Below are 60,948 nucleotides of genomic sequence, written 5' to 3' on the forward strand. Positions count from 1 at the left end.
CTGAAATAAAACGGTGGAAGTTTAATAATAGTCATTTGACGCATGCGGGATGTTTTAGCAATTCAAAAAATTAAGTTTTCAGTACCATGTGAAGAAACCTCATTTGAACTGTATAGACTGAGGAAAAAGGGGGAAAACTGGCGTGTTATTAGCTCTCTGATTGAAACAAATAGAGAGCGACTCGATGATGTTTCATGTATTACTGATCAGACTCAAATACATGACATTTTATTCCAATTTATAAATGTCTGATTACAACTCAGTGATTGCAAGTGACACTGTTCAAAATGATGGTTATTTTTAGCAAAGTAACTCTCCCTCAGATAAAATAAATGTATAAAGAAGCTCTTGAAGCAGACTTGCATGAAAGGGAAATAAAGTCATCCCCTGCACAGATTGGCTTTAGCCCAGAGTTTTTCAAGTGCCTCCAGGATGTTTTATCTCCAGTTCTTTTCATTTTATACAATGATATTATTGCATCCCAGACTAAGCCTGAAAGTATGTATTCAGCTGTTATTTTCCTGCTGCCCAAACCAGGAGGAGATCATACACAAAGGAGAAATGATCGCCCGCTGAATTTGCTCAACAATGATTCGAAAATGAAATAGAATATTAGCAACACGTCTAGAAAAGGTAATACCTTCAATAATACATTTAGATCAAGTGGGTTTTTATCACAGGCTGAAAAGAGGCACAAAACATGAGAAGATTGTGGCAGAAGCTGAATCTTTTAGCCACTTCTGCAGCAGACGCAGAGAAAACGTCGGATTCAATCAATGTTTTTTATCAACATTCAGATTTGGGCAGCAACCCTACCGTATCACAAGAAGATCAATTCCTTTCAGACAAGACGAGGACGTCTGTCTTATGGTTGCCATGGAAGCACTCGTGTGTGCAATCAGGTCAAATCTGAACATATTAAATTATACAATCATGAGTTCAAAATCAATCTTTTTGCAGATGATCTACCGTTGACACTTTCTCTACCAGGACAATCAATTCCCCATTTATTAAATTGAATTAATCATGTTGGCAGTTTGTCCGGCTCTAAAACAAAAACAAGCTCTAAAAGTGTTGCAACTCCATTAAACCCTTTTGCATTTTCAAGTATTTTGTCTTCCACTTCATTATATGGAAACCTCAAGGCATGAGATATTTAAGAGCTAGCATGAAATCACCTGTAGATAATATTGTTGAATCAAACTTTAGCCTTGAAAAGATGGTCGACTCTATCATTATCTTTATGGACGAGAGGAGAATTCTGAAGATGAATGTGTTACACCCAGACTCAGCAATCCCTTTAAAATACCACAGAAATGATTCAAAGAAATATATGGAATGGGATTGTCTTGGGCATATGTGGACATGCAGAACAGGGCAGTTGGAGATGGTTCCAACAAGATAAAAATGATCATGTGCCTCTAGCCTCTCTCTGGAGCCACCTTGATGTAGATAAACTAAAGAATGAATCAATGAATTACTTTTTCCTGTGAAGAAGCTAAAATATTTCACTGTGTTTAAAGTTTTCTCTGGAATCATTTTCGGATGGAAATAAACTTCTTTCTAATCAAATCTGGTAAGACAAAAATATCACATGCTTGGGTCAAGTTGTAAAGGACGGAAAGTTAATGCATTTTAAGACATTAAAAATGTCATTCAAATGAGATAATATCAGAATATTTCAGGATCTGCAATTGAAAGACAATCGATTCACAATTAAGAGAGATAACGAACAGAAAAGGGGTCATATCAAAAAGACTCCAGGGGACTAAGAGCAATATGGATACAAAATCAAATTATCATTACTCCTCAAACTGTGTAAGATACAATATGATCTTGTATTACACCACATAAACTGGAGAAAATTAACTTATGGCTGTGGGATGCCTGGCCTCCTGCTGCATCTGCTGTGGTTTTGTGAAGAAACTTAAATTATTCAGGGTGAGATATGTATATAAGGGAACAAAGTAGAGAAAGTCCAAATGAAGGAATCGCATTACTTGATACACTTAGCCTTCCTTTCATTCAAGCATGTTATTGTAACGGACTGGAAAATCAGAAAACCAAATTGTCTTCCAAGTGACAGTTGGTTTAATGGACTCGATTGCAGTGGAGCATCTGCAGAGCACAAACACACAGACTTAATGGACTCGATTAGAGCAGCCTTTGCAAAATACTGTGTACGCGGGTCAAAAACATGTACAAAATAAGGTAAAGCACACGGGTATAAGTATGTGTGTGAATATACTGCATTCTTATTGTCATGGACACAATGTGCACAAAAATTGGTGTGAAATAATATTGTTGTTGTTATTAATTATTGACGGTGTGTTTTAGACTTTTTTATTATTTATTTATGAATGTAATTACACAGTGTGTTTTTTACTGTATTATTATCATTTATTTATTTACATGGTGTGTTTTAGACATTAATCATCCATCCATTTTCTGCCGCTTTATCCTGGGCCGGGTCGCGGGGGCAGCAGTCTCAGCAGGGACTCCCAGACTTCCTCCTCCCCAGACACTTCCTCTAACTCCTCCGGGGGGATCCCGAGGCGTTCCCAGGCCAGCCGAGAGACATAGTCTCTCCAGCGTGTCCTGGGTCTTCCCCGGGGCCTCTTCCCGGTGGGACATGCCTGAAACACCTCCCGAGGGAGGCGCCCAGGAGACATCCGGAACAGATGCCCGAGCCACCTCAGCTGGCTCCTCTCGACGTGGAGGAGCAGCGGCTCTACTCCGAGCTCCCCCTGTGTGGCCGAGCTCCTCACCCTATCTCTAAGGGAGCGCCCAGCCACCCGGCGAAGGAAACTCATTTCGACCGCTTGTATCCGCGATCTTGTTCTTTCGGTCATTACCCAAAGCTCATGACCATAGGTGAGGTCAGGAACGTAGACCGACCGGTAAATAGAGAGCTTTGCCTTTCGGCTCAGCTCCCTCTTTACCACAACGGTCCGATGCAGCGACTGCATCACTGCAGCCGCTGCACCGATCCGCCTGTCGATCTCACGCTCCATCCTTCCCTCACTCGTGAACAAGACCCCGAGATACTTGAACTCTTCCACTTGGGACAAAGAATCCCCACCCACCTGAAGAGGGCAAGCCACCTTTTTCCGGTCGAGAACCATGGCCTCGGATTTGGAGGTGCTGATTCTCATCCCAGCCGCTTCACACTCGGCTGCAAACCGTCCCAGTGCATGTTGCAGGTCCGGGTTTGATGGAGCCATCAGGACAACATCGTCTGCAAACAGCAGACATGAGATCCTGTGGTCCCCAAACCGGACACCCTCCGACCCCTGACTGCGCCTAGAAATTCTGTCCATAAAAATTATGAACAGAACCGGTGACAAAGGGCAGCCCTGGCGGAGTCCAACATGCACTGGGAACAGGTCTGACTTACTGCCGGCAATGCGAACACAGCTCCTGCTCCGGTCATACAGGGACCGGACAGCCCTGAGCAAAGGGCCCCGGACCCCGTACTCCCAGAGCACCCCCCAAAGGGTCGAAAGCCTTCTCCAGATCCACAAAGCATGTGGACTGGTTGGGCAAACTCCCATGAACCCTCGAGCACCCGATGGAGAGTATAGAGCTGGTCCAGTGTTCCACGACCGGGACGAAAACCACTCTGCTCCTCCTGAATCCGAGGGTCGACTATTGGTCGGATTCTCCTCTCCAGTACCCTTGAATAGTGTATGGGCGAAGCCCATTCACTAATTGTTGACAACAGCAGCGCGAAGCGCTGCATTCTTCCAAAAACCCTCCTGGCATCGTCCCGTACGCGAGAATCCATGCCGCAGGCATGGGCCATGCTTGTTTCTGCTCAAATCAATGGAAGTCTATGGGGAGTGGGCGGGGCATCCCGACGAAATAGGGCGTGACGAGCGCGTAAGCGCTCGTAATGATGATTCCACCCCATGGCGGCATGGGGAAGGCTTAGAGCTTTCAAACGATGTATAATTTGTTGTTATAGAAAAAACGGCTATATTGTTTTTGCTAAAAATATTATTATTAGGCCCGAGCCCCAGCAGGGCGGAGGGCCTATTGCTCCCGCAACGCTGCCGAAGGCAGCGTTGCAACTGTCTGCGCCCGCATGTTTGGTGCCCCGTCGCCCCTGGCAAGTACAGTGAACTAGGCAAGTACAGTGAACTAGCCCATGCCGAAGGCATGGATCATGCATACTTACTCCTGCTATGACAGAAATAGTCAACAATTAGTGAATGGGCGTAGCCCATTCACTAATTGTTGACAACAGCAGCGCGAAGCGCTGCATTCCTTCAAAAACCCTCCTGGCATTGTCCCGTATGCGAGAATCCATGCCGCAGGCATGGGCCATGCTTGTATCTGCTCAAATCAATGGAAGTCTATGGGGAGTGGGCGGGGCATCCCGACGGAATAGGGAGTGACGAGCGCGTAAGCGCTCGTAATGATGATTCCACCCCATGGCGGCATCGGGAAGGCTTAGAGCTTTCAAACGCTGTATAATTTGTTGTTATAGTGGAAACGGCTATATTGTTTTTGCTAAAAATATTATTATTAGGCCCGAGCGCCACAAGCTGGCGAGAGGCCTATTAATCTCGTAAGGCCGTGCGAAGCACGGCTGCGAAAGTGCGCACGTAGTGCGCACGAAATCGAGCGCGAAGCGCTCGCCCACTTCCAAACACTCACTAACGCACTCCTCCACTCATGCACGCCCCGTGCATACTAATTAGTTGTAGGAAAATGGAACATTACCGTTGTAAACGGGCGAAACCCGTGCAAAAGTGCGCACTAAACGAGCACTTTACATTGGGAAGCGGTCGTCATCCCCATATAAAGCACTCATTTGCGCTAAGTAGCTCACGAATACGTTCCCCATCTCTTGCATGTTCCGTGCATATAAGCATGTAATGCAAAAATTGAACATTATTACTGTATAGAGGGCCAAAAACACAAAGTGGGCGGAGCCCACTCAAAATTATCGAAAGTACCCGTCAGTATTATAAATTATCGAAAGTACCCGTCAGTATTATAAATTATCGAAAGTACCCGTCATTTCCCTTTTCTAAAATAAAAAAAATTGGCGCGTCAGCGCCCCCAAATGTACCAAAAATGCATTGAGAGATGGGAAATGACCCAAAAAAAATCTGATCGTAGAATCATGAAATTTGGCGCAGAGGTAGATGGTGACAAGAGAAGTAAAAAATATTATTACGGCAACGCCGTCCGCCCAACCAAATGTCGGCCATATTGCTTCAAAAATGGCTAAACATGACTTCGGAGTTTTTCCAAACGTCGTACTTTTACGAACTCCTCCCAGGGCGTTGGCCCTAAAAAGCTGAAATTTGGTGAAAATGCTACTGAGGAGTGGGACATCAAAAGTTAGCCAAATTACATTGATACCTCTCACGGTCTCTGTGCGGCGAAGCCGCAAACTGTAGCTAGAATTTCAGAAATCTCCCATATTTAAAATTTCTGCCGTTTGCGCAGATAAAGTCCGAATTGCGTCAAATTAGAATCAGTTGTTAAACTCTTTGCCCTTAACCTACTTGAAGTGAAATAAATTCATTTGGCGCCACAGCGCCCCCTACAGATTTTATATGGAGGTTAAATGTTTAGTTTTGCGAAATTATATGAAATTTGACACACAACTCAATTTTAGCATCCCCATCAAAAAAGTCAATGAGACCCATGTCATAATTGTTATGGCGTTGCCGTAACGATGACCGAAACCTCCCATGTTATTCCAATGGGGAAATCGCCAGAACATGTTTACACTTTAGATTTTCACAAACTCCTCTTAGGGCGTCAGCCCTATTAACCTGAAATTTGGTGAGACTCATCTTCAGGGGTGGACCATCAAAAGTTATCCACATTTTTATTCAAAGAGTCACGGTGTCTGTGCGGCAAAGCCGCACATTTTGCCAAGAATTCAAAATAAAATTGCTTTTTGATGGTAAAACAAAGGGGAGAAGATGTGACAGCGTCACAGATTCAGCAGTAGGCGTAATAAAAGGACAATTGGGGCGCGTTAGCGCCCCCTCCTCTTGCGGCGTGGCGGCGGTGTGGCGGCGGCGTGGCGAGGGCCGATCATTGCCGCTTGCGGCTATATTTAGGCCCGAGCGCCACAAGCTGGCGAGAGGCCTATTAATCTCGTAAGGCCGTGCGAAGCACGGCTGCGAAAGTGCGCACGTAGTGCGCACGAAATCGAGCGCGAAGCGCTCGCCCACTTCCAAACACTCACTAACGCACTCCTTCACTCATGCACGCCCCGTGCATACTAATTAGTAGTAGGAAAATGGAACATTACCGTTGTAAACGGGCGAAGCCCGTGCAAAAGTGCGCACTAAACGAGCACTTTACATTGAGATGACGACCGCGAAGCGGTCGTCATCCCCATATAAAGCACTCATTTGCGCTAAGTAGCTCACGAATACGTTCCCCATCTCTTGCATGTTCCGTGCATATAAGCATGTAATGCAAAAAATTAACATTATTACTGTATAGAGGGCCAAAAACACAAAGTGGGCGGAGCCCACTCAAAATTAACGAAAGTACCCGTCAGTGACCAGGGACCCACACCATGAGGTAGGAAAGCGCGAGCGCTTTCCGAAAATGTATAGTTTATGATATTTGAAAAATGGGAAACATTGTTTTCGCATCGGAATATTATTCTTTCTTTCTTTCTTTCTTTCTTCTTCTTCTTCTTCTCGGGACCAACCCCCCTATTTTTCACCCAGTGAACATTGACGAAAAGTCACAAAAATTTGCACACCTCTAAAAATCGTGCCTCTCTACATTCTGGCTATTTCCCTTTTCTAAAATAAAAAAAATTGGCGCGTCAGCGCCACCAAATGTACCAAAAATGCATTGAGAGATGGGAAATGACCCAACAAAAATCTGATCGTAGAATCATGAAATTTGGCGCAGAGGTAGATGGTGACAAGAGAAGTAAAAAATATTATAACGGCAACGCCGTCCCCCGAACCAAATGTCGGCCATATTGCTTCAAAAATGGCTAAACATGACTTCGGAGTCTTTCCAAACGTCGTACTTTTACGAACTCCTCCCAGGGCGTTGGCCCTAAAAAGTTGAAATTTGGTGAAAATGCTACTGAGGAGTGGGACATCAAAAGTTATCCAAATTACATTGATACCTCTCACGGTCTCTGTGCGGCGAAGCCGCAAACTGTAACTAAAATTTCAGAAATCTCCCATATTTAAAATTTCTGCCGTTTGCGCAGATAAAGTCCGAATTGCGTCAAATTAGAATCAGTTGTTAAACTCTTTGCCCTAAACCTACTTGAAGTGAAATAAATTCATTTGGCGCCACAGCGCCCCCTACAGATTTTATATGGAGGTTAAATGTTTAGTTTTGCGAAATTATATGAAATTTGACACACAACTCAATTTTAGCATCCCCATCAAAAAAGTCAATGAGACCCATGTCATAATTGTTATGGCGTTGCCGTAACGATGACCGAAACCTCCCATGTTATTCCAATGGGGCCAGAACATGTTTACACTTTAGACTTTCACAAACTCCTCCCAGGGCGTCAGCCCTATTAACCTGAAATTTGGTGAGACTCATCTTCAGGACCATCAAAAGTTATCCACATTTTCATTCAAAGAGTCACGGTGTCTGTGCGGCAAAGCCGCACATTTTGCCAAGAATTCAAAATAAAATTGCTTTTTGATGGTAAAACAAAGGGGAAAACATGTGACAGCGTCACAGATTCAGCAGTAGGCGTGATAAAAGGACAATTGGGGCGCGTTAGCGCCCCCTCCTCTTGCGGCGTGGCGGCGGTGTGGCGGCGGCGTGGCGAGGGCCGATCATTGCCGCTTGCGGCTATATTTATTTTTCTTGTTCTTCATCGCTTTGAACTCTAATTTGACCCCCTGAACATGCTCAAAAACTCACCAAACTTTGCCCAAAATTCAGAATCGGCGAAAAATTTAATTTTTTCTGGGCCATTTTTTTTTTCGTTAAAAAATGGCGCGACAGCGCCACCGACAAAAGTCAAAATACATTGCGCCTATGGGAGACGCCCCGAGGTCAACTTTGACGTAAAGCTACGAAATTCGGGACACGCATTTCTCTCGTGAGGACAAACAAAAAAAATCATTGTGGCCACGCCCCCAGACTTACCGTATGGCCGCCATCTTCCTTTGAAAATGAAAACACGCTGTGTTAGCCATTTTGTTCACGTCAAACTTTGACGAACTCCTCCTAGGGCGTTTTGCCCACCAACTTCAAAATCGGCGTACGTTCTCTGGACAAGTGGGGCATCTAAAGTTATCCAATTTTTGGAGATACCTTTTACGGTCTGTGTGCGGCGCAGCCGCAAAGTTGGACAACTTATTTTGGAATATTGCAGCTCTAAAAATTGCTCCCATTTGATCAAAACGAGTCCGATTAGGACCAAATTTGAATCAGTTGTTAAACTTTCTAGTTTGGACCAGTTTATGATGACAAAATTGAAATGGGCGTGATAGCGCCCCCTACAGAGTGACCTTTAAATTAACATTGAAGGTCAAAAATTTGTTTTACCAAAATGTTCTAAACTTTACCCAAAATTCTATTTTGGCGTCCCGATCAAAAAAGCCAATCAGACAAATGCCTTAATTTTTACGGCGTAGTCGTAGCGATGACATAAACTTCCCATGTTATCCCTATGGGAAAACCGCTAAATCACTCGAATATCAACATTTTTCTGTTTCACACTTTAACGAACTCCTCCTAGTGCGTTTTGCCCACCAACCTCAAAATCGGTGTATGTCCTCTAGACAAGTGGTGAATCTAAAGTTATCCAAATTTTAAGGATAGCTTTTACGGTCTCTGTGCGACGGAGCCGCAAACGTTTCCCAGAATTCTGACTATTTGGCCTTCAGAGTGGCCTATAAACAATAGAGTTTTCCCAAATGACATGATATTTTGCACAAAATTCTAATTTGCCATCCTGATCATAAAAGTATGAGAGCCAAAGTCATATTTTGTACGGCATAACCGTAGCGATGACAGAAACATCCCATGTTATCCTTATGGGAAACTCGCAAAATCGCTCAAATCACCACATTTTTACGCTTCACACTTTAACAAACTCCTCCTAGGGCGATTGTCCGATCAAACTCATATTTGGGGAAAATCATCTACACAAGCGGGGCATCAAAAGTTATCCATATTTTGATTCTAAGTGCTACGGTCTCTGTGTGGCGGACCCGCAAATATATGTCACAAATGGGAAAACAGCGAAATCTCTAAAATGACCAGATTTTTACGCTTCACACTTTAACAAACTCCTCCCAGGGCGATAGCTCGATCAAGTTCATATTTGGGGAAAATCATCTACACAAACGGGGCATCAAAAGTTATCCATATTTTGATTTTAAGTGCTACGGTCTCTGTGCCGTGGAGCTGCAAATATACTGTCACAAATGGGAAAAACGCCAAATCCTTGAAATGTTCACATTTACGCTTCACACTTTAACAAACTCCTCCTAGTGCGTTTGGCCCACCGATCTCAAAATCGGTGTACCTCCTCTAGACAAGTGGGACATCTAAAGTTATTCAAATTTTATGGATAACATTTACGGTCTCTGTGCAGCTGAGCCGCAAACTTTTCGCAGAATTTGGACTATTTGGCCTTCAGAGTGGCCTATAAACAAGAGTTTTTCCAAATGACATGACATTTTGCACACAATTCTCATTTGCCATCCCCAAAATAAAAGTATGGGAGCCAAAGTCATATTTGGTAAAGCGTAGCCGTAGCGATGACAGAAACATCCCATGTTATCCCTATGGGAAAACCGCAAAATCTCTAAAATGACCACATTTTTACACTTCACACTTTAACAAACTCCTCCTAGGGCGATTACCCGATCAAGTTCATATTTGGGGAGAATCATCTACAAAAGCGGGGCATCAAAAGTTATCCATATTTTGATTTTAAGTACTACGGTCTCTGTGCGGTAGAGCCGCAAATATATGTCACAAATGGGAAAAACGCCAAATCCTTGAAATGTTCACATTTATGCTTCACACTTTAATGAACTCCTCTGTGGGCAATAGCTCGATCAAGCTCATATTTTGGGAAAATAATCTACACAAGCGGAGCATCAAAAGTTATCCATATTTTTATTCCAAGTGTCACGGTCTTTGTGCGCTGGAGCTGCACATTTGACCGATATTTGTGTTCATTTGCACTGGTAAGCACAGCATTGAACATGTCCAATGTGTCGCTGTCTTAGTTCTTAGACAATTGCGTTAGCGCCAAATCTGTAAAATGCAGAGAGCAGAGTCGGAAGGCAGGCGGCCCGCGAGGGCCGTTGGATGCCGCTTGCGGCTTTAATTTTTCTTGTTCTTCAGCGCTTTGAACTCTAATTTGACCCCCTGAACATGCTCAAAAACTCACCAAACTTTGCCCAAAATTCAAAATCGGCGAAAAATTTTGTTTTTTCTGGGCCATTTTTTTTTTCGTTAAAAAATGGCGCGACAGCGCTATCGACAAAAGTCAAAATACATTGCGCCTATGGGAGACGCCCCGAGGTCAACTTTGTCGTAGAGCTACGAAATTCGGAACACGCATTCCTCTCGTGAGGACAAAAAACAAATATTATTGTGGCCACGCCCCCAGAATTACCCTATGCCCGCCATCTTCCTTTGAAAATGAAAACACGCTGTGTTAGCCATTTTGTTCACGTCAAACTTTGACGAACTCCTCCTAGGGCGTTTTGCCCACCGACTTCAAAATCGGCGGACGTCCTCTGGACAAGTGGGGCATCTAAAGTTATCCAATTTTTTGAGATACCTTTTACGGTCTGTGTGCGGCGCAGCCGCAAAGTTGGACAACTTATTTTGGGATATTGCAGATCTAAAAATTGTTCCCATTTGATCAAAACAAGTTCGATTAGGACCAAATTTGAATCAGTTGTTCAACTTTCTAGTTTGGACCAGTTTAGGCTGACAAAATTGAAATGGCCGCGATAGCGCCCCCTACAGAGTGACCTTTAAATTAACATTGAAGGTCAAAAATTAGTTTTACCAAAATTGTCTAAACTTTACCCAAAATTCTATTTTGCCGTCCCGATCACAAAAGCCAATCACAAAAATGCCTAAATTTTTATGGCGTAGTCGTAGCGATGACAGAAACCTTCCATGTTATCCCTATGGGAAAACCACAAAATCTCTCAAATTACAACATTTTTATGTTTTACACTTTAACGAAGTCCTCCTAGTGCGTTTTGCCCACCGACCTCAAAATCGGTGTACGTCCTCTAGATAAGTGGGGCATCTAAAGTTATCCAAATTTTAAGGATAGCTTTTACGGTCTCTGTGCGACGGAGCCGCAAACGTTTCCCAGAATTCTGACTATTTGGCCTTCAGAGTGGCCTATAAACAATAGAGTTTTTCCAAATGACATGATATTTTGAACAAAATTCTAATTTGCCATCCTGATCACAAAAGTATGAGAGCCAAAGTCATATTTTGTACGGCGTAACCGTAGCGATGACAGAAACATCCCATGTTATCCTTATGGGAAAATCATAGAATTGCTCAAATCACCACATTTTTACGCTTCACACTTTAACAAACTCCTCCTAGGGCGATTGTCCGATCAAGTTCATATTTGGAGAATATCATCTACACAAGCGGGGCATCAAAGCTTATCCATATTTTGATTCTAAGTGCTACGGTCTCTGTGTGGCGGACCCGCAAATATATGTCAGAAATGGGAAAACAGCGAAATCTCTAAAATGACCACATTTTTACGCTTCACACTTTAACGAACTCCTCCTAGGGCGATTGCCCGATCAAGCTCATATTTGGGGAAAATCATCTACACAAGCGGGGCATCAAAAGTCAGTCATATTTTAATTTCAAGTGGTACGGTCTCTGTGCCGTGGAGCTGCAAATATACTGTCACAAATGGGAAAACGCCAAATCTTTGAAATGTTCAAATTCATGCTTCACACTTTAACAAACTCCTCCGTGGGCAATAGCTCGATCAAGCTTTACTTTGGGAAATATCATCTACACAAGCGGGGCATCAAAAGTTATCCATATTTATATTCCAAGTGCTACGGTCTCTGTGCGGCGGCGCAGGAAATTTGACTGACACTGTAGGCGTAATAAAAGTACAATTGGGGCGCGTTAGCACCCCCTCCTCTTGCGGCGTGGCGGCGGCGGCGTGGCGAGGGCCGATCATTGCCGCTTGCGGCTATATTTCTTTCTTCTTCTTCTTCTTCTTCTTCTTCTTCTTCTTCTTCTTCTTCTTCTTCTTCTTCTTCTTCTTCTTCTTCTTCTTCTTCTTCTTCTTCTCGGGACCAACCCCCCTATTTTTCACCCAGTGAACATTGACGAAAAATCACAAAAATGTTCACACCTCTAAAAATCGTGCCTCTCTACATTCTGTCTATTTCCCTTTTCTAAAATAAAAAAAATTGGCGCGTCAGCGCCCCCAAATGTACCAAAAATGCATTGAGAGATGGGAAATGACCCAAAAAAAATCGGATCGTAGAATCATGACATTTGGCGCAGAGGTAGATGGTGACAAGAGAAGTAAAAAATATTATTACGGCAACGCCGTCCGCCCAACCAAATGTCGGCCATATTGCTTCAAAAATGGCTAAACATGACTTCGGAGTTTTTCCAAACGTCGTACTTTTACGAACTCCTCCCAGGGCGTTGGCCCTAAAAAGCTGAAATTTGGTGAAAATGCTACTGAGGAGTGGGACATCAAAAGTTATCCAAATTACATTGATACCTCTCACGGTCTCTGTGCGGCGAAGCCGCAAACTGTAGCTAGAATTTCAGAAATCTCCCATATTTAAAATTTCTGCCGTTTGCGCAGATAAAGTCCGAATTGCGTCAAATTAGAATCAGTTGTTAAACTCGTTGCCCTAAACCTACTTGAAGTGAAATAAATTCATTTGGCGCCACAGCGCCCCCTACAGATTTTATATGGAGGTTAAATGTTTAGTTTTGCGAAATTATATGAAATTTGACACACAACTCAATTTTAGCATCCCCATCAAAAAAGTCAATGAGACCCATGTCATAATTGTTATGGCGTTGCCGTAACGATGACCGAAACCTCCCATGTTATTCCAATGGGGAAATCGCCAGAACATGTTTACACTTTAGATTTTCACAAACTCCTCTTAGGGCGTCAGCCCTATTAACCTGAAATTTGGTGAGACTCATCTTCAGGGGTGGACCATCAAAAGTTATCCACATTTTTATTCAAAGAGTCACGGTGTCTGTGCGGCAAAGCCGCACATTTTGCCAAGAATTCAAAATAAAATTGCTTTTTGATGGTAAAACAAAGGGGAGAAGATGTGACAGCGTCACAGATTCAGCAGTAGATGTAATAAAAGGACAATTGGGGCCCCCTCCTCTTGCGGCGTGGCGGCGGCGTGGCGAGGGCCGATCATTGCCGCTTGCGGCTATATTTAATATTTATTATTACTATTTATTTACAACTTATGTTTTAAGCATTATTATTTATTTACTTATTTATTTGCTTGTTTGTTTACGTATTTATTTCTTATTTATTTACACAGTGCCGTGTGTTTTAGACTATTATTATTTATTGATTGCTATCTGATTGACTGATTGATGGAGCCAGGCCGCTGTGGCTTATCGACCGCCTTAAACTGTAGAAACGTTCAAACCTTTTCATTTCTCATCACTGCATTGACTGGAACGTGCCCCGTCGGAACACTCCCGTGGCCTTTACGAGCGGGATTTGTTTCATCCACATCCGCTTCTGCTTTTTGTCACGTTTTCACCGCTATAGCACACGGGGAGGTAGTTCTCGGCGCTCATCCCATGTCCATTGCGTGTTTGTTTGGACGCCTGACACCGTCATAGTCGCTGGAGTCAGATCTTTCCTGAAAACAGTGCGTGGTGTCGCTGCTCTTTGTCTGTGTCTGCGCACTATATAGACTAAGGATGTCAAGGTTATTCGGTTAATCGATATTAGTAGTTATTCAGGTCATAATATAACGGTAAGAACCAAAAAAAATAATAATTGTGACAATTTTAGAAGCAAATTTAAGCATTTTTTGCTCAATATACGGCCAAAAATAGACTTTTTTTTTTTTTTATCTGGCTTTTTTGTCATATTTAACTTTATTTTGTCTTTCAGAAAGTTATATTTTGTAAAGCCAGTCGCAAATTTGAGGAAAAGTATGTGTCAGACCACAAGAATGAAGGAAAATGTCAGATTTCACTGTTGTTTTGTCACAGTCTCAATAATTGTGACAAATCGTGAAAAATCTTGATGTTTTTTCTCACAATAATCGTAACAACAAACATTTGACATCGAGACATCCCTCATATACATATTTAAATCCTCTAGTGTGCAGCCAACTTTAGTTTTATAGAGCCCCTTTCAACCATTAAGTGCTTTACATTTTAGTATTCATTCACTCCCCCCTGCTTTCTGGCAATGCAGTTTTTTTTTTTTTTATGGACCCTTTAAAAAATGCTACGTCAGAATGTTCAAAATTCCTTAATGGAGGCAAAACGAATTGGACACACATGACACACTTTCAATGACTAACTACCATTCGATCTAAATGCTAATGATCATGCGTCTTACACAGAAAAATAAGCATGTAATAAAACTAAAAATAGACGGATGAACTGAATAAAACAGCCATTGTGATGCTGCTTCCTGGACGTTTTTCCTTCCCAAACCTGACAATCGGCGCTGGCGTGGGAGGGAAGGTGATGGGAACAAACCGAGCCAGATGTGCTCCTCTGCCAGCACCTCCCGTCATCACCAGCGAGCGTGGGACCGCGGTCTTGACAGCGGTATCCCGTATCCATGACAACGGCCAACACTGCCGCTCACGTCGCCCGTTTCTCGAAATCTGTGTGTTTTTTTTTTTTTTTTTGGTTGCTTAGACAGGGTGCTGAGGGAGATACAGCGTGCCCTCGTGCGGTCTTTGGAACAAGATGGGATTTGGGAATGATTTTGAGACACTGAAAATCTTATTGCTTTGCCTTGGAATGTTCCTCAGTGTTATCTATACTTCATTTGTTCAGCTACGGGCGTTTTTACTGCCAGAGAATACTTGGGGACGCTTGCTTGTCTCCGTGATGATTGATTGAATATATAGTGCCCCTTTGAATTTAGATTTTGTTCAAGTTTTTTTTGTACATTCAGGAAACGTATGTCTGAATAATGGGTCAGAGTTTAAACGACACGGTTTATTTGGTCAACTTATTATATTCTAAAACTGTTTGGGGAGATTTGGTACTTTGATTATTTGATACGACTGAACGTGCAGAAACATTTCAATTTTCCCATACCGTTTGAAGTTAAAACTACATTAAAATAAAGTATGAATTATATAGAAAAATCCTCAAAAATATTGTTATTGTTAAGTGTGAAATCTGCAGGATCAATCTTTATGACACTATATGAGGAAACTTCAGTTAAAAAAATCAACAATAAAATCAAGAGGCAGATGAAACAATGGTCACAGGGTTAGGGTTATGGTCTCCTGTCCTGAGACCCTCCTTCTGTGAGGAAACACTACAAAACCCTTTGGGCGAAGGAGAGGTCCTGCTCCCACAGACGGGCGAGCTGCAGATGGTCCAGGACTGATGCGCTTTCATTTGCAGATAAGAGAGTTTCACGATGAGATGAGGAGCCGTTCATCTAGAGTAGAGAGCGTTCCTCAGACAGTTGAGGAGCAGGTCCACTGGTCCGGGCCGTGAGATGGAGCGGCATCAGCAGTGTCTGAAACAGTAGCTCTCCTCTCAGCAATGAACAGACACAGTTGAACGCAAATATGAACTACTGTTGATAGGAAAAGTAGTTTTTTGTTTCTGTTTCCAACTGGCCTTACAATAAGCTATGTCAAAGAGGAAAGTTTTAAGCCTGGTCTTGAATGAAGAGACTGTGTCGGCCTCTTTAACATGGACAGGAGCTGTTTTAATTCATAAAGATGTATTTTCATAAATGGCCCTTCTATAAAAAAGAAATAAAACATGAGACAAACCTGGCACAAAGTTAGTGTTTTCTCTGTCAGCACAAATTAACGGTGCTGAATGTCTTTAAGTTTTGAATTGAATACGTTGTGGACCAAATAAAAAGCTTTGGAGCTTCAGTTTGAATATATCTTTCAAAAAGTAGTGAAAATTCAAGAACGACAGCATCGCCTTGACCCAAAACGATATTCAGTCTCTGCAGTTATTATTGTGTGGAGGTATTAACATTTGTGCTGCCTCCAGGTGTAGCTCTCACCTGGCAAAGGCTAACACAGAGTTATTATGCCCTTGAGCAAGGTCTAATATGAAGAAAAGGCAGGGGAAGCTCAAATGTCGTTAGTGGTTTTCTGTTAGAAAACATTTTGGGGTTAGAATATGTTAGAATATGTGTTAGAAATGTCTAAAAATATGTCTGTTGGTTAATCGTTTCACCAATAACTTCTATTTAAGCTGCAGTTATGTATTAAAGTGCAAAGGGCAGATTATTCTCATCCTAAACAGAGGTATTTGCAAATAACTCCAAAGTCTCTGTAGAAAAAGCAGTGTACAGTGAGTATTGTCATAAACATGTCACGCAGAAGGTCTTTTCTCAAGAAACCTGTATTGTTTATTGGGAGTGTCAGCTGCTCAGAATCCACCGTCTGTTAGTATAAGGCAAATAAGTAACAGATATTCCTTTAAAAATACTCTAAAATAAAAATGTATAAGTGAACTGTTATATTTGAGGTATTTTATTGTCATATATTGTAAAAAGGCCATTGTGGTTGTGTATAACGTTGTCTGAATATAAATGTTATGCTGAATGGACCCCAGGAAGACTACTGGAAGCTAAAAACCCAACATATTAAATAGAATTCATAAATGAAATAAACAAAATAAAATAGATAAAATAGATAAAATAGATAAAATAGATAAAATAAATAAAATAAATAAAATAAATAAAATAAATAAAATAAATAAAATAAATAAAATAAATAAATAAAATAAATAAAATAAATAAAATAAATAAAATAAATAAAATAAATAAAATAAATATCAACTTTCAAGAGTTTTCTTTCACATTTACTCACACGTATTTGTATTTATTCTTGCCGGTCTGAGCTTTAGTCTCCTGGATTCCACTACTCTGTATTTACAAAAGCATAGTGTGTCTTCTTTAAGGATTACTAAGCTGTAGCAAATGAAGAAGAGGACCTTTATTCAGAGCACATTGCATATACACCACAATGTTACGCATTGTGCTTTACATGGACAGTCTTGTAACATTTAGACAATGAGATTTCATGCTCCCCTCATACAACAATAAAATGTTACTACTAAAAATGGTTTTGTGCCTGCTTTGGATAGAGGTGAATAATGGGTTACATTTAATGAGACTAAGGTTTCTTCCGACTCTGTGAAAGATCAGTAATTATGAATTATAGAGGAGGGCAAGAGTTATACTTAATAAACAAACAGAAATAGTTTAAACACATGCCTTGTCTGTGGCTCACTGATACACTTACACATACATACACTGGTGTGTGTATGTAAAATGTACTGTATTTACTTGTAGTATTTAGTGTATTAGTATTTTTTGTGTTTTTTGATCATTATAGAGCCAATGAACCGCAACTCCAATGCCAAATTTCTAGAAGTGTCTTGTATACAACACTATTATTCAAGCTTATTTAACCTAAAGGCTGTTTATTACATCAAGAGTTATTGTTTCTTTTCTGCACTAAGGACAGTTATGAGCTTTGTGTATGTTGTAGTAAGTGTGTAGCTTATCATGGCAAAAAATACATATCTATATTTAAATATATATAAGGACGATTTAGGAGATTCCAACATTTGAATTTTGCTAGATGTTGTTTTTTTTTGTTTTTAAAATGTCTCTTTCTAACACGTTTTCATCCCCATCCCCATATCTGCAATTGAGCGCAATTTAAATCCAAGCCATTAAAACAAAGATGCTACCGAGGCTATAACAGATTATTTGTTGTTTTCCTTCAAATAGAATGTAGCGAGATATTTCCCGGCCGTTACGTCCCTGCTGTTTGCTGACACTCGCTCACCTCCCGACTCTGTGTGTGCTGATGTGAGGCTCTGTATCTCACGGCGGATGGAGACGACAGAAGCTCCCCCCGGCCCCGTTATCGGCGCTCTCCCATCGGCCCTGGCTCTCGGTCCGGCACAGTCGCCACCGGGAGCATGTTTGTGTCTGTAATGAGGTCAGATAGGGCCAGAGAGAAGGAGAGAACGGGGGGCCGTGCGAGGCTTTTATCTGACGTGCCGCGTAAACGACCTGCGTCTGTGCGAACGGCGCCGCGTTATCGCAGCAATTTCACCCCAAACGAGCACAGGAATGAGCCTGTCTTCTGGTATTAAGTTACATTTAGCAAAAACTGAGAGGAAAGAGGGGCTATTTTGGGTGTCTGAGTCTCCTCACACATGTTTAAGGTAAAATCAAATCAATAAATGGATAATACATGACATAATTGAACACTAGAACCTTAGACGTATTTAGGATTCTAGTTGTAGAGTGGTCATTTTTGAAAGGCCAGTTCAAGCACCGATCGGCCTCGGTCTCTCGGATTCTGATTACCACTCTGTCCCCGGCTGCTTGGTTTCAAAAACAAGCCACAGGCATCAGCGCTGCGCTCAGGTGTTCAGAGCTTTGGCCCCGGGACGTGAGCTTCGCCAGGCAACCTGCCGCGGGGCATTCAGTGTCACTCTGTAAGGGGGTAATTTAAGCTGTTCATGTTTATGTTTTATGAGATTTGTCAGCTTCAGTGCATGGACCGCAACCTAAACACCTTATATTTTTAAAACAATTCTCACTCCCCAAGAAGGTGCTGATGTCTGTTTTCATGAAGTCATTTGAGCGTCTGGTCCTCCCCCACCTCAAGTCCTTCACCTCCCCCCTGCTGGACCCCCTGCAGTTCGCCTACAGCGCCAACAGGTCTGTGGATGACGCCATAAACCTGGCACTCCACTTCACCCTGCAGCTTCTGGACTCCCCGGGAACCTACGCCAGGATCCTGTTTCTGGACTTCAGCTCTGCATTCAACACCATCTTCCCTGCTCTGCTCCAGGACAAGCTCTCTCAGCTCAACGTGCCTGACTCCACCTGCAGGTGGATCACTGACTTCCTGACGGATCGGAGGCAGTGCGTGCGGCTGGGGAAGAATGTCTCAGACACACGGACATTCAGCACAGGAACTCCACAGGGCTGTGTACTTTCCCCTCTCCTCTTCTCCCTGTACACAAACTGCTGCACCTCCAGCCACAACTCTGTAAAACTGATCAAGTTTGCAGATGACACCACCCTCATTGGACTCATCTCGGACGAGGATGAGTCCGTTTACAGGAGGGAGGTGGACCGGCTGGTGTCCTGGTGCAGAGGTAACAACCTGGAGCTCAACGCCCAGAAGACAGTGGAGATGATCGTAGACTTCAGGAAAGTCACTGCCCCCCAGCCCCCCCTCGTTATAACAGACTCCCCCATCTCCACTGTAGACTCCTCCCCCCTTCCAGGACCTCAAGTGGGAGCCCACCATCAGCTCCCTCATTAAGAAGGCCCAACAGAGGATGTACTTCCTGTGGCAGCTGAGGAAAGCAAAGCTGCCAGCGGAGATGATGGTGCAGTTCTACATGGCCATCATTGAGTCCATCCTCACCTCCTCCATCACCATGTGGTACGCTGGAGCCACAGCCAGGGACAAACAGAGACTACAGCGCATTGTGTGCTCTGCCACGAACTTCCATCTCTGCAGGACCTGTACGTCTCCAGGGCTCTGGGACGAGCAGGTCGGATCACAGCCAACCCTTTTCACTCTGGACACAGACTATTTGAGCCACTCCCCTCAGGCTGAAGGCTACGGTCCATCCAGTCCAGAACCTCCTGCCACAAGAACTGCTTCTTTACACCTGCCACTTTAACAATTATTCAACCAATGCTATTCACGCACTGTTCACTTTCTGCACTATTTACGACCAAGTCTATTTTTATTCTTTACCTTATTTATATACCTAAGTATTCTTAATTTACGCATGCCATATTTGACTCTATAGACGTTGCTAATATTATTTGATCATTAATTGTTTTATGTTGCACCTTAACGCCGAGACAAGTTCCTATGTTTGCAAACTGTTCAATGACAATGGCAATAAACCTTTCTGATTCTGATTCTGACTACAACCCTTGGCAGGTGGCTTACTTCTAAAACCACATTTTATATCCAAAACCCTCGTACTTCTGGGATTATTCATGCCACAGTTTGAGGACAACAGTTTTATCTTATCTTACTGGCAATGTTCGATGTTTGGGGTTTACCCCCCAATATGTTTAAGAGCTGTTTATCCCTCCTGCCCACACTAACGTACCCTTTTTTCTCTCTTCTCTCTTCTCTCCTGGTGCTGGACAGCGGGGAGGCTCGGCACACAACTGCGGCCAGCTGAAGGTGGGTCAGATCCTGCTAGAGGTGAACGGCTTGTCGCTGAGGGGCCGGGAGCACAGGGACGCGGCACGCATCATCGCTGAGGCCTTCAAAACCAAAGACAAGGACTACGTGGACTTCCTGGTCACGGACTTCAACGTGGCTCTATAGCTGCTGCTGCTGCTGCTGCTGCTGCTGACGGACTGATCCAAACTGATCCAGACTTTGCACAAACCGGACTCAAAACGGCGCCTTTCTGTGAAACACGGGGAACAAGGAGATTTCTGTGGGGGACTCCTCCAAGAAGTGTTCAGGACAATAACTGACTAGGGTGACCACCTGTCCCACCGTGTATTATTTTTTGTATTTTAAACATGAGAATGACGTCATGATGATGCTGTTCCTTTCATAGATTATTGACCGTCCAGTCTTGGAACATGTTGAGGCCTGTTGTTTCCCAATCTCATTTATAGGGCGCTTTCACGACTGCAACACTGGATTTAAGTCCGGTTTGAGCTGTTTTGACCAGTTACGTTTTCCAGCTTCCAAATAATAGTTCATTTTGGTCAAAGCAAACTTAAAGAGACTTAAAACAATCAAACATGCTCCATTAGACCTCAAAATGAGAATAAAATATGTCCTAGAAAGGTAGATGTTAAAGGTGAAATGTACAGCTTGTCTGGCGGCGGGTCTGCCACTTGTTTGGTTCCATGGAGATGTTAATCCTTTGTTTCAAGTTTTCCACAGCATGGCATTAAAATAATCTAACATTTACTCAACACATACAATCATAATTGGCCCGACTGCGTTTCCCGCTTGTCTCCATGGAGATAGTTTTACTCCATCCTGCGGTCCAGACCCTCCACCACAAAAGTTACGTACAATGCACCTTTTAATCATTGTGTTTCTCAACCAGGGGAACGGGGGCTTTTGGGTGGACACAAGCACTGACCGCGAGGTAATCGGGATGATTTGAATGCATTCTGACGCATCAAGAATCATACATTATATGTGATAGGGGTGTTCTGAGTGTGGGAAGAAGTTTAGGGGTTACTCCAGGCAGAAAAGTGTTGGGAGCCACTGTTAAAGACCAGGGGTTCCCAAACAGTTCAGGCCGGGACCCTCAAATGACCACGGCCACGCGACCCCCACTACAGACGAAAATTAAACGTGGTAATAATTTAACTTGTCTAAATTTGAAACCTGTTGGACCTCAATTCACTAAAATAGACTGTTTGAAAAAAAAAAAAAAAAAAAGAATCATTTAAATACAGTGTCATAAAGATTATTACATTACTTTAAATCATCTTGTGGCCCCAGCTCAGCGCCCCGTGACCCCACTTTGGGAACCACTGTTATAAAAATAACAAAAAAGTAACAACACAAATAACAAATAATAACAATAATATTCTGACATATTCTTACACATTTTGTCCTATTTATGTGATTTATTTCTATCCATTGGCTTCAATTTAGCGTCTAGTTTCCATTTAAGGATCGATAAATGTCTGGTTCTAAGTTTTTTGGACAACCCCGGTCATTTGTGAAAGCGCCTTCTAAAGCCTCTGCGGGTTTTAGAAGATTAACGTTTGCAGACCCTGTTAGAACGTTACACTATTTAAACTTCCTCCTTGTCCCACTTTCACAGCCTCTGGAGGTGGTCACCCTGAACCCTCAACGTGTTACCTCCCAACTGTGAGAACTTTATGCACTAAACCTCTGGAGACGCTGAGACCTCCATGTTTCGTTTGTTTTTGTGGATAGACGCTCCTCGGACACGACTGTAAAACAATCCGCTTTCTCCTGGTCCCGGGTCAGAGCCTTTCCAGAACTGCACCACTATTCCCAAGTGTATTCACGTTTAAGCTTATAGAAGGGTGAGAATAATTGATCTTTTGGAGAATTATGATCAATCACAGACCATAGGTAAAATGAAAAAATGTACATTTACGTCGAAATGTTTAAGTAGAGAATTAGAGCGTATTCACTAAACGGACAGAGCATTTTCACAAAGACGGAAAACATAAGATAATTAAATAAAAGGTTTTCCACTTTTATTATGATTTTGTGAATATATTCAGCACTTTTGATATGATTTGAGGAAAGAAAAATGTACAGTATACATTACATTAAGACAAATTAAAGAAATGACCAAAAAACACAACATTTCTTTATATTATCACTACATTTAACTCTAGTTTTCAAAAGACTTTTACTTTACTGTCTTTTTACTCTTAAAGTCAGAGGTGAAGAGGTGAGATCAAGCGAAACGTTATTTCAAAATAATATTACTCAAGTACTGGCCCAAATATTATACTGACTAAAAGTATTCGGAGAAAATGATACTTGAGTTCTGAGTAACAGTTTGGGAATAAAATGTATTTAAAATTTGATCTATGATTTCAGTTGATGTACTCGGACAAGCAAAACACTAAATATTGCACAGATTTGTGGGTTTTTTTTTCTTCCAAAAGCAGACGCAAAAACAAACCTTAACTGAAGTTTTAAGCAGGTTTTTTGCAGTTTTTGCCAATCAGAACTGTTACTTCAAACTAAATATGACTCAAGTAGAAGTAAAAGTGACTCAAGTGATTGTAAGTATTTTTAAACTACATCTTAAACAGGTACTTTTAACAGTTTGGGCCGAGGAGGCGGGTGGTTCTGCTGCTACGGTGGAAATGGGACGAGGATTCCTGCGTTTTGAGCCTAAACAAAGTCCTGAGCTGAACGCTAATTACAAAAGAAATCGCCAGTTGCCAGTTTTTAATTTCACTTCACAAAATAGGTGAGGCAGCGGTTGCTTTAAAGTATTTTGTTTTGTAAGTGACAGGAAAAACAACAGGGACAAACCTCATTTTTGAGATTTGTTTGATGAAATTTCAGTTTTTCTGATAAATACTCGCTCAAAGTTTGTAAATATTATATAAACTGAGCTTAAAAAAGTCTGACTTTGGATGTAAAGAGGCTTTTGTTTCTCTTTCTCCGAATAAACTCAGCGAAATAGTGCCACTTCACTAACAAATAGTTCTAACTGCATTTAACATGAGCACTACGGCAAAGAAACGCAAAAGAACCACGTTTTATTGAGTGCAATTGACCTCAGGAACTTGTTTTTGCAGTTTTTTTCTTAAAAATACCCAAACAGTAGAAGTGCGGGTCAGTGGAAGTCAGGAAGAGAAATAAACGAACTAAATAAGTCTCAAACGAGCATGAAGGAAAGAGAACAATTCAGCGGAACCACATCAGAGCAGTGCAGGGTTAAAAGCGCAAACATGAATGAGTTCTTTGTAATACTGGACAAAATGAATTGGGCTCAGAAGAACGTCAGAACTGCGATGTTCTCCATGTCCCCAAAACCAACGTGGGGTCCTGGAAAAGGCTCTGACCCGGACACTGCCGAAGCTTGTGACTGAGAACGCCTGGATTTGTGTAAATACATGAACAAATGTAAATACAAAGGCTATATTATGTACACATGAGATGCTTGTCTGTGACTCTGCAGATCGGTTCTATATTTCAGAATGGCTTATGGTTTTAGGTCCCATACTTCAACCACAGTAGTTCCACGAGGACTGTGGCCCTTTAGATCCGCTGTCACTCCAGTTCTTTCCTCCTCGTTTTGGTTCATGTGGAGCCCGGCCGCCCTTTTGGAATAAACTCACATTTGCCTTTCCAACAACGTGTGATTTTATTGAGCTCAGAATACATCAAGCCGGTGTGTTCAGTCTCGTCTGTCGTCTCGTTTCGATCTTGATCGTTTGAGCACATTTCACACATCGAACTGAACATAACTAGCCAAACAACAAAGTACGCTAGTTCGTCGCCGAGGTGAAAGAGGCAAGGTTTGTAGGGTATCGCATGGATTTGATTCATACAGCTCATCGTTGTTATTCATTTTCACCCGTTCCCGAGAAATTACATGTCATCCTCTGTCCAAATGAAATCCCGGATAAAGTCAAAAGGCAAACCAGCCATGACGTCTCGGGGACATTTCGAGAAGAATCCAAACCACTATTGACAGTAATGAGGCGCCAAGAAACGGGACAAAACTAGGAGCTGTGCTAATGAACTTTATCTTTTGTCTTAAAATATCAACTTTATCTTCTTCACACATTACAAATCCAATTATATGTTAACTGTTTTTGTTTTTCTATCTTTGCTGCTGTTGTCTGGTTTATAGACAGGTTTTTGTAACGTGCCTGCAGGCGTGTTACAAAATCAGATTCAATTCCACATATGAAAGTGTCCTGGGTTGCATTTTTTAATAAAAGTCAGATTAGGGCTGTCCACACTGTCAGGGAAAATCCAGTCACATTTTTCCCATTCTTATTTGTTATTATAGATACAAAATGTGTGTTCAGACAGGTTTTAGGTGGAATTGAGTTTGGTTGTTTAGCGCTCTCTGACTTCTCTGTGCATGGAAACTTGGAATCGCTGATCGTCTTTTTGTGAATCACTGAGATCGGCCCCTCGATTAGAAAGTATAACACTGGTACAATTTAGATTTGTTACGGCTAGTTGACGCCAGTTGCCCACGCAGCACGCTTTTGCCTCTTACCGGTGATGTTTTTTTATTCAGCGTCGTCAGGTCACGGCACAACCAGAACTTTCCAAGACGAGTGTAAGTAGTGCTAAATGAACTGGGGTCTCATTTATATGTGGTGACCAAGAGGCAGGTTTATAGCTTAGACTAACAAATCCCCCTATGTGTTACCCACAATAAGGGTCCAGGAAACCCAACTAAAATTGAGCCCACTATAACTTGGGCACCGAAATAAAAGGACTGACTGACCAGAAACAGGAGGTATGGAAATTACGTTCTTTATTTTAACATATATTATATTAACAATAACAATAATAATAGCTTTTATTTATATAGCGCTTTTCAGTGACCCAAAGACGCTTAACATAAAAAGGGGGGGGGGGGTATTTACAGACAGGGGGGACAGCACGTACAATACACAATAATATACAGATAAAATGAACAAGACAGAAGAAGTAGAAAGAAAAAGATGGGGATGTAACAGGGGGTTGAAGAGTAGGCAATGGGGTAGAGGAGGTTTGGGGTAGGGGGTATTAGACTCATTTTAAGAATCAAATATCCTAAAAGCAGACCATAAACCATGCATTCTCTCATTCACACGTAGAACATGGTTGTTAATAGAAAAATATTTAGAAACTAGCCATTGATGCCCAGACAAAAGGACAGTCCAATAGCATGTTACTTTGGTGCGCGCTAGCGGTACTGAGTCCGACCCAACTCGTCCACAGGGCGCAGAGAAACGCGCCTGGAGGGCCTTAAACTGCTCAAACAGCGTGGAGGAGCGGGATGCGGGAAGAGGAGATCCTGTAGCACTCTAGAGGCGAGACACAGCGCAGTAGATGGTCCGAAGCGGCCAGTGTGCACAGAGCAGCGCAGGGTAATAAACCAAACGAACATACGCGCCAGGGGAAGCCCAGATTGTGCACGCAGAGCCAATGATGCCAGTGATCAAAGCGCAAACAGCGGAGCGTGTAGTCGCCAGGCCTTAAGCTATTTGAACAGCAACTCTTGGGGCTTGAAACAGCAAGATATACAGTTTTGAACTGGCGGCTTTGCCAAAAATGTTTGGCTCATTCCTTGGTCAAGTTTTCATTTTATCGATCACAAACTTAAGGTGGGAACTCAGAAAATGTTTGTACCTACTCATGCTTTATAAATGAGACCCCTGATGTTTAAAAAGAGCTGCAGACACAGAGCAGCAGCATCAGGTGGATTTCCTCGTTTGGATTTCCTCAGCGACGTCTAATTGAATGAAAACTATTGTAGACTAAATCACAACACGCCGCCGTGAGGGGAACTCGTTAACCAAATCTTATATATTTCTTCAGTTTAAGGCACAAAATGATTATACTAATTTGCATCGTCTGGGTTGAACCGCCGCACAGAGCGTCGCCTCCATCCATCTGAGAGTCTTAATTAAAAAGGGAAATGAACGGACTGTGTAGCAGCAGCAGGAGGGCAGTTACATGCTTTATAGTGTTATTGTCCTCTCATATCAAAGCCCCCCTGAGTCCTGCTGAAAAACTGTTTTGTCTGATGCTAAAAACAGGAAAATAAAATTTTCCACTCCAGATTTACTCAGTTTAGAGACTCATTTTGAAGCCCTATTGTAGAAAATGTCAACTCATGTCAATCATGTTTTGTTTCAGATTCGAGGAAGTCCATAAGATAAGAAACAACACACAAAAGGTGAACAATATAAAAACATTTTGCAGTCCACGCGGGCATTTTCAGAGTTCAGAGGTGAACTTGAACTTGATCCACCAACACGTCATTAAAGCATTTAAGTTTCCTCAAGAGTCCCTCAAGAGGCGCTTCAAAATGTCTGCTTTTTAATGAAAGCGTTCAGTGTGAAAGCGTCAAACATTAGATTGGCACTTCAGCGAGGGACTTTTAAACATTTCACGCAACCTGCAGCGTCCTGAGTTTCCTTTTACTCGAACTGCAGCGCACATGGGCAGTGCTGAGAGAAGCTGAACGATTTGATTTGTGATTTATGTTTCAGTCGTAGCGTTATGTTCAAAAATGTCCAGGGGTTTTAACAGGTGAGAGAAACATATTTATACTGGTCCAAACTGCAGCAATTGAAGCTTTTACACAGAATAAGAAAGGATATCTTGTACAAGAGTTATGATTCATTGGAGTCTTTGAGATTTGCTAAAAGTACGGTTACTGTACTTTTCAGACTTTAAGGCCCTACTTTTTCCCCACGCTTTGAACCCTGCAATAATTACAACGGTGCGTCTAATTTATAGATTTTACTGGCTTGTGGCCACCGTGGGGCAATCTAGCAGGAAGCGCAAGTGTGTGTGTTTTGTGACTGTGTTTTATTACAATCAGACTCATATCCACGGAGAAATGAATCTAATGGAGAAGTGAATCTAGACACGGCGAAATGCAAAGACACCCAAGGAGTGCGGACATGCGATACGGCGATCTGCAATTTAGATTCTACTGCATTGAAATGGCCTGACCTGACTCATGCATCACTACCATGGAAAATATTTCTGTGTAAATATCTCATGCTACAAGGCAACACTCCCTCGATTAGTACGAGCTCAGGAGCAGATGAACCACATGTGAAGACACAGACACAGGTAAATCAGCTCACACAGAGTCATCAAGGACAGAGGGGACAGTAGGGACAGCTGTGATGTGTTTTATGTTAGTCAAGCTTCAGAATGCTGTGTTTTTTATTACAATCCAACTCATATTCACTGAGAAATTTGTCTAATTAGTCCCGCAGCACAGCGGACCTCGGGTGAACCGCGCGAAACCGAGTTCAAAAGACGCATCACAACCGCGTTTATTTATGTGTAAATATCTCATGTTACAACGTAGACATCTGCGGTTTATTGACAGTTATATGTACAAGTTCTATTTTCTTCGTAAATTTTGTGTGCACAGCTTTTATTCAGGAGCGCTGTACAGCCCGAAAAGTACTGTAAATTGCGATTTTGATTCAGTTTAACTTTTTGATTACGGATTTCTCCATCCCCATTTTTAAGTGTATAAAAAGTTTATTTCATGATAATTATGTCGTTACAGTATCTAAGGTTTTCATAACTTGTCCAAGGCATTCAACTATTTCACGCTTTTCAGCACCAGAAACATCCGTTTTATTTCTCATATTGCTTGAAAATGGTGCTCTGCTTAATAATGTGGAATGTCCTTCTTGAGTAGTTTTTCCTTCTTCTGGACTTACCTGGCAAACCGATGTCTGAGATTGATTTCACTGATCCAGAGAGCCCTGAGACACAAAACCATCCATGAGTTTCACTGGAAAACAAACAAAATTACCTTTATGACACTTAAACACAATTTGTATAATAATTTGGAACTCTGTGCATATACCAAAATAAAGTACCATCATGGGAGGACAAGCCCCGACAAGGGATGTACTACCAGAACATAACATATCGGATTTGTTTTGCTGATATAAATAAATCCTACCTATGGCTAGAGCAGGCCGGACTGAGGGACAGAGGCCCTGATCATGGCAGCACGGGGGGCTGGAGACCCCAAGGACAAGGTGGGAAACACCTTCACAGGTGGTGGAGAACGACTGAGCCAAGGTAGAGGAAAGCTGTTGTGGTTGGCGTGGCGATACCAAGTGATGGCAACATCTGGAAAAAGAAACAGGAGAAACTGGAAGAATATCAAGGGCTCAGAGAAGATCTGGAGAAGGCGTGGAAGGTGAAGGCAAAAGTGGTGCCTGTGGTCATCAGAGCTCTCAGGGCAGTGACCCCGAAACTGGAGGAGTGGCTACAGCAGATCCCTGAAAAACATCAGACATCTTAGTCCAGAAAAGTGCAGTGCAAAAACAGCAAAGATACTGAAGAACCCTCAAGCTCCCAATGAGGACCCAAGCTTAGAAAAAAGGACGTGATTACCCGCTGAGAATGAGAGGGGAATTGCCACTACTGAAATATCACATGAATAAATGAATTATGAATTAGTTATATTATGAAATATCTAATATAAATTAATAGTAATTATTGTTATTTTATCATATCTAAAATATTATATTTTTTTTTATACTGATTGTATACACACACACACTGTATACACACACACACACACACACACACATATATATATATATATATATATATATATATATATATATATATATATATATATACACACTTCGTATTCATCATTATATTTTAAGTTTAACTCTTTTAGAAGAACAATAATTATTCATTTATATTATGAATAATTTAATAATATAAATAATTTCTAATTCATTTATTCATGTGATATTTCAGTATTGGCATTTCTGTTACATCACTTTCCTGTGTCCCATAGTGATACGAGCCTCATTTGCATAAGAAGGAAGTGTGGTAACTATAAGCAGCAGGGGAAATTAATCAATTTAAATCAGATTGCAAAACAGTTTCCCACTCTCAGATGGGGCTGGATCCATTTATCCTTTTATTAATAATAGCCTTAATAAAGCATGAACAAACAGTTTAGACTTAGTACCTACTTAATGACTATTCTAACTCTAATCCCTTAATTAAGTAGTGAAGCATTCTTAATAAACCATTTTATTATTATCATTAGTTTATTAGGTGGGGCAGTGCATGTTAATGATCAAACATGATACTTGTGTATTGTAAACGCTGGATTGTAGCTCTCATTCACACACCACACACTTGGACACTGGAGGCAGGTGGATGAAGTGTCTTGCCAAAGGACACAATGATAATGTGCACTACCGCCCCCCTGTGGCACCTGGCATTCTTGTGGTCTCCCATCCAAGTACTGACCAGACCCATCCCTGCTTAGCTTCAGAGAACAATCTTAAATCCACTTTTATTCTGAAGCTGAATTGAAGTGGATTTGCATAATATGTCCGTAATTATCAATATTATAACTATCAATTATGAAACCATGCCACACATTCTTCTGTTTTCATTGTGGTGATGAAGAGAGTATTTCAAATGCACAGGACAAACGCGAGCTAAACACTGCCTGAACACTGATGAGACGTCTGCAAACGTATTACTTTATAGAGGACAGAAGTACAATGGAGGGTAGACATTCAGTACAATTCAGTAATAATTAACTTGACTTATACAGCTTTGACTGACGCTCAAAGACGCCGTTGCGTATTTATTCACATTGCGTATTGATTCACTCCACACCTGGTGAAGTTAAAGTACAATTTTAACCACAGATAAAAGCAGATTCGATAATAATTATGTATATCTTGTGATTTCATGCATCTTTTCCTGTTCTGTGAAGCTCTTTTAATTACTTTGAGTAATAATTGTGCTCTTCCAACAACCTTGCCTTGCTGCCCTGGGATAAATTGATGGAAGAGTGGCTGCCAATCTGGAACATCAGCCGCTCGGACCACCACAAATCACTCTCACAGTCACCACTTCCTCCCGTCCAAGCACTGACCAGGTCCAGCCCTGCTCAGCACTCAAGAAGTTAGAGCATGGTATACTTCTTTTTCTCTCTAAATGAATAGCATGACTTTATTATCATTATTAATGTCTTATTTTTCATTATTTTATTATTATTTTTAATGTATTATTATTATTATGTATTAATATTATCTATTTTCCTCGTGCTTGTTTTGTTCTCTGTGCACCACTTTGGAGACTTTGTGTTGGTAAAATGTGCCATGCAAATAAAGATTTTATTAGATTTAAAAACTATCCCTCCACCAGCTCCTTTGCCAGTTTAATTATTTTGTAGCATCTGATAAATTGTAAATACTTTTCTAGTGGAAATGTTGGGAGAACTTCTGTAAGTTTCTGCTCACAACATTGAGGATTGTCACAAACAGATACAGATCGAAGTTCTCAGCATCGCCCTGGCGGAAATCTTCGGTCTGAACAAGCAACAACACATCTGATTTGTTTTGACTGTAAATCCTGAACCATTCATTTTGTCCGTACAAAAGTCAAAATCATATTTTTCTCTTGTCATCTCCATATCAACCACAATCAATCATTACACAGTAATTTAGGCCAGTGATGAGGCCATTCTGGTCATCATAGTGAGTTACAAACGAGAGAAAAGGAGGTCCTTCTGACACACTGGGAAACACACGGAGAGGAGCAGCAGCTAAATGGTGCAGGAGCAGCAGCCAAACATCCTGGACAGGGCCCGTCCACCTGCGCTCATGATGAAAGGCCTCAAATAAAATGTAAATTAAAAAAAAAAAAAGCTAATCATTCAAGTTGCCCGAGAGTTTATTTCCCATCAGTATGAACAATAACCCTCAACACGGTGGTGGTATTGTCCATTCAAGTCATAACAAGGACTGAGCTGGAGGGGACCTTATTTTAATTAATACCTTTATATAACCAGGAGGTCCCGCTGAGAATCAGAATCTATTTTGCATAAGAGACGTGGCCAAGGCAGCAGCAACACAACAATCAACACAGAACAGAAAGTCACAAAATATTACATAATAAAAACAGCTCTCAGGAAAAACATAAGCAATTCTCAAACTAATCATAAATCCAGGAGTGCTGGTCCGTGTGTGAACCAGATCCACCAGATGTGTGAGTTAAGCAATTCAGAAATGAATTAATGAAACAAATAAACTATGCACCGCCACCATGGAACAGTACAGTTTTAAACTCATTGAAAACCGTGCATTAGTGAGCAGCGTCGCAGCTCCACAGATACGACCTGGACCTCGGCCTAAAGACGGGACCTGCTTGTCTCCATAAAAATACATAAATCACCAGTAAAGTTACTGCACCTTTTAAGACTTTTAAAACTGTATGTCTTACAGTTTTAAAAAAACACACAAGTTTATAATTGTCGTTCGGATTTCAATCTTCTGGCTCAAAAACTTGGGTCATAGGTCTCAAAGTGATGAACATGAGCTTTGAACCGTCATTTGAACAAAGAGGAGCTGCAACTGATGTCAAGCACGGCCCATTTTGGATTCTTGGTCCTGAAGTGAGCCCTCCTCCCACTTATATTTAAGATATAACAGGCCTAACTCTGCTGCAGGAAACACAAACGCACTGCTGGGACCACGTTACACAGAAGCGCCAGCCTCAGAAATACGCACAGTGTGACTGCTGAGTGCTGTCTCTTTGTCTTGTGTTGACGTCTGAAAATCTTTCAAGACATATAAATCCATGCATTTGAAAACCACTCTGGACCCACATATGTTCTGATGAAACTCCTTCAGATAATACAAAAGTTGAAGTGCTGTGGGTTTGTTTCCTTGTGTTTCTTCTGGGCTGAACCAACAGGACAAAACGCAGATGTGATTCTGGGCCCTGCTTCAACAGGTGCTCGACAGGTTACCCCCGGCAACAGGTGATGAATGGGTTTAGAGAAAATGCAGCCTGAAAGAGACGACAAAACACAATCCGCCTTAGGTTCACATTCACCATGCACAAGAGCAGTTACAAAAAGCCACATGGATACCTACAGTTATTATCTCAATGGGGTCTTACTATACGTGTGTATATATATATATATATATATATATATATATATATATATATATATATATATATATATATATATACGTATAGTAAGACCCCATTGAGATTGAGAGCTCTTTTCAAAAGGGGGCCAAAGTACAATAGACAAGAGTCAGAGAATAAAAGGCATTACTATATTTGGCGTTATTGAGGTTTTTAAAAGGTGGCCTGGAATGTTCCACAGTCGGGCATGAACCTTTGCTCCTGTCCTGTCATGTCTGTGCTCCTGTCCTGTCATGTCTGTGTTCCAGTCTGTGCTGTCTGTGCTCCTGTCTGTGCTCCTGTCTGTGCTCCTGTCTGTGCTCCTGTCTGTGCTCCTGTCTGTGCTCCTGCCTGTGCTCCTGCCTGTGCTCCTGCCTGTGCTCCCATTTGTGCTCCTGTCCTGTCATGTCTGTGCTCCTGTCCTGCCATGGCTGTGTTCCTGTCTGTCATGTTGGTGCTCCTGTCTGTGCTCCTGTCTGTGCTCCTGTCCTGTCATGTCTGTGCTCCTGTCTGTGCTCCTGTCTGTGCTCCTGTCCTCTCATGTCTGTGCTCCTGTCTGTGCTCCTGTCCTCTCATGTCTGTGCTCCTGTCTGTGCTCCTGTCTGTGCTCCTGTCCTCTCATGTCTGTGCTCCTGTTCTGTGCTCCTGTCTGTGCTCCTGTCTGTGCTCCTGTCCTCTCATGTCTGTGCTCCTGTCTGTGCTCCTGTCCTGTCATGTTTGTGCTCCTGTCTGTGCTCCTGTCCTGTCATGTTTGTGCTCCTGTCTGTGCTCCTGTCCAGTCATGTTTGTGCTCCTGTCTGTGCTCCTGTCCTGTCATGTTTGTGCTCCTGTCTGTGCTCCTGTCCAGTCATGTCTGTGCTCCTGTCCGTGCTCCTGTCCGTGCTCCTGTCCGTGGAGTGTGATGGAGGGAAACCCCACAGGCCTGTGACAGCCTCATTAATCCAGCTCACAGCTGTGCGTCTGGAAACATTCAGAGGATCTTCAATATAATGTTTTGGCTTTTTTGTGTTGTTTTTTCTTTTAACATTAGCTTTAATTATAAATAGTGAGGAGGTAAGTGCATGAATTAAACAATGTTCACGTTAGTATAGGTCCATTAGGGCTCATACCACGTCAAAAAGTATTTACAATATTATGACATCATACATACATTTTATATGTTCCCTTTTGACATTATAGGCAGAAATTCTAAAGAAAGTATTTTATTTACCATGAACCAGCAGCCAGACTAAATTTAGGTTAGAAAATGTAGTCCTCTAGTCTGGAAAACATGGGTCCAGGCAACGGCATATGCAGCCGTTGTAGAGCAATATTGAGGTTTACAATATATGTGTGTGTTACAGCTGATACTTTATACCAGTAAAAAGCATAGTGTCTTTAATTCTACTATTTAAAGTGTTTTTCAATTTATTTATTTTAAGAACTGTAGTGATTAACAATGTGAATCAACATATTTACAAAATATGACTGGGCAATATTTTCAGAACACTATTCACAGGTTTGTTTGAAATGGTTATATTGCAATGGAAACGGTCCCAATTTCTCACCATTCTTCACTATTGTGCTTAAATCATAGCGCTACTGCCACCTAGTGGTCACTTGCTCAAAGCACATAGCCCTTTAAGTTCAAATTGCTGCTTCTGGCATATTTTAGTTTTGTCTGACAAGCAAAAAACACAAACGGCATATCAAAATATGGATGTATAATAGAGTCATGATGGTTCAGCTTGAAGGTTTTTAAACCTTTTGGTGGCTCTGTGAACACTGAGAAGAGTCAATCCTATTGAATCTACACTCTTTTCCAGTCCAGCCAAGTGCTGACATGTATGAAACCTCTGAGAAAAACATACAAATAAATGTGAAAAGATACATTGCAAAACAGCTCAATGCTGTGCTTTGAGTATGTGTGTATGAACGTGCTTGAAAACCCTTATAAAGAGTATAAGGGCAAAAAAACCAAAAAAAAAAAAAAACGGGGCTATATTAATAATTAAATATTGAATTAATTAATTAATAACTAACGAGAATAATCTCATAATTTAATGAGAATAAAGGCCCGGGGCCGATACGCGTTTCACTTTCAGCACCACCGCCAGGACGCAAATGGCGCTTGACTTGGCTGGGTTAAAAGTGAATACAAAAGCCCACAATAGAGGTTGCTCTTTATGATGCGGGCCATTTAGAAATAAAAAAAACAATCATTTTCCCGGTGCAGTGACCCCATGTCAGGTCCGGGACTCTGGGCAGGACACTGACCGCAGAGGGAGTCTCGGACCATTTTCACCAATAATCTGCTCCCTCGACTTCTGCCTCTTCACCCTTCTAAACTTTGTACAAAGTCACTGTTCATATTTGAGCTCTTTCCAAAAATGTATAGTTTATGATATTTGAAAAATGGGAAACATTGTTTTCGCATCGGAATATTATTCTTTCTTTCTTCTTCTCGAGACCAACACCCAATTTTCACCCAGTGAACATTGACGAAAAGTCACAAAAATGTGCACACCTCTAAAAATCGTGCCTCTACATTCTGCCTGTCTCCTTTTTCTAAAATTTGAAAAAAATTGGCACGTCAGCCCCACCAATTGTACAAAAAATGCATTGAGCGATAGGAAATGGCCAAAAAAAGATCGGATCGTAGAATCATGAAATTTAGCGCAGGGGTAGATGGTGACAAGAGAAGAAAAAAATATTATCACGGCAACGCCGTCCGCCCAACCAAATGTCGGCCATATTGGATCAACATTTTTTAAGCATGGGAGTTTTTCCAAATGTCATACTTTTACCAACTCCTCCCAGGACGTTGGCCAGAAAAAGCTGAAATCCAAAGTAATTTGGATAACCTTAAAAAAGGTTATCCAAATTACTTTGATACCTGTCATGGTCTCTGTGCGGCGAAGCTGCAAACTGTAGCTACAATTTATGAAATTTCCCAAATTTGAAATTTGCTGCCGTTTGCGCAGATAGTGCGAATTGCGTCCAATTTGAATCAGTTGTTAAAGCCTTTGCCATAAACCTATTTTAAATTGAATTAATTAATTTGGCGCGACCATTTTGTATGGAGGGTAACATGTTTAATTTTTTGAAATTTTACGAAATTTGGCACAAAATTCAGTTTTGGCATCCAGATCAAAAAAGTCAATGAGACCCATGTCATATTTGTTACGGCGTAGCCGTAGCGATGACAGAAACCTCCCATGTTATTCCAATGGGGAAATCGCCAGATCTCTGATCTCAGCAGCTGCCGACAAGCAGATCCCCGCCGGTAAACAAAGCTCCGTCCCCCAAGTAGGGCCTTCTAGCTTGCTCTTGTCGGAAGGAGGGGGGAAGATCACCTTACACCAATTTGCCCTTATGATGTATCAAACAAATCGGATGATTTGCTGGACCTGCGGCCCGAGGTTTTGGCACTGTGGAAGAAGGTCAAGAATATGAAAATTAAGATCCTGGATTTGGAGTCTAACTCTCGCAGGAACACTATCAGACTTGTGGGACTACCAGAAGGAATATTTTCTTGAGAAGGTCATTCCTGAGGTAAATTCGGGCTCATGAGTTGCTGTCCACCCCATTACAATAGAAAGAGCTCATTGCCTGGGCCAGAAAAGACTAACAGCTGATAAACCACAAGGCCTGATTATGAGTTAAAGGCAAATGAGTGAGACATTCCATATGAGATTCCTCAATAACGAGAAAAGTTTCGCCACATCTGTGAGGAATTCAGGAAGAGAAAACTGAGACATGGATTCTCTTTCCCGGTGCATCTTCTGGTGACTTTCGAAGGTAGAGATGCATAACACAGAGAACTGAACAGTGACAAGTGATGGAGCCACCAGTGTGAGGTACGGAGTTCAGGTTGTGGTCACATGATGATACATTTCTGTTGATTTGAAGAGGCTGAGACTGGGAAGGGGAGCGGCCAGCGAGTTTTTGGGGTCCCTTGATTAGGAATGGACTCCCCCCCACCTTTGGATCATTTAAATGATCAGGTTTTGGTTCAGTGCACTCACCTGCTGGTGCAGTCTGTGAGCGATGCCTCTCACTGAGGAAGACGATGAGGAAGCACAGCAACCTGAGAGTGGGACAAAGGAGTCAAACCAGAGCGGATAATACAGACTGAAGTATATCAGGGTTTATGCCCACATTAACAACATTTAGACTCCTATAATCTAGAAAATGATTAAAATAAAAACTCATCAACTTTAATGCCAGACTGTGGAACAATGGTCAAGCAGCTGGCAGAGACCCACCAGAAAAAATATCACAATGTGCCTTTGGATAAAATAAGACTCGGCAGAAAACTAAATATGCAAGATTTGGTAGAGCTGCAACTATCAATTATTTTAGTGGTTGACTAGCAATTATTTCTATTTTATCTCTATACTTTTTAAATACATTATCAGCCAAAACAAATTTGAAATATGGTGAGTGAAGGCTTCTAGAGAGAAAATTCTAATGAATAAAGTGTATTATTGATGAAATTTTGATTTCATAAACGGCAACCATGTCCATCCATCCATCCATTTTCTACCGCTTGTTCCCTTTCGGGGTCGCAGGTGACTGGAGCCTATCCCAGTGACTTTGGGCCTTAGGCTGGGTACACCCTGGACAGTGGCCAACTTGTCGCAGTATGTGTAACCATGTGTTTAGTCCAGATTACGAATCATTATAATTTTTTGACAACCTTTGAAACTTTTCTACGTTAGTCGATTAGCCGCATTTATCTAACTTACAGAAAGTTTTAATTCATGCATTTTAACCAACATGTGTCGCTTATTTCATATAAATTAACAGGCATCTGTGTTAAAAGTAAAAAAAAATAAAAAGTTGTCTCCTTGCATTTAGGGGCCTATTTTTCCTGGAAAGAAAACCCTCATAACCCTCTGGAGCACAAACAATTGGCGAGTAAAGCTGGTGTTGGAGGGATTGGCTGATTGACAATAAAATGAGCATCTGTTGGGTTTTGACAATTCTCTTTTAGTAAAGGTACTTTCACTAAAAATTAGTTTAAGGACTTATAATAAAGCGAAAATTTGCCAGGCAGAATCCATATACAAGACCTATTATTTTTTCGTTTCATTTAAGGGCATTTTTTTATTTAGTGGGATTGGAGAAGAAACTGACCTTGAAATAAGAGGGTTACAGCTTTATTTTCATGTAAAGCATGAGAGCTTTGTTTTATAAGATGTTGGACAAAATGGAATAAATAAAGAAAAAGTCCAACGTCCCATGCGTGGGACGCCCTAAGCATTTTAAACATGACAAAGTCCTTTACATCTCTCCCTTTATTTATGTGAAAACGGTTGGACTTACTGTGCTCTGGGACCAGCACCGCCACGTGGCTGGGAATAGGCGAGGTCTGGATAGGTCAAGGGGGTGGGTCTTGGTGAGTGGGCGGGTCATGGTGAGTGGGCGTGGCAACATTGTACAACTGCTTCTGCTGAACCTGCTCCTTCAGCTCGTCCATCTGCTGATCACACTGGAAGATCAGACTCTCCAGCTCCCTGACAATCAAACAAGACAAACATCAATAAGTTTACACTAACTTTTCAATGCACGTTGTTTTTTTATTATATATTTACCGCTCTGGGTCAAAGTTGCCCAAATGTGCACCCTCCCTCTGTAGTCGCTTATGTTCCTCCTTTGCAAACATGTAGCATCTTTCTAAGATGTCCAGCCTTTGAAGCATCTTCTGGACAATGTGTGGAGAAGAAAGAGAGTCATCAAGTGAAAAGACAAACAACACGGCATAAATTACTAATCTTTTAACCCAGTGATTATTCTCCAAAAACGAGCTGCAGGCATTTTACAAGATCAAAGGGGTGTCATTACCTGATTTGGCACGTTTTTAAAATTGCACATGCTCAGATACTTAAGTTGTTTATTTTTAATCAGCTCTTTTTGAGATAATATACCCAATCAAAACACAAATACTAGTAATCTAATGGTGAAAGAAAAGTATTATTACATGCTTAAAACCTTATAAAAATCAATGATGTAGAATACTGTATCTGACAACATATTCTGAAGTGTTTACCTCCATCTGCTTCTCCGTCTGCAGGCTCCTCCCACAGGCCTCCACCTGCAACAGACACTTCAGCTTCAGATCAACAGTGTGGTCTAAAGTTCAGATATGAGCTAAAACAGGCTACGGTTTGGGTTTAAGTTAGACAGGTAGTAACCATGGCGAAGGTTAGGATCAGTTAAACCACTTACATTTTGTAGAAACATCTGAGCCTGTGAGCGCAGTGCGTCAATAAGGTCTGAAAACCTTCTCACTGAGGAGGATGTGGAAGACAGAGGACTTTCTGTAGAAGAAACAAAGTCATAAAAACAAACACGACAAAAACATGAAAGTATACTGCAAATTATTCTATACTTCAGGTTCTTTATAACAGTTTAAACATTGTTTCAAGGGAAGCTAAAGACACTAATTATTATTATAGCAGTCATTTATTTTGCTTTTTTGAACACAAATATGGATTAGTCTGTTTTAACCAGATTAAGATTGATGCTGCACAGTATGCGAACAATATATTGTATAATGGAGAATACTCACAAAACAATATTCTAATATAATCGCTAATCTTGAGACCTTTTAAATACATTATCAGCCAAAACAAAGTTCAAGTATGGTGACTTGAGGCTTCTAGAGAGACAATATTTATGAATAAAGTGTATTATTGATGACGTTTTGATTTCATAATGCCAAGTCTTTTTATATGTGTTTTGGTGTTTGTTTATTCTAGAAGTCTGGAGCCTTTGTGAAGCTGAGACTCTGCAGTTTTGGACTCTGATGTCTGTTTTACTCTAATCATAAGTAGAAACAAGCTCTGCACAGAGGAAAATCAGATGTTAAATCCCACTTTAAAATATTTTTGTTAAATATATGAATGAGTAAAGCTGGTTTCTGGAGGGATGGTCTGATTGACACTAAAATGAGCATCTGTTGGGTTTTAACATTTCTCTTTTTACAGCTGAAGATAAATTCACTAAAAATGAGTTTTAGGGTCTTGTAATAAAGTGAAAATGTCCAGGCAGAATCCATATAAAAGTCCTATTAAATTTTCACTTTATTTTATGGTAATTTTTATTTGTCGGCTTGGAGAACACACTGACCCTGATGCTTCAAGCATGATTGATTCGACTGGAAATAAGTGGGTTACAGCTTTATTTTCATGTACAGCATAGCAAGTAGCTTTATAAGATGTTGGACAAAATGGAATAAATAAAGAAAAAGTCCAACGTCCCCTGCATGGGGGACGTTGGATCAATCAAAAGGATTTTAAACATGACAAAGTCTTGCATGACCTTTACAACTCTCCCTTTATGTATGTGAAAACGGTTGGACTTACTGTGCTCTGGGACCTGCACCGCAGCGTGGCTGGGAGTAGGCGGGGTCTGGAGAGGTGGAGGGGGTGGGTCTTGGTGAGTGGGCGGGTCATGGTGAGTGGGCGTGGCAACATTGTACAACTGCTTCTGCTGAACCTGCTCCTTCAGCTCGTCCATCTGCTGATCACACTGGAAGATCAGACTCTCCAGCTCCCTGACAATCAAACAAGACAAACATCAATAAGTTTACACTAACTTTTCAATGCACGTTGTTTTTTTATTATATATTTACCGCTCGGGGTCAAAGTTGCCCAAATGTGCACCCTCCCTCTGTAGTCGCTTATGTTCCTCCTTTGCAAACATGTAGCATCTTTCTAAGATGTCCAGCCTTTGAAGCATCTTCTGGACAATGTGTGGAGAAGAAAGAGAGTCATCAAGTGAAAAGACAAACAACACGGCATAAATTACTAATCTTTTAACCCAGTGATTATTCTCCAAAAACGAGCTGCAGGCATTTTACAAGATCAAAGGGGTGTCATTACCTGATTGCTCTGATACTTAAGTCCTCAGGTTTTGTTTGATGCTTATTTTTAATCAGCTCTTTTTGAGATAATATACCCAATCAAAACACAAATGATAGTAATATAATGGTGAAGAAAAGCATTATTACATACTTAAAACCTCATAAAAATCAATGATGTAGAATACTGTATCTGACAACATATTCTGAAGTGTTTACCTCCATCTGCTTCTCCGTCTGCAGGCTCCTCCCACAGGCCTCCACCTGCAACAGACACTTCAGCTTCAGATCAACAGTGTGGTCTAAAGTTCAGATATGAGCTAAAACAGGCTAAGGTTTGGGTTTAAAGATCCCATATCATGCTATTTTTCCTCTTTCGTAGTCTACCCTAAGGGTATATTTGATAATAATAAGTGTTGTGCAACACCCATAACATAATAGTTATGAAATATCACCCATATCTTGAACCCGCTCACAAACCTGGAAATGCAAACGGCTTGGTTTGAGATTCGCCCCCACCCTTGCCTAGAGCAATCCGCTGCCTCCGCCCACCCCGTGACGTAGTCTCAGCGAGAGCGTGTCCCCCGCCCAACCCGTGACGTAGTCTCAGCGAGAGCGTGTGTTCCCCGCCCAACACAGGCTGAGGCTCCTACACAGCAGCACACGGAATGCGAATTTATTAAAGAATAAAAGCAATACAATCACATTTCAAGCACTTGCACAGTCATCATAATAAATGAAAAACATCACAAAACAATGTAATAACAAACTCCTCATCAGGAAATGTGCGTGAGTCTGGGACGTCTTGCCCGGGCTTGAATCGCACATGTACATGTAGCTTTAGTACTGAACTTACAGCTCTCGCACTCCATCGTCTTCTTTATCGTGGCAATAGTGCCAGCACTCAAATGTAACTTTGTTATAAGTTCGACCCCACAAGTCCGAAGGTTCACAGCGCAGCAGGCTCTCCTGTCCAACATGAAACTAATTTCACCACGGTGGCTCTCTTCCGCGTACACTCTTTCGCTGTGTCCGCGAGGAGCAACAATCGCCAAGGCTCCGCTCACCGCCCCTCCCCCTTTCACCCTCGGCGCGGAGGCGGGGAGAAGGGGGAAGAGAGTGGGGGGAAGGGAGAGGAGGGTAGGGGGAAGGGGGAAATACCCGTTCTTCTGCAGATCTGAGGAGGAGGATATGGACTGTACTCTAGCTAAAAACTGCGGCAATCAATCAAAAAACCACTTTGGGCACATAATATGAAGCACCAATAGCACTGTAAGAAGGTTAAAGCTCTGAAAAGTCGATTTTGCATGATATGGGACCTTCAAGTTGGACAGGTAGTGACCATGGTGAAGGTTAGGATCAGTTAAACCACTTACATTTTGTAGAAACATCTGAGCCTGTGAGCGCAGTGCGTCAATAAGGTCTGAAAACCTTCTCACTGAGGAGGATGTGGAAGACAGAGGACTTTCTGTAGAAGAAACAAGGTATACTGCAACATCATTCTATGCTCCAGGTTCTTTATGACAGTTTACTATTGTTTCAAGGGCAGCTAAATACACTAATTATTATTCTAATTGTCAATTAATTTGCTTTTTTGATTAATTATGGATTACCAGTAGTCTGTTTTAAATAGATTAAGATATTCTAATCAAATCACCTTTGTTATTATCCTTTCTCCTAAACTAGATTATTAAAATGATTGCTTGGTCACAATCAATCCTAAAAGTTGTTTTGAGCTTTAATTGTGTCTGACATGACAACTGGTAAAATGTAACTCCATGACCAACTTCAACCTGTAAGAAAAACTCTTCATACATGTTTGCTTGTACGCACTGTGCTGTTGGTGCTGTGCTCCGCTCTGTGAGGAGGACGAGGGGCTGAACTCTGCTCTCTGAGGATGAGGGATGTCCAGGGTCACGAGTCTGGAGGCCTGTGTTCTGACGCCGCAGTGCAGAGGCAGCCCGGGTTCAGGAGGATCTGAATACAAGTTCATCTGAGAGCAAACAGAAGGACATGTCCAATCACGGGAACCAGAACATGACTACAGTGTGTATGAAACTATCACTAATTCATGTCTCGGCAACAATTACAGCTCTCCATAAGCTTTCTTTTGATCTATATAACGCAATTTTAACAAAAATGTAATTGTTATTATTTCTACATGTTTTTTTTTTTTATATATTGGTTAAGTAGGGAAACTTATGCCTTATTTTATGCATTAAAATAACAAAACAGAACAACCTTAGAGTATGAATAAAACAACTTAAAAAAAAAACACAGGCAGACATCGCTCAAACACTATACAATAACAATCAAGGCATAATTTCTATAACCAGGTCCACAATATTAGTATAAAAGGCAATATCACTCCCTGGGGGGCCTACCATTCAGCAGAGTAAAAACCTTTCCATTAATAGCTCCTTTAACAAGTAAATATCTGTCATCTTTGTCTTTACAGTCAAAACTGTGTTTAAAAGCTATTTGTTTAGAGAACACCACAACTCACCTCCTTTGTTTGCCCCCTATAATGAATAACATGACTTTCCATAACAAAATGTGGTTAGTTTTTTAATTTAAATGGGTCTCTTGTAAATGTATAATGTCTATTCATTCCCTTCTCATTTTGCTTTAGATTTTTGATCAATTAATTGGGTTCTATATGCCGTTAACTTTAACGATGCCACTTGTAAAACTTCTGATACCATTGGGTTGATTGAGTTGATTGTGCCATTAATAATGGTGATGACCGGTGGTCGAGTCGTGATTTCGAATCCCGACTTTGATCATTTCCTGCATGTCCTGTCCTCCCTTCTCTCTCATCCCCTCACACACAAATCTCTGGTCAAACACAGTAATCAGAAGAAAGGGTTCATGCTGAAAACGTCATAATGTAAATGATCAAATTTACATTATCAAAAGGTAGAGGGAAGTCCATTCCTAATTAAGGGCCCCCAAAAGCTACCCGGCTCCTGGCTCAAATCCTCACAATGAACTGAACACACCATCTTCCCAGTCAACCACTGCCCACTACATATATTTGTTAATTTTCCCACAAATCCAATCTCCCACATTTGGCACTCCGATGAGTGGACAGAGTTTATGTACTAAAGCAGACAACCAACATGGAGCATAAAGTCATAAATGTATTACCATGAATTCAACCTGAATTCACATACCCCACGTTGGTGGCTCCATCTCTTGCCGCTGTTCAGTTCTGTGTTTTGCTTCCTCCTGAGAAGCACCTCTGCCTCTTCCCGTGTTCTGAGCACGTGCTTTTTGCCTTCGTAAGTCACCAGAGGAGTCGTTGGGCTGGAAATTTGCTTGTTGTTAACTAACCTCGTATGGGATATCTGGGGTAAAGAAGAGGCACTTGCCTTTGTACTGGAGGTCTCCTTTAACTTTTTCAGTCTTCACGACACGTTCCTTCATTGTTAAGAAACCTCATTATCAGGCCTCAGTTGCTGGTCTTGGTTTGTCCAGGTGATGTCCTCTTTATATTGTGACTCCAGTGCCTACAACGAGCTCTGGGATCACCCTCTCTAGGAAGCTTTCAGTATATTCTCCTTCCTTCTGGGAGCCCCACAAGTCTGAGGTTTGGTCCACGGGACCTGGACTTCAGGAAGTATTAATGGAAAGGTTTTTACACTACTGAATGTGTTTGCTCCATCAGATATATCACCTTCTATACAGATATTATGGACCTGACTGTAAACCACCTGAGGGAACCCTAATTTGTGGCAGTGATTGGAATTTTAGCATCCAACCTACATTAGACGTGTCAAATTCCCCCAACCTGTCCGCCACTCTCCCTCACTCACAACATTCAAATCCCGCCTAAAAACATACCTCTTCACCCAAGCCTATGACCTCCCCTACCCCTAGCCTCCTCTACCCCATTGCCTACACTTCTACCCCCTGTTACATCCCCATCTTTTTCTCTCTACTTCTTCTGTCTTGTTCATTTTATCTGTATATAAATGTGTATTGTACGTGTTGTCCCCCCCTGTCTGTAAATACCCCCCCCCCCTTTTTTTATTATGTTCAGCGTCTTTGGGTCACTGAAAAGCGCTATATAAAGAAAAGTTATTATTATTATTATTAAATTCAAGTGGCACTGGAGGAACAATAAATAAGAAGTTTCATAAATTAATGTAGAATATAGGACTGATTAACATCTGGAGGGAGATGAACCCTAGTGCACGAAAATATACATTTATGTCTAATCTGCATGCAATCTATTCCAGAAGACAATTTCTCAATCTTCGATAGACTGATCAAAATTCAGATAAAGACACAATAGACCTAAGTGATCATGCTTCTATCTACATTATTGTAGAGTGGAAAAAACACAGTATGGAGGTTCAATGCCAGCCTGCTTATAGTGACCCTTTGTTTAAGGACAAAATGTCCAACATTAAGACTTATTTGGAGGAAAATGATACTGGTGAAATGTCCCCGCCCATCCCTTGGGATGCTTCCAAAGGAGCCTTTAGGACAAATTATAGCCATAGCCTCAAAAAAAAAGTTAAAAGGGAGAAAAAAACAACAGGAAAACCATGCGAAGAAGGGATGTTCTAAAATGCTACAAGAAATTAAAAAGATGAGAAATTAATAATCTGACTTCACAGGAAAAGAGTGGATCAAAATGTTCTAGCTTACTATCTTGGAGACTTAGAAAAACAACAAGCTGAAAGAAAAAATAAATAAATAAGGGACAGACAAAATGATGTAATCATAACCAAACAAGACCAAATTCAATCAGCATTTGAATCCTTCTATAAAAACGTTTTGTTTTTTAAAAAAAGAAGATTTAATAAATTCCTTTCTGTAAACCCTCAATTTGCCTGTTGTGTCAGAAGAACAAAATAAAAAAAATATGAGCTGAAATAACAGTTTTGGAAATACAAGACGCAATCAAAATAATACCAAAAGAGAAGGACCGATTGGATTGTGCCTCATATAGACCCATTTCTATTGGAACAAATACTCCCAAACTTAATCGACAATGATCAGACAGGATTTATTAACAAACGACAAAAACACAACATAAGATGATCCTTACACATAATGAGTCAAATACTGAAATGCAAAGCAATAATAATTTGTTTGGATGCCGAGAAAGCTTTTGATTTTGTTAGCTGAAAATATTAATTCAAAGTTCTAAACAAATTTCAAATTTACGAGTTATTTATAAAAAATATTACGGCTCTTTACAATGGTCCAACATCAAGAATTAAAATCAATGGTCATCTGACAGATCCACTGACTCTGGAAATGGGGGGTCAGGCAGGGCTGTGGCTGGTCTCCTGTCCTGTTTGCTTTGTATTTGGAACCATTGGCCCAAATTATTAGACAATCACAAACAATTCACGATGTTACAATTGATGGGACAGAACATTAAATTGACGGCTACTCAGATGATGTTCTACTATATTTGACTTAACCAGAAATTTCCATATCCAATGATGAATTGTTCAATGTCTGGATACAAAATGAATGTACAAAAAACTGAAATTATCTCACTCTGGCAACCCTTGCTGTCCTTTAGAAAGACCTAGCAGACCTAACAGAATCTATAAGATATTTAGGAGTGATATTCCAAAGAGACCAATCAACAATTTTCAGGGAGAAAAATTATACCCCTCTGTTTACTTCTATCAAAAAGATCTTTAAAACTGGAACCTTATTCTATACTTAAGTCTAAGCAGATTATAATTGTTTTACTTTTTGACTAATATAGGTTGTTTTATAATTTTTCATTGTTTAATGTTGCGAATCACCAAAGCAAGTTCCTGTTTGGGAATTCTGTTCATTGACAATGACATTAAACCTGAAAACCTAAACCTAAATCTGATTCTAAGTCACAGGATATATAAAAACTATAAAATGAACATTTTGCCCAGATTTCTCCATCTGTTCCAAGTTCTTCCAGTTTCCATCCCAAACGGGTGTTTGATGAGTGAAATAAAGCAATCTCAAGATTTATATGGCAAGGGGACAAAAACCTATCTGATTCAAGACTTTACAATCATCAAAAGAAAAAAGGAGGCTCGGGTTTACCCTTGTTTCAGCTCAGATCAGAGCGTTGCTGTGCTGGTGTAACCCAGAATATAAAGCTCAACGGAAAAATAATGAGATTAATGTTGTGATTCCTGTACAGGCCTTACTGGCAGTTGACAGACGTTGAGTCATTCGGGAGAGGTGGAGAACCCTTGGGTGAAATCTGTTCTTACAACATAAAAGGAGCTACTGGTAATCAAAACACACAAACTAAACAAAGATTTTAAAATCTTAAATTGGTTGGCTTATGATCAAAATGTCACACCTAACAGCACAGATTCAACATTTAAAGTCTTACAGTTGAAAATGTTTATAGCATCACCATCCCAATGGATTTCAGAACTATGTATTTGGGCCTCAGGGCTGCCATGGACCCAACCAGCAGCTATCTTTGGAGCATCCTGCTGGCAGCAGCTAAAGGGCACCCACATTATAAAATACATTCAGACTTAATTTGAAAATTGATTAATTTGACAGATTTTGGACTAAAAGGGACAATTTCTTTGGGTTTTGTGTGCCATGATTTTCTCTTCTTTTGCTTTATTACTTGATGGATGTCTACTGTTTTCTCTCTGCTCATGTTTTTTTCTTTCATAGTGTTTGTTTATATGTTGTTAAAGAAGAAAAGAGAGTTTAGATTAACTCAAGTGCACTTCACACAAACACAAAGCGACTCTAGTGACAAATTAGCTCCGCAGTACCGTTGCCTCCAGACGCAGCTGATCGATGGTGGTTCCCGCCTGAGCGCACTTCAGCCTCAGCCTGTAGTTGTCCTCCTGCAGAGAGAGGGAGTTTAACAAAGAAAGTACAAGGACAAAACAAATAAACTTATTTCAGAGGCTGAAGTCATGTACTATTGTTTTTTTTTGTAGAATGTCAAGATCAATGTATAGTGGCAATTCCAAATGACCAAATATGTTTATTTCAGATGTTTGATCTAAGCAGTGTGGGGGAGAGTGTACAGAGTAACTACAGATATACATTGTCAGTGAAGAAATTGAGCTAAATGTAGCTCAATTTCTTCACTGAAATTGAGCTACATTTATTTAAAATGCTTTGCATTGTAGTTTTATTAATTATGTATTGTTAACTTTTGTCTAAATGCCTAAATAGTCTCATTGGTAAAACAAATTAGATATTTCTAGATACATATAGACATTTGAGAAATGTTAAAGAACTGGATTAAAGAATGTTCATTCAAAAATGCCATTGATATTGAAATGTGTGTGAAAAATATTTTCATTTAAACCATATTGAGATAGTAAATGGGTTTACTTTTTACATGGTCAATGTTTAAAGAGCTGCTGGAGGTAATGGTTTATCCATAGAGGAAGCAATTTGTCTGAGTGGAAGTGTAGATTTTACCTGCAGCTCATTGATCACAGATATGGCCAGCTGCCTGGACCTGAACTCGCCCTCGGGTTCTGGTCCATCTAAAGAGTTGAGCAGGACCGTAGTCACAATGTCGGCCGGGGAAATGTTCACCAGACGAGGCTCTCGGGCCTGAGAGTGGATACTCAGGGGACGCTGGCTCTTCGGGGGAGTGTATTTTGAAGTGTTTACTTCCATCTGCTGTTCCGTCTGCAGGCTCCTCTCACTGGCCTCCACCTGCAAAAGATGTGGTCCAAAGTTCAGAAATGAGCTAAAATAGGCTAGGTTAGGGTTTAAGTTAGACAAATAGTGACTATGGTGAGGGTTAGTATCATCTATGAAATGAAATAACTTAACTTGGAAAAGATTGAAAAAAGTAATTGTCTGTCATGTTCAGAATGTGGGACCGTAAACAAGTTAAAGAAAAGATCCAATCTTCTGTGTGTCACGTGAAAAGACAGTTTAGATCAACTCAAGTGCACTTCACACAAACACAAAGCGACTCTAGATAGTGACAAATGAGCTCCGCATTACTGTTACCTTCTGACGCAGCCAATCGATGGTGGTCGCCGCCTCAGCAAACTTCAGCTTCAGCCTGTAGTTGTCCTCCTGCAGAGAGAGGGAGTTTAACAAATAAACTTATTCCAGAGTCTGAAGTTGTTGTTGTGTTACTTTTAATGGTGGTTGGCAGCCAAATGAAAATGTATTTACCCCCACCTACTGTAGTTCTTCTTCTTCTTTGGTGTTTTATGGCGGTTGATATCCAAGAGTTACATTACCACCACCCACTGTAGTTGCACGTTTTAGACTTTAGACTTAATCTTTAGATTTTATTCCTCAGGCTCTATGTAGTGCTGTAGTTGTATGTCTTCAAAGTATGTGTTTTACCCCATTCACAAAAGTTGGCAGCAGCTGCCAAGAGCACCGCAGGCCTGGGCCGAGGCCTAAGCCGCACGGGCCGAGGCCTAAGCCGCACGGGCCGAGGCCTAACCCGCACGGGCCGAGGCCTAACCCGCACAGGCCGAGGCCTAACCCGCACAGGCCGAGGCCTAACCCGCACAGGCCGAGGCCTAACCCGCACAGGCCGAGGCCTTAGACCGAGAGGTCTAATGTCTAACGTCTAATGTCTAACGTAAAATCTACCTGTAACGTCTAACGGTCTAAAGGTCTGATGTTTATTTTTTGGTGCTGTGTGACATCATCGTCATGGCAACTGTACCGGATATGATCGTACATACGTAGTCGCTCGCAATGTTTTTTTTTTCTCTCTCCGCTTCACCCTTTCTCTCTCTCCTTCTTTCTCTTTTTCTCTCTTTCCTTCTCTATTTGTCTCTTTCTTTTGTTTTAATGGTATAGCGTAAAACACATACTTTGAAGACGTACAACTACAGAAGACGTACCACTACAGTAGGTGGCGGTAAATGCACCTTTTCAGTTGGCTGCCAACCTGTTACTTTTAATGGTTGTTGGGAGCTAGTCTATAAGTTTTTCTTCACTGAAATTGGGCTGCAAATTCTGTTTTCCATTGTAGTTTCATGGTGTATGGTGAACTTCTGTCTAAATGCCTAAACAGTCCCATTTTGTAAAACAAATTAGCTTTTACTAGATACATGAAGACACAATTCCATTTGAGACTGATTAAAGAACTGGGTTGATAAGAGGAATTGACAATGCTATTGATACTGATAAGATCTTATCGATTCTCTTCCCTACAAAAAATCTACTCCTAAAAAATGTTCATACAAATACTCTCCAGACTAGTTTTAACATGTACAGTGTTTAAGGGTGCCATAACGTGCTTTTTTTCACGTTTCGTAGTCTATCCTAAGTGTATAATTGATAATAATAAGGGTTGTGCAACACCCTTAACATAATAGTTAAGAAATATCACCCAGACCTTGGACCCCCTCACCAACCCGGAAATGCAAACGGCTTGGTTTGATATTCGCCCCCACCCTTGCGAAGAGCGATCTGGCTCCCCCGCCCAACCCGTGACGTAGTCTCAGAGCTGTCAGCTCCGCGATGCGCCGCTCCTGCCGCGCGACTGAGTGAGAAACGATAGAACTTCAGATCAACACTACTTTGAGACGAAATAAATCTGGTGTTTATTCTACAGCGTGCGCAGAACAGATATATCTATAGATCTATATATACATATATATATAAAAGTCTTATGACCATCGCGCTCTTATTTCCAGTTACTGCATCAACTGCCACATAAACCTTCACCATTGTGATAATAGTAAAGAGTGCGATATCATTAAGGAAGTTTTGGGCCTCTTTGAGCCGTGTTTCCTCGTAAATCGAAGCAGAAAAACTCCGGAATGGGCTTGTGGGGAGACAGCAGCGCGGAGCCGGGGGGAAGGGGGCGGGAGGGGTTAGGCGGGAGGGGTGGAGGGGGGGGGGGGGAGGGGGGGGTGAGGGGGGATGGTGACGCGTGCTTGCCCTTATGACGCGCTCTTGCCCCACCGCCCGTCAGTTTGGAGATTCGAGGAAAGGAGATAGTCTGTAATATAGCTAAACACTGCGGGAATCAATCAAAAAAACACTCTGGGTACATATGTGAAGCACAAATAGCAATGTAAGAAGGTTAAAAGCTCTGAAAAGTCGATTTTGCATATTATGGGACCTTTAAAGAACTGCTGTCTAAGTGCCGTGGTTAATCCATAGATGAGGCCCTTTTCTATTTTTACCTGCAGCTCAATCATCAGAGATATGGCCTGCTGTTCAGACCTGAACTCTGGGGGGAGAATGTAGCGCACGCCTTGGGTCTCCTCCTTGTCCTTGGGGTCCGGTTCGTATAAAGGGTTAAGCAGGACCTTAGCCACGATGTTGGCCGGGGACATGTACATCAGACGAGGCTCGGGAGACAGAGAGACACTCCTCAGGGGACACCGGCTCTTTGGGGGAGTGTAGCCGTCTTTGGGGAATCGAACTCTGGGCTCCACTTTGGATAGGTCAAACCGGTGCATGCTGGGAACCATGGGGCTGGGAAATAACAAGACCCACAAAAGAAGGTAACAAGAGGGTTGTATTCAAAGTGATATATTAAATCAAGGTATGCGCTTTAATCAATGTTATAAAGTTTACTCATGCTTTGACGACACATAAAACAATACTCTGACACATTGGAAATCCACTGAAATTAGTTAACATAAAGAAGAGAAGTGCTTTTGTCTGCTTTACCATTATAACCTATGAGGGCTACAACTAATGATCATTTTAGCAGTCGACACATTATTTGGAATAACAGTGCCTAAAATTCAGCAGGACAAGATTAGTCACACGTGCACAAAAAGTCAATTTTGTGTAACATGTCTCCTTTAAATCATCAGTCAAACACTAGGTTGTCACGTGATGTGATAATTGATGTGAGCGTTCTGCATTACCTGAACGGAGCAGCCTTTTTCTGTTTCTCCTCTCTCTCTGTACTGGGTTCACTACGACAGCTGGATCTGGACGACCGTGGCCTGGCTTTGGGGAGAATTGTAGTGCTTAACCTGGTATCTTCCGACAAGCTTGGCTTCTTCTGGGCCACTGACACCTTCACTGGGATCTTACTGACATTACCAAGCTCTTTCAAAGTCCTTGTTTCAGTTTGTGAAATTTGGGAGTCATAACTTGGCTCTGCAGGTTGAGGACTGGACATGGGGGAACTTTGTGACCAGATTTTGGGGAGAATTTTCTCGATTATGTGCGGGATGCTGGCCAGATCCACCGGGCTGATAAGAAGGGGCAAACTGGGTGTTCTGGAGAGAGTGTGAGGGCTAGGGTCCAGGGGATTTAGGGGGTTCTGGAGGGTCAGATCCTCATTAAAACACTTGGTAGGAGTGTGAGTGTACTCCGTTTCCTCCTCTATAAATTCCAGGTCAGTGCCAAACATCGCTGGACTCGAATCACGATCTTCAATGGCCGCCATCTTGATTTGAATATTCAAAAACGCAGAGTCAGCTATTTACGTGCTACTTTTACGTGTTTAAATCTGTATCTGTACTTTTACTTCAGTAACAAAATTTTGTACTTTTTCCACCACCGTAAGAGATCAAAAAAATGTCGATCTTTCAGCACTGAGGGCACCTGGAATCAAGGTAAACCAGGCACATCCTGATTATTGGTCAAATGCTCTGCCACTGAGCAATACCCAAAACACTAACTCTTTTAAAAACTATGACATGAAAAGAAAGGTAATTTTGGTTGGAAACATTCACTACAAGAAACCTAGTCAGTGTCCAAAGGAAAGAGTTTCTTACCCTGACCTTTGATTTGTGAGACCGACTCACAGAAGCAGAAAAAAAAAGCTGTGGAATTTCTTGACAGGTGAACACTCGACTGAACTCAACTCGATGATTGTTGTTGTTATTGTTATTGTGTTACTTTAAATGCCGGTTGGCAGCCAACTGAAAAGGTGCATTTACTGCACAGTTGTACGTCTTCAAGGTACGTGTTTTAAGCTATAAGCGTAAAAAAAAAAGGGAGAGCGAAAGATGGAGAGAAAGACAGAGAACGGGAGAGAGAGAGAAAGAAAATTTGAGCTCAACTCGATAATGTTGTTCTTGTTGCTCTTAATCTTCTTCTTTGGTGTTTTATGTTGTTGTTTTTGTTTTATGGCGCTTGGCATCCAAGTGTTGCATTACCGCCAGACTTTAATCTTTAGACTTCATTTTTCAGAGTCCGAATCTTCTTGCGTTTTATGTTGTTGTTGTAGTTGTTTTATGGCGGTTGGCATCCAATTGTTGCATTACCGCCAGTGTTGTTGTTGTTGTTGTTGTTGTTGTTTTATGGCGGTTGGCATCCAAGTGTTGCATTACCGCCAGACTTTATTCTTCCCTAACATTAGTGTTGTTGTTGTTGTTGTTGTTGTTGTTGTTGTTGTTGTTTTATGGCGGTTGGTATCCAAGCGTCACATTACCGCCAGACTTTATTCCTTAGACTTTATTCCACGCCAGACGGTTGTTTTATCTCCTAACATTAGTTGTTGTTGTTGTTGTTGTTGTTGTTGTTGTTGTTGTTGTTGTTGTTGTTGTTGTTGTTGTTGTTGTTGTTGTTGTTTTATGGCGGTTGGCATCCGGTTGTTGCATTACCGAGCCAACTGCAAAGGTTCATTAGTGGACTTTAATGTAAAGGTCTAAAGTGACGTTCTAGAATCTTGGCTTTTATGACACAAAATCTTGTCATCACGGTTACCGTTGTTATGCAAGAATACAGGGTTGACTGCAAATGCAGAGTTTCCTCACTCTGACTCTCCGAATGGGGAATGTCTCTATCCTGACTCCTATGCAGCATGTTTTCTATCTCTTTCTATCTCCTTTTGTTCCAAGGTGCAGCTTTAGCGATGATCCTGGTCTTTTCAGATCTCTTTACCTCAGCTACGATGCAGTGTTTATTGGCGTACAAGAAACATGAACAACACAAATGTACAGAAATGGATGCTGTTATGGGGCTTCTGGCGATGAGGGCTGTAGATTCCCGGGCATTGATACCCCCAAAAGAAGCTTGACTGATGCAGTGCCAATTGGCAGACTGGAGGTCACTCAGGTTACGGTGGGTGTAGACCTTTGAAGGCCATGGAGAACCTGTGTTCCGTGATGTAATGAGGCGGTCAACGATTCCTTGACTGGATGCAGATCAGCACCAATGCAGGAAAAATGTTCAGTAGGAAATGTGGGGACCAGGCGAGAATCGACTTAAAGTAAGGGATAAACCAGAACGTGATGTGATCTGGCCTTGATCGGTCATGAGGAGCATGTCCTAAGGGCAGGTGCCATGTGACAACCAGTAGGAGAAGTCCTGGAAGATTGTGAAAGAGCTCAAAAGAGTTTACCTTGAACGAGTAGATCGTGCTTAAACTACCACTGATCTTGCTCAGGGCCACCTCTGAGTGATGGAGGAAACTGAAGAGGGCAAAAGGAACATGCCAATGCAAGCTTTTGACCGACGTTGTTTGGTTTCTTAGCAGACCAGAATGGAGATCACCCAGCCTAAGAGCAGCCTAAAAAGATGTTAAGTTTACCTGAGACGCATCAAGTACTGGTAAATAGAGACTGGTAGTCAAAGGTGTAATAGGTTAGGGAGTGTAGGTGGAACATCAGTCTAAGGACAGGGGCGCTTATTGTCATTTGTCTCAGGACAAGAGATGCTGGGACCTTGTCAAGTCCTTATGTACATTGTTAATTCTGTTTTTCACTGTCACCCTCCAAGACAACTGCAGTTGTGATTTTGGGCGTACCAAAAATAAATTGAATTGAACACGGGAAAGGCAGATTGAAGTCATTATGGAAGAAGTGGAAGCTGTACCAGGTGGTCTAGTAGAAAGAGCAGGTCAGCCAGAGCAGGGATCAAGTGTAGAACGTAGTAGCTGAGAATGGAGAAACTGCGGTCGATGACGGTTCTACCTCAGAATCAATGTTCTGAATGTACTAGTTTTTGCCTTTTACTGCAAGGTCATTGGATTGGATAGCTATGAACATGGATGGCCCAACGGGAGGGTGGAAATCCCGATGGCATCAATCTCAAATAAGGCAGCCGAAGACATACAAACTCGCAAATGAAGTGAAAGAACTCGTCATGCAAGGGGGGAGAACCACTTGCCTTAGGGTAACCCCAAAACCGGCTGATGGAACGGCATATCAAAGTGGAGCAGCAACTTGATGGACTGGATAAGAATCCTAACGCTAGGGTGGGGAGGTGGGAGATGAAGCGCTTGCCCCTGAGGGATGATCTGGATGGTATTTTCGATGACCCAGGAGGGACAAAAGCTTCTGTTTGGTGGATGAGAAGTTCCTAAGAAGAAAGATTAGTTTTAACTTTGGGTTAACTCCTAGAACGCGGAAGGACCAACAGCTCTGAGGCGGCATCCCGGTGCTTGGAGGCACAACTAAACAAACAAGTGGATGAATAAATAGGTATGATGGAAGTAGCTTAAGCAGCATGTGTTTAAGCGACAAAGCAAACATGAGTCAGGTCCCCTGTCCTTGGATCCTCCTTCTTGGCAAGGAAAAACTACAAATCCACTAGAAACCTTGAGAAGTTCCATGGCGAAGGAGAGATCCGACAGGCGGACATGCTTCAATTGCAGCTAGACGGTGAGTTTCAACCACTCAGGAGGAGAACCAGTGCTTCAAGACAGATGAATGGTTCGGCTGGAGTTGAAGGGTAATCTAAAGCCGAAGTTTCTAGATTACCAGTGTGGCCAGCTGGAAGCTGACCTTAGATTTAATCGGTTCAACGGGACATAAAACTGTGAGGATGAAAGTATTTCGGCACGGTGGGTGGAGACAGTGTTGGAGCGAGAGGGGCAATCCGGTGCTTGAGGAGGCTGGAGTGGGACCTAGCAAAGCTGTGCTTGATGGTACTTGATCTGGCAATGCAGTGCTAGAACCTGGCAATGCGCTCCGCATTGCTGAGGAGAAGTGAATGGAACATGGCAACGCAGAGCCCGAGGATAAAACACTGGAGCCTGGCGTCTCAGTGCCCGGGGGGAAAAGAGAGGGACCTGGTATCTTGGTGCCTGGGGGGAAAAGACCTACGCCGTTTACGTGGATCAGCGCTACATTCTCATCTGAGGAGAGGCCGCGTCAAGGGGCTAACACGCCGCCAAAGCGTTCTACCGCGAAGGAACTCCCGGACATCGCCCCGTTGCCACCGGCGACAAGGACCTTACAGCCGCCGCTGCCTCCTCCGCTCCACGCGACGCATCGCTCCGCGGCCGCCGCCCGCTTCAAGGACCTCGCAGCACACTGCTCCACGCGACGCATCGCTCCGCGGACACCGCCCGCTTCAAGGACCTCGCAGCACGCCCCCTGCCTCCGCCGCCACACCGCTCCACGCGACGCCTCGCTACGGATCTCGTCCGCGGACAAGGACCAGCCGGACCGAGTCTCTACAAACCGTAAGCCGAGTCCAGTGTGCGGTTCTTTTGTGGCGTGGTTTGGGTAGAGCTCAGCTCTTCCTCCTCCTTTAGCTTCTCACTTTCCCTCTTTTTGATATAGATTAGCATAGACACGTTTGATTATCAAAGGCAAAACCCTGGTTTAACATTATCTGCATGAAATCTGCTGTTAAATCTGATATAACATCACCTGTGATTTACCTGTGCGCATTTCTGCTCCGATGTTTTTGATTACCCTTTTGATAAATAAACTACACGAAAGAGTTATTGACTATTGTTTGTTTGATTAGACTATGTGTAAGTCCCTGAATCGTGAAACACCATTCAGACCTTTTTAACGAGCGCGATTAAGGACCGTATCTTAGCTCTTTGGGTTTAACCCTGGTGCCCCGTCTTGTCTCGTTTCTGCTAAGAAATCTCCCTTAATCATAAACTGAATACCTGTAGTTTGAGACCCTACATATTTGGTGCCCCGTGTGAGGGATTAAAACTTTTCATAGTCTTTGAATCAGATTAGTACTCATATAAACTTTTGTGGACGTTTGAACTCAAACTGTATGCTGCTGTGTCGATGCTGGAATATGAGACTGCTTTGTGAACTCGCCTGCGCTGTAACGATTCTTGGATAAACCGTACGCTGCTGTTACCGTACGCAAACCGCCTAGTTACTTTACGAACACGTGCACAAGATAATTATCGAACCTGGGGAAGCTTATTAGGGCTGTAACGCCGCATAAGCACAGGGGCAGTACGGCGAATTTCCCGTCCCCGAACAACTGCCACGCTCGCGAATACTTTTGGCTCGCTACCAAAGGACACGAGCAGAAGCTAGTACATAGGCTACGGCCCTGAGCTAGCACAAACACGAGCCGAGCTAGTATGCTAAATGACATGTTGTTGTGCTAACCGCCATTTTGTCTTTACAAACCACGCGGCCGAGCGTGGATGCTAACGCTAACACATGAGCTAAATGCTAACAAAGCCGTGTAGAGCGTGCTGAGTGACGACTGGACGCTAACTTTGACCCCCCCTAGAGGCGGTCCCAAGCGCCCTGCGCCCAGCTGGAATTCCTCCGGAGGAAAACTCTCCAGCCCAGGAGCTTTGTCTCCACCTAGTGGTCATTAAATTGAATCACTCTTTGCTGAGCTTTGTCTCCACCTAGTGGTCATTAAATTGAATCACACTCTTTGCAGAGCTCAGTCTCCATCTAGTGGTCATTAAATTGAATCACACTCTTAGCGGAGCTTTGTCTCCACCTAGTGGTCATTAAATTGAATCACACGCTTAGCGGAGCTTTGTCTCCATCTGGTGGTGGGTAAATTGTACTACACTTTACCCTTAGGCTGACCCTGTTCCCCTGTCAACACACACCGGGGGGTGACAATCAAGTCTCACCTAGACACTAACAAGATTAGTGTTTACTTTCGCACTGCATGCTCCTCGCTGCTAACACAGATTGTTTAAATGCTTTGGCACAGTTTCCCCACTGCTGTTTTAACGCTTTAATCAATATTTTTCTTTTAGAAGTGCATAGCCTGTTTTAACTAACCGCTTTGTACCTGTTCTGCTGCAAGTGTGTACACGTCCCAGAACAACCCCTTGTTTAACGCTTGTTCTGCACAGCCGACGCTATTTTAACGCGTTAATCAATATTTTTCTTTTGAAATGCATGGCCTGTTTTAATTAACCGCTGTGTATCTGTTCTGCAAGTGCTTGCATGCTCCTAAGCTCACACCAATTGTTTAAATGCCTGTTTGCACAGTTTCCCTACTGCTGTTTTAACGCTTTAATCAATATTTTTCTTTTAGAAGTGCATGGCCTGTTTTAACTAACCGCTTTGTACCTGTTCTGCTGCAAGTGTGCACACGCCCCAGAACAACACCTTGTTTAACGCTCGTTCTGCACAGCTGACGCTGCTGTTTAACGCTTTGATTAAACAATTTTTTTCCTTTCTATACACTGCATGATTTTCAACTAATCTCCGCAGGTGTACCCCGGCGCTAAGTAACACTTCACTGTGAATGCTGCACGCTATCAGAATAACAGCTTGTTGTTTACCTGTTTGATTGCCTACTGAATGCTGGTCAAGAACAGCGAGTGTCACCCCGACCAGACCTCTTGTTACGTAACTGCATGGCCCTGACCCCGCTAAACCTTGCCGTGTAACCTAGTGAATTGCCGTGGACACTGCATGCGTCCATGGTTGATGTCTAATTGCAATGCCATTTAACATGCCTTGTTAACTGTTGTTTCATCCAAACATCAACACCCGCACGACTGCATGCCCCGCTCACGCATGAACTAGCAAGCTACACGCACAAAGGTTAGCCTAGCCACAACAACTTAACATGAACACTCTAAACCGTTTCTTTTAAATTCTCCTAAGCGAGCGATTTTAATTCAGAAACTATCGGCGTCCCGACATATCTGTCCCACTTGACTGAATTGATCTAGGCAACTCACAGACCTGGCGACTTGGGACCTTCTCGTCCCGACCCTGCCTAAAGTAAACATGGCGGACTCTGATAGTGATGTTATTCACTGGCCTGTAGACAACCTACACGAGTCCATGGTAGACTATACCAGTGAAGTAGCCCTGGCGTCCTGGGAAGGAACAGGCTCCTGTCCAACAGGGTCCTTCACGAGGACCTCGCGCTGTGGATTGACCTCCGACAGGCGCCAAAGGCCCTGGAAGCTGATCTGGAAGATGCTAAGCACGCGCTCCACCGATCCATTCAGGCGACTGAAAAGGCAGAGACTGAGCTGCATGACCTTAGACTCCAGATAAGAGACCTGACTGACAGGCGAAGCCGTGCGAAACCGTCCTACGACCGACCGAGTACAGACAACCGGGAGGACCACAGGAGGGGGACTCAACCCAGTCCAACCCCCGTGGCCCGCCTGGATCCACAGAGGCTGTACTTCAAGGAAGAAAGGGGAGAGTGGACAGACCGTAGCTGGCCACCACGGGGCCACGACTACGACAGACGTAAGAGCCCCACCCCGTACGCTGACAATGACCGGCCCAGAGACGATCGAACCTCTGACTCTGACACGCATGGACAAACCTACGGGGGGAGGAGCCCAAGCCGGACCTACACTGACGGTAGACGACTGGGGGAAGGCCGTGACCGAGACAAGTCCCGCTACCACCCCGGACCCGACTCTACCAGCTCCGCCCGACGTTATTCGGACTATGACCTACGCAACAGGCGACGCGACAGACGTGACAGCCCCCGCAGACATCACGCCGAACTACAGGACGCGCGGCGAGACGACCACGGTAGCCCCCGCAGGCACTATGACGACCACAGGGACGCGCGACGAGATGACCGTGGGGACACTCGCAGGTACCCCGACGACTTCAGGGACACTCGTAGGTACCCCGACGACTTCAGGGACACTCGTGAAGACTATCGCGAGGGCAGAGACCCCGATAGACGCCGTCGAGGCCCGACCGACCATGACTTTGACAAAATAGCCAGGCATATCTCTCGGTTTGAGCCCAAGCCAGGCGTCGCTAACGACACCAGCGCGTACCTGAGAGACATCGACTTCTATGCTGGACGCCTGTCGGATCCGTCAATCAAAGACAAGATCTTCTTGACCAAACTAACGTCCAGCCGAGACGTTAGCAGCTTCATGGAACGCCAACCTCCTTACGTCCTGAAGGACTATGAGCTCTTGTGTCATGCTCTCCTCGAAGAGTACTCAGATATAGGCACCTCAATAGGGTTGCCTGCTGCCCTGATGTGCAAGCAAGACAGACACGAGGCTCCTCAAGCCTACTACGACCGATGGAGGAAAGCGTATTTTGGATCACAAAATGAAGCAGGGATGGAGGAGGACAAACATTTCAAATCTTTGTTCCTACAGAATCTCCACCCCGCAACCAGCTACCACCTGGGCGTGGCAGCCTGCCCAATAATTCAAAGCAGCCGCCAGCTGCGAGATTTAGCGGTAAGGAGCTACACCAAACAGGCAGGAACAACAATCAGAACCCAAGGCCACTCTTCCGTCCTGAGCGTCGAAAGACCTCTCGAGCTAGAGGGCACCTTGGAAAACCATCGCTCGGGAAACACCCGAGGACCGCCAAGACCGTTTAGGGACAGGGAGAACGCCTCAGGTAGGTATAACAACCGAAGGGACTCCCGGCTTAACGGCTCAACGAAGAAAGAAACCCGAGAAGACTCCGCAGGTAAGTCTTCCTCTAAACTGAGTCTCGACGCTTCGAACCTCAGTAAAGAACAGCTGAGTAAGGTGCTGAAAATGATCCAAGACATGAAACGGAACCAGAAAAGTAAAGCGGAGGTCCTCGCCGTAACCTCCCTCGGACCTGAGACAAGTGATAACTCAGCGCTCAGCCAATCGGAAGACGAGTTAGAAGACTTCTATCGGAGCCCTGTGGACCTGGACCCTCTGTCGGAAACACCTGTCACTGGGGACCAACCCCCTGAAGACCAGGAACTTGACAGCGACGATCAAATGCCACCGGAGGCCAACGACGTCTTTGTGGTCCAGGTAAGTTCTATCTCCAGCCCACAGGATTACGACCCGTCGATCATCCAATGCGAGCCCCCCTTTACCCAGTTTCTTGGTAACCTTTCCGAAAAGGGAGCTGCACGCAAGCTTTATCTTTCAGTCCTCTTGGAGGACAACTTCGTGCATGACGCACTCCTTGATACAGCCGCCGACATCAGCTTGATCTCTCGCGAACTTTTCAGAACCTTACAAAAAGTGGCCCAGCACTCTCAACGAGAACTGAAGTCACAGCCTTGCTGCTTGGAAATCCGACCTTACTCTCAGGTCAACACCACCCTTGACGAGGTGGCCCTGATCCAGATAACGATCGGCCCCATGATACTGATGCATCTTGTTTACGTTTCACCTTTGAATTCTATTCCCCTTCTTTTAGGTCAAGAGCTGCTCAGTCGCTTCGAGCCACTGGTTGATTTTAAACGACTCAAAATCTGGGTCGTTTAAAATGGTCGACCTCTGCCCATGCCCCAATAAACTCCGCCAGTTCAGTGCTGTGCCATCGTGACCCCTCCCAAGGTCGACGTGCCGCCAGACAAAGACCTCAACGACCTAGCCGACTCCCTGGCAAAACAAGGGGCCCTTGAAGGGGCTCCCTGTAACTTACAGGCTGACTCACTGGACAGTGAGTTGATGCCCACCCAGCCCACCCTTTCGGTGGCCGCGATCACACGGCCCCGTGCTGTCACCGGACAGCCCCAGCCCGATCCCTTCTTGAAGTGTCCCCGACCTTCGCTTCCTCTGACCTTGTGTCTCTACAAGCAGCCGATGGGGCCATAAGCCGCATCATCGGTTTCCTTCCTGACCCTGCGCCAAGTGCCATCCCTCCTGATGCACTTGCTGCC

The 60,948-nt window shown here is 42.6% G+C and overlaps 2 protein-coding genes across 6 annotated transcripts in view; one reads left to right on the plus strand and one right to left on the minus strand.

Moving 5' to 3' along the window:
- The window catches only part of whrna (whirlin a), a 277,090-nt gene extending 256,091 nt beyond the window's left edge, over positions 1 to 20,999 (plus strand). For all 5 annotated transcript variants that reach the window (XM_072453448.1, XM_072453449.1, XM_072453445.1 and 2 more), the window contains one exon: positions 20,388 to 20,999. In XM_072453448.1, the coding sequence (XP_072309549.1) occupies positions 20,388 to 20,503 (116 nt within the window). In that variant the 3' untranslated portion in view covers positions 20,504 to 20,999. The remainder of the gene's footprint in view (positions 1 to 20,387) is intronic.
- Positions 21,000 to 38,173: 17,174 nt separating this feature from the next.
- LOC140366974 (uncharacterized) lies at positions 38,174 to 50,690 on the minus strand. The gene is made up of 8 exons (XM_072453240.1): positions 50,373 to 50,690; positions 48,220 to 48,288; positions 47,872 to 47,916; positions 40,021 to 40,130; positions 39,752 to 39,942; positions 38,613 to 38,704; positions 38,434 to 38,478; positions 38,174 to 38,191 (listed from the first exon to the last, which is right to left on the minus strand). The coding sequence occupies exons 1-8, from the start codon at positions 50,661 to 50,663 to the stop codon at positions 38,174 to 38,176; spliced, it is 861 nt and encodes a 286-aa protein (XP_072309341.1). The 5' UTR covers positions 50,664 to 50,690.
- Between the last annotated feature and the right edge of the window lie 10,258 nt (positions 50,691 to 60,948).

The sequence above is a fragment of the Eucyclogobius newberryi genome, unplaced genomic scaffold, assembly GCF_026437365.1.
Source record: "Eucyclogobius newberryi isolate DKJ021-1_F unplaced genomic scaffold, fEucNew1.0.hap1 SCAF_2, whole genome shotgun sequence".
Lineage (NCBI taxonomy): Eukaryota > Metazoa > Chordata > Actinopteri > Gobiiformes > Gobiidae > Eucyclogobius > Eucyclogobius newberryi.

What these genes read in the sequence shown, in the direction of transcription:
- LOC140366974 (XM_072453240.1), bottom strand. Translation starts at nt 50,663, where the DNA reads ATGGTTCCCAGCATGCACCGGTTTGACCTATCCAAAGTGGAGCCCAGA. An exon ending in CTCTGATGATTGAGCTGCAG is followed by an intron (nt 48,289 to 50,372) that starts GTAAAAATAGAA and finishes CTCTCTCTGCAG; the next exon opens with GAGGACAACTACAGGCTGAA. An exon ending in CTCAGATGTTTCTACAAAAT is followed by an intron (nt 38,479 to 38,612) that starts GTAAGTGGTTTA and finishes TGTCTGTTGCAG; the next exon opens with GTGGAGGCCTGTGGGAGGAG.